The sequence below is a fragment of the Schistocerca piceifrons genome, chromosome 8 (genome assembly GCF_021461385.2).
Source record: "Schistocerca piceifrons isolate TAMUIC-IGC-003096 chromosome 8, iqSchPice1.1, whole genome shotgun sequence".
In the NCBI taxonomy this organism is placed as follows: domain Eukaryota; kingdom Metazoa; phylum Arthropoda; class Insecta; order Orthoptera; family Acrididae; genus Schistocerca; species Schistocerca piceifrons.
Window position 1 is genome coordinate 160,663,974 of NC_060145.1, and position 72,089 is coordinate 160,736,062.

The 72,089-nt window shown below is 39.0% G+C and overlaps 1 protein-coding gene across 1 annotated transcript; it reads left to right on the top strand.

Annotated features, from left to right (window-relative positions):
- Window positions 1-29,617: 29,617 nt before the first annotated feature.
- LOC124711855 (malate dehydrogenase, mitochondrial) lies at window positions 29,618-51,802 on the top strand. Its single transcript, XM_047242084.1, has 7 exons — window positions 29,618-29,778; window positions 29,927-30,121; window positions 30,717-30,884; window positions 37,113-37,238; window positions 50,431-50,568; window positions 50,919-51,110; window positions 51,243-51,802. Exons 1-7 carry the CDS (start codon window positions 29,701-29,703, stop codon window positions 51,369-51,371), a joined length of 1,026 nt encoding a protein of 341 aa, XP_047098040.1. The 5' UTR covers window positions 29,618-29,700; the 3' UTR covers window positions 51,372-51,802.
- The last annotated feature ends 20,287 nt before the right edge of the window (window positions 51,803-72,089 follow it).

Below are 72,089 nucleotides of genomic sequence, written 5' to 3' on the forward strand. Positions count from 1 at the left end.
TCCTGCACTCCTTATTTTTTGAATTTTTCCTTTAAGAATTTACTTCTCGACATATAGCCAGCAGGAATGAATCTATCAAAATAGCTCACCAGAAGTGTGTTGTTTGTCAAATCATATATTTCACTACGCCATAGTGTTTACAGTGAGAAAAGTTGACAGCATTGGGATTTTCAGGGAAAATTTAAGTGCATTTAGAATGGATAGGATAATGAGAAATTGAGGTGGCGTATTTGTCACAGTAGACAAGAAGCCCAAAACTACCAAGACAGAAATTGAAGCTATATTCGAAATTATTAGGGCAAAACTCAGTATCAGGGGTGGACATAAAATTATACTTGGAACCACCAGGCTCATCAAACGCAAAAAAAAAAAAAAAAAAATCAGAGAAAGTCTCAGTTCAATAGTACACAAGTTTCCCAATCATCAGGGGAGACTTCAATCATCCAGCAACCAACTGGGAAAATTACAATTTTGTTAGAAGTGGGCATACCAAGATCTCATGTAAAATATTATTAAATTCTTCTCTGCAAACAACCTAGAACAAATGGTTTGGAGCCCCACTAATATTATAAATACATTAGATCTAATTGGAACAAATAAACCCAACTTCTCTGATGATGTCCACATCGAAACTAGTATCTGTGTCCACGAGGCAGTTGTAGCAACAATGATTACCAAAGAGCAAGTAGCAACTAAAACAAATAGGAACATATGTATGTTCAGTAAACTAGATAAAGAAGCAGTAGTGCCATATCACAGTGAAGAGCTAGAAACTTTTCGCTCAGAACAGGGGCATGGAGAGGAATTATGGCTCAAGTTTAAAAGAACTGGACAGATATGTACCCCATAGAACACTTCAAAATGGGAGAGACCCTCCATGGTATAGAACCACTACAAAGAAACTGAAATTGAGGGTAATAAAGCAAAAGCGGAAATGCCTAATTCTGTTTTCAAACGTTTTGTTTCAAAGAAAAACCAAGAAGTATTGCCCCAGTTTAATTCTTGTACCTCTGAATAGATGAGCGAAATAATTGTTAGTGTCAGTGACGTTAGTAATAACTGAAATCCTTAAAATTGAACAAATCTCCAGAGCTTGATAGTGTCACTATCAGATTCGATACAGAATTCATAGCTGTGTTAGTTCCTCTTTTAATAATAATCGCCCAGGATTAGCCGAGCAGTCTAAGGCGCTACAGTCATGGACTGTGCGGCTGGTCCCGGCGGAGGTTCGAGTCCTCCCTCAGGCATGGGTGTGTGCGTTTGTCCTTAGGATAATTTAGGTTGAGTAGTGTGTAAGCTTAGGGACTGATGACCTTAGCAGTTAAGTCCCATAAGTTTTCACACACATTTGAACACTTTTTAATAATAATCTACTATGAGCCCTTCAAACAAAAAACTGTTCCCAGGAATTGAAAAAACAACACATCACATCCACCTACAAAAAAGGGTAGCAGAAATTATCCACCAAACTACCATGCAATAGCCTTGACATCCATTTATTGTACAATCTTAAAAGATATTATGAATTCTATCATGGTGAGATATGTTGAACAGAATGACTTTCATGCCAATAGCCTTGACACCCATTTACTGTGCAATATTAAAAGATATTCCGAATACAAACCTAGTGAGGTACATTGAACCAAGTGATCCTTGTGCAAGCCAACACGGATGCCTAAAACCCAGCTCACAATTTTCTCACCTTACATACTCAAGGCTATGGATCAAGACAGTCAGGTAGGTGCAATATTGCTCGATATCCAAGAGGCGTTTGATTCAGTACCATATTCACACTTATCTTCCAATATGTGTTCATATGGGGTATCAAGCGAAATTTGTGGCTGGACTGAGAATTTTTTTATTAGGACGGATGCAGCAATGCATGTTCAATGGAGAATCATTGTATGTTAATGACCTTGCAGACCATATTAATAGTAACCTAAGAATTTTTGCAGATTATGCACTTATCTGTACTCAAATAATGTCTTAAAGAAGCAGTGCAGACGTTTAGTCACATCTTGATAAAATTTGAAAGTAATGCAAGTATTGGCAAATTGCTTTGAATACTCACAAACGTAAAACTTCACAAAACGAAAAAATCATAGAATCATAGGAGTATAATATCAATGAGTCACAACTGGTATCAGTCAACTGATACAAATACCTGGATGAAACGATTTGTTGAGATGTTAATTACAACTATCACATAGTCTAAGTCTTAGGTAAAGCAGGTGGCATACGATTGTTCATCGATAGAATACTAGGAAAACGCCATCAGTCAACAAAGTAGACTGAAAACAGAACACTCAAGTGACCAGTTCTAGAATATAGAAGGTTAGCAAAAATGGTCACAAGTTTCTTCGACCCATGGGAGAGTGTCATGAAGATGATGGAAGAACAGAACTGCCAGCCTCTTGAAGATCGACACAAGATATTCCTTGAAAACCTACTTAGAAAGTCTCTATAACCAACTGTAAGTGGTTAATCTAGGAATATATTACACCTGCCTTCACGTCACTGCCATAGGGATCACAAAGGAAAGATTAATTACAGTATGCATAGAGGCATTTAAGTTATACTTTTTCCTACAATTCTTACATGAGTGGTACAATGGGACATGCCCTCTGTGACACACTTCACAGTCGTTCGCATAGTATAGGCGCACATGTAGTTGTACAAATGTATTATGAAATTCTTTTGAATTAAGTGACTGTAAAATAACATTGCAAACCGCTTTGTGCATGCTACATTTAATACATGATATTAGCTTGCCTTTTTCTTTTACATCTTTTGAAGTAGAAAAATTGGTTTCTAACATACTGTGTATGCATCTCAGACATCCCCAGAGTAACGGCGCACTCTCCTGTGGGAAGGGGGGGGGCATATAGAGAGTAATAAAGGGGGAGCTGGAATTCATTGAAATATTTATATTTAGTTAACAAATATTGCTAGCACCAGATTATCATTTCCATGAACCAAGTTAGGAAGTTCCCCCACCGCTAATTTGCTGTCTTATTTCACAAGAACTGAACAATGTATCCTATCAGCAGAAATTCTCAGGAAAGTCACGATTAAAACATCCTAAGAGAAGAAAAGATGTTCCACAAACTAAGTATTTGACTGTTTGACTGGAAAGGAAACCAGGAGATGTGATGTACAGTGTAGAAAAACAAATCATTCAGTTTCAGAAGAAACTGATGATTTATTCAAGGGTAAGAGCTTCACAAACTGAGCTACTCAATAACAAGTTTGTCCACCTCTGGCCCCTATGCAATCAGTTATTCCGCTTGACACTGATTGATGGAGTTGTTGGATATTCTCTTGAGGGATTTCATCCCAAATTCTGCTCAGCTGGCGCATTAGATCGTAAAAAGCTTAGATGGTTGGAGGGCACTACCCATAACGCTCCAAGCTTTCTCAATTGCGGAGAGACCTGGCAACCTTTCTGCCTGGGGTTAGGTTTGACAAGCGGAAAGACAAGCAGTAGAGACTCACGCTATGTGCAGGTGGGCATTATCTTCCTGAAATGTAAGCCCAGGATGGCTTGCAATGGGGAACAAAACAGGGTGTACAGTATTGTCTACAACTGCTGTGTTGTAAGGGTGCCATGGATGACAACCAAAGGGGTCCTGCTATGAAAAGAAATCACACCTGATTGCTGGGCTGTGTGGTGGGTGACGGGTTGGCAGCTCACCACTGTCTGGAGAATGTCTAGCAGCTTCTTTACTGATCATCACCTCAATTAGAAGTGGGACTCATCACTGAAGACAATTCCACTATAGTCAATCAGATTCCAAGCTGAAGATGTGTCTGAATATGGCCTGGACAGCTGTGGGATACCAACCTGACTGTCACCTGTCATATGGCTCGACAACCAGCAGTGTTGTCTGGTGCTCATAGCAGGACACCTTCAGCTGTCATTTGTGCACCCTTACTGCACAGTGGTATGTCGATGATATTCTATGCCCTTTTTGTTGCCCCTGATGCAAGCCATCCTGGGCTTATATTTCAGCAAAATAATGCCCACATGCACACAGCCAGAGTGCTTGCCAAACCCCACCTTGGCCAGGAAGTTTCCCAGATCTCTCCCTCATTGAAAACATGTGGATCATTTTGGGCAAGGCCATCCTACCATCTGAGGGTTTTGACAGTCTAACCTACCAACTGGAAAGAATTTGGCATGGTATCCCTGAGGAGGACAACAGCCAACAAATCTATCAATCAATCCCAAGCCAAATAACTGCTTGCAACAAGGACTAGAGTTGGGCCAACGCTTTGTTGACTTGCTCAGTATGTGATCCTCTTTCTCTTGAAGAAAGCAACCAACTTTTCTGAATTGTAATCATTTGTTTCATGTACATCGCATCTACCGATTTCTGTCCCATTCGGATATTACCTTCACAGTGATGGAGTGTCTTTTTTTTCTTAGAGTTATTAACGACAAAGGAGGCAATCTGAGTAGCTGTCCTAGATTGTTTGCAGATGATGCTGTCATTTACCATCTTGCAAAGTCATCATATGATCAAAACGACTTGCAAAATGATTTAGATAAGATATCTGTATGGTGCGAAAAGTGGCAATGGACCCTGAATAAAGAAAAGTGTGAAGTTATTCACATGAGTACTAAAAGAAATCAGCTAAATTTCGATTACGCGATAAGTCACACAAATCTGCAGGCTGTAAATTCAACTAAATACTTACAAATAATCTAAATTGGAACGATGAGATAGATAATATTGTGGGTAGAGCAAACCAAAGACTGTGATTCATTGGCAGAACACTTAGAAAGTGCAACAGGTCTACCAAAGAGACTGCTTACATTACACTTGTCCGCCCAATTCTGGATTATTGCTGTGCGGTGTGGGATCCGTATCAGGTGGGACTGATGGATGACATCGAAAAAGTACAAAGAAGGGCAACTCAGTTTGTATTATCGTGATATAGGGGAGATAGTGTCACAGACATGATACATGAATTGGACTGGCAATCATTAAAACAAAGGCGTTTTTCGTTGCGACGGGATCTTCTCACGAAATTTGAATCACCTGTTTTCTCTTTCGATTGCGAAAACATTCTGTTGGCACCCACCTACATAGGGAGAAATGATGATCACAATAAAATAAGAGAAATCAGGGCTCGCACAGAAAAATTTAAGTGCTCGTTTTTCCCGTGTGCCGTTCGAGAGTGGAACGGTAGAGAGACAGCATGAAGGTGGTTCATTGAACCCTCTGCTAGGCATTTTATTGTGAATAGCAGGGTAATCACGTAGATGTAAATGCTGATGTAGAGTGTACCTCATCACACAGCCCCTCACTCTGATCACCCCATGATTAGCTGCTTACCAAACTTTTAAAAATCACTGATAACAACAGGCCCGTTGACAATGTGACCATCAGTTCCTTGAAACACTGACTACAAGAATAGATTGTTAATCACAGCTATTGTTGCTGTCCACTCGATTTCACCTACGCTTCCAGAGTCAGTTCAAAGATAGAAGCTGAATTCTAGTGTATATCCAATGGAAGTAGTTAACCGGATTTCAAATATATTGATACAGGTTCCACCATTCCCATTGATAAGTGGTTGCTTTGCAGTGGTAACATGAGATCCTGTGAATGTGATTCAATGTGTGTCTCTTCTCTTCCGAAAGTATGCACTTCTAATTAGGGAAAAATTCGAATTTAATCAAAGTGCAGTCTTTCTTCACACATTCCTCTGTACCTATCAGCATCAATAGTTCTAAACATAAAACTGAAGTGCATATATATTGAGTTGATTAGCTGATATTAGACTTGACCAGCATTCTTTTGAACAATGAGATATCACCACAATGGGTTCTTTGTTTTAGTCAACGGTAACTTGAAGCCTGTAAAACTAAAGAGACACCTGGAGACAAAACATCTAGACCATGAAAGTAAACTCATCAAATTTTTTAAGTATCACAACTTAAAGGAAATGTCAGATTCCTCAAAAAACAGATATCAGTGCCTAAGAAAAACCTAAGAGCACCCCTAGAGCTGTCCTACTTCACTGCAATATCCAAATCATCACAAATTATTGGCTATAAATTACATCTTCTCTCAGTGGTCAAAGTGTGCAAAATCAAGCAAGGACAAAAGTTTGGCGAGAGTCTGAAGTCGATAAAACTCCCAGAAGGTATCATGGCTCATCGTATTAATGCAATAGCCATTGACATGAAAACTCAATTACTGCCACATCTTCATGATAGCTCAAAATTCACCCTGCAGCTTGATGAAAGTACTGATATCGAGAATCTTTCCCAGGTTCATGTTTTTGTATGCTGCTGTTAGGAAAATGAAATGCACATGGACTTTCTATTTTGTAAAGTTCTGGAAGAGAGGACTACTGGCGAAAATAATGTCTTTCTAGTGAATTCCTTGTTTGTTGACAACAATCTGTCATGGACAAATTGTGTTGATATAAGAGCTGTGGCTATAAAATAACTGGACTGATATCACAGAGTTAGTATGCATGTACCAAAGATGAATGACCCATAGTTGTGAAGGGTGAAGCATTCTCAGTCGAATGTGGCATAATTTGTGTCTATAGCTAAAGCAGTATGGCTGTGGCTTTCGTTTGAGTAAAAGCTGTTAATTTTTCCAGGAAAAAGTGTAATAAGAGAGCAAGAAATTGTTGTGAAGTTTCACATGAAACCTGGAAAAGTGCTACTAAAACCTGTTCTTACTAAACGAAGTGTTTATTATGGGCGTGAGTTTTCGAGAGGATAAAACATTTCCAAGATTGCAAAGAAGACTTTGAAGATGGCTCATGCCTCGTACAACCTTCAACATCAAAAGTGGATGAAAATATCGACCACGATTGCTGCAACTGTAAGGATTGACAAAGAAAGCTTAAGGCAAATTTTACATAATCAATTTAGCACAAGAAAAGTGTGTGTGGAGCAGATGTTGAAAAATAGAAGCTCAACAAAATGTTTGAATTGATCTTTGAATATCACTGAATATTATACTAATTTCTTGGAAAGAGTGACAATATGTGACAAATTTTGTTTTTTGAATTATGATCCAGAAACTATGCGCCAATCCATGCATTCAAAGGGTCCAACTTCACTGAGAGTGAAAAAAGCTCAAATCAACAAAACAAGAGAATGCACCCACTCATCCCACATTGGTAAAATTGAAATGAAATCCAGACCATTAGCTGCTTACAGGGGACAGTTTAAAAATTTGTGCTCCAACTGGGATACGAATCCAGAACCTCCTGCTTACATGGCAGACTCTAACCGACTGAGCCACCAAGGACAGAGACGATAGTCCGATGGCAGGGATTTATCTCTGGCACACTCCCAGTGAGAGCCACATTTCCAACTTACTGTCCACACACTACATTTGTAGTGTCCCTGCCCACTATACCCATTACTTGCGGCAGTCAATCTACTGATTCCCATAAGAGTTTGGGCAATGTGAGTGCATGAGTGCATGTCCAAAAGAACAGATACCATCTTCATATAGGTAAGGCTTACTGGCTAATGATCTTCTTCAGTACGGATGTACTCACATAGCTCAAACTCTTATGGGAATCAGTAGATTGACTGCTGCAAGTAATGAGTACAGTGGGCAGGGGTGCTACAAATGTAGTGTGTAGACAGTAACTTGGAAGTGTGGGTCTCACGGGGAGCATGCCAGAAATAAGTTCCTGCAGTCGCACTATCCTCTGTGTCTTTGGTGGTTCAGTCCGATAGAGCATCTGCTATGTGAGCAGGAGATTCTGGGTTCGAGTCCTGATTGGGGTGCACATTTTCAACTGTCCACATTGATATTTATCAACGCCTGTAAGCAGCTAAAGGTCTGGATTTCATTATAATTCCATTCTTCGAGAGCTGAAATATCACCAATGGTATCTGTACAGCTAAAGGATGAACTTCGTCTTTTTTTGCTGAACAGCAGTCCTACACTCACGTCTGTTTTCTAGATTCTGATAATGTGATAGTTAGCTGACGTTTTCCAGAAAGTGAATGATCTTAATGTATCACTCCAATGCGAAAAAAAGTAATATCGTCCTTCTGAATGAGAAAATGCTTGTGTTTAAGAGGGAGCTGGGACTTTGGAGTATCTAGATGGAGAAGGAAACTGCAAAATGTTTTCGTGTCTCAATTATTTCGTGGATGGAAAGGAGTTGGACGTAGGTAAAATTGTCAGTATTGATTTAGAATGGCTGGAAGCCCTTAGTCAGTAGTTCAAGGATACATTTCCATCACCTTCATCTCAGTATCACTGGATCCACAATACTTTGATACAGTCATAACAAACCACTTGTGAACACTAAAAGAGGAGGAGCTATTAGAACTCTCACGTGATAGACCACTTTGAAATGAATTTAAATCGACGTCTCTCGAAAATTTTTGGTTGCAGACTTGGAATGAATATCGCAGCTTATGTAGAAGGGAAAGAGACATGCTATTATCCTTTACATCAACTTAACTTGTGTGAATCAACATTTTCTGCAGTGGCACAAATCAAGATGACAAATCAGTCTCAACTGCAACTGGAAGGGGATTTGAAAGTTGCTCTTGCAAGAATCTGACTGAGATTGTATCTGCTTTTTTCACAAATTCAAGCAAACACATCACAATAAATAAGAAAATCTCAGAAAATTTTCGGATTTTGAACCATTTGCATTTTTATTCTTATTTATTTACTTATTTTTTGGATGATTAGTTTGAGTGTAACAATATCTAAATGGGCATTTAAATGTTGACTATAATTCTATCACCATTTGTACATCTTAACCTTTTGAATATTAAAACATCAGTAGTATAGATGGAAAGAGTTAAACTTTAAATAACTAACTAATTTGTAAAAAAAATGTACAGTGAAATACATATATTTGCTCAGTTCTAAAAACTTCACATGCAGTGATGGTTGTTTGTAAACTAATTGTAATTGCTAACTTTTGCTACCTTTGAATAATACAAATTTATAACAATATTAAAATATGTTTAATTCTCATATGCTAGAAGGTTGATCTCTAACTATTATTAATATTATTGTTATTTTAATTGATAGTTCCAGTCATTAGACAGATTGAAATAGATCTTGCGAACGATTTTTGTGTCAGTTATGAGAAATGTTGAGGAAGGAAAAAATAGGGGGTGTGGAAAAATAATGTATGTTTCAGAAAGGGGGGTGCAATGGAAAAAGTTTGGGAAACCCTGGGCTATTCTGTAACTGACAACCGCACAATGTTTGTTTCAGGTATCACAATTTTCTTAATTTGTTCATATATATATATATATATATATATATATATATATATATATATATATATGTGTGTGTGTGTGTATGTGTGTGTGTGTGTGTGTGTGTGTGTGTGTGTGTGTGTGGCACCTCCTGCCATACAGCCATATAATTCACTCTACACCATCTTCCATTATCGTGTTTCATAATTTTCCATACTTATCAAAGTTCTGTTTGTGACTGTTTAAATAAATATCATTGATTCGTTTTTTAAACATTTTCTACACATACAATTGCTTATATTAGATAGCAAAACAGCTTCGCTTTTAATATGCAAAGAGAGCTGCAGCATATTGTCTTACTGAACTTTACTGGACTGAACTGAATTGAATTGATTTATTCGCCTGTAATGAACTTTTGTGTTATATAAGACACTATAAGTAAATGCATGACTGTACATATGGTTAAACAATAATTATACAAATAATTGACATGTATGGATATTATTACATACATATTGCTGTATCTTGTCCTCATCACATTCCAGTAATTAGTTTTGTTACAAAGATTACATAGACCACAAATTAGGTTGTACTCTGGAAGTTATAATTCTGTTTCTTCACAAGCATATTTATAGTAAAAGATCATATTTGTTCATTATATGTAAATTCTTTTACAATATCAAGGTTGATTTATCTTTCAATCTTGTCTTTACCTCGATTTTAAATTTATTTTCAAGAAATTGCCTTCTTAGTTAGTTACCTAATTAAATATTCCACAGATGATTTGAATACTGTTTTATCAAAAAATGGGGAAATAGTCAGTTTACAGGATATGTGTGCATGATTAGTGTTAACATGAATTAACACATTATAATTTTATTCCTACTCATGCAACTATATTTAAAAACTTCTGGCTACTTGTTTTTAAATAGAAATTCGACACTGGAATAGAAGGAGTTGTTCAGGAGATATGATTTTAAATTAGATTTGAAACTTGCTTTGCTACCTGTTAGACATTTTACATTATTGGGCAAATGATCAAAAATTTTTATTGCTTACATATTAAACTTCCCTCTGAGCCACTGACAGCTTTAACTGCTGATAATAAAGATAGTTTTTTCCTCTAGTTTTATACTCGTATTTGTGTAAAAATACATCACTATTCTCAAATTGTCGTGGATTATTTATGACGAATTTCATTAGCGAAAATATGTACTGTGATTGTGCAGCTAACATACCTATCTCCTTGAAGACTTAGCTACAAGATGTCTGTGGGTGAACACTGCACGCTTTTGTGCAATCAGTACTTTATTTCAAAGTGATTAGTTACCACAGAAAATTATTTCATGTGACATTATTAAGTAGAAATATCAAAATATGTAAGGAGGCTGATACATTGTTTCCACAATTAGGAATTATATGACGAGCAAAGGCAGCTGAATATAATTTTTGAGAAGCTCAGTAATATCCTTCTTCCAGTTCAAGTTTTCCTCTGCACATACACCTATAAAGTTGGAACATTTTACCCTACTTACTGCCTTCTGTTCATGTGTTATATCAGATGCTGGTATGATTCTATTTGTTGTACAGAATTGAATGATGTGTGTTTTTTTCTAAACTTAAGGGAGAGTCCATTTTCAGATTACCACTTAATAATTCTTTGGAAAATCTCGTTTTATAACTCTTCTGTTACTTTCTCTCTATTGGGATTTATTGTAAAACTTGTATTGCCTGCAAAAAGTACCAATTTTGTTTGAGTTTTTCTAATAGAGTATCATGATATATACAATCAAAGGCCTTGGAGAGCTCACAAAAAATAAAACTCGTGATATATTGCTATTTAAGGCTTGTACTTATAGATGAGTGAATGTATAAGTAGCATTCTCAGTCAAGCAGCCTTTTTGGAATCTGCACTGTGATATGCCATCTAAATTGTTTCCATTTAAGTGTATGACTTCTCTTGAGTACATAACTTTTTCAATTATTTTGAAAACATATGTAATTATGCAAATCGGACGATAATTGTTGAATTTTGTCTTCTCACCTTTCTTATGATGTGTTTAATAATTGCATATTATGAGGGGAAATGTAACAGAAAATGTAAACATTTATTTAAAAAATCATTACAGCCATATTTATTAATGTACAAATCTAAAATTTTGTAACTGTATAGCAAAAGAGATGTGTTTTAATGGAAAAATGTAATAAAATATGCAGGATTAATATTTTGCTAGAAATTTGAATTTTTAATTTTTCTATTCTCTTTTGTATAAAAAGCCATAACTCAAATTCTAATAATGAAATTAATCCGATTATTTTATTGTAGTGTCATGAGAAGCTTATAAGACCACTGAACTACAGTTAAATTAATAACTGTTCAAACTGCATCATTAACAGAGTTTTTAATTTTGCACATCCAAAATTAACTTTTTTCTACATACAATCATCTAAAAATCAGAATATTCTTGCAGGATTTCGTATTTTTCAGTTCCAGGGAGACAGTGACACATTGCAAACAGTTCCTGAAAATTTCATTGCATTAGCGCATATACTTTTTGAGAAAAGGCTTCTATTAAGGTAAAAAATGTAAAATAGGGAAAATGAGTTTCAAAGATTTTCTTCTTATTCTTCTACATGTAATAAGCTTACCTCAATTTTAAAATCCTCCATACTTCCCATCCTCCAGGTTTCTCTTCTCTCCTCTTCAAATCTGCCTGGACTGTATTTGCAGGAAAGAAATTGATCTGTTAGCTTTCTTGACCCTGCTCTTGTTGTTGGTGTAAAATGCTTTTGTTGTAAACACACTAGGATCTATACCAACTCTCTTCAGCACTTCAATTCTTCCATTATTTCCGTTATTATAACATACTAGCTGATCCGGCGAACTCTGTTCCACCTTAAAGCCAATAAATTAGTTTTTGGATGTTAAGTTCAACTTTTTATTAGGAAATACAAAAATATAAAGTATTTTAATGATTTTTTATTCTTTATGTTTTTTGGTGCATAGCTTCCACTCTTCAATTAAGTATCTCGTGATTCGCCGGCCAGAGCGGCCGTGCGGTTCTAGGCGCTACAGTCTGAAGCCGCATGATCGCTATGGTCATAGGTTAGAATCTTGCCTCAGGCATGGATGTGTTGTGATGTCGTTAGGTTAGTTAGGTTTAAGTGGTTCTAAGTTCTAGGGGACTGATTACCTCAGAAGTTAAGTCCCATACTGCTCAGAGCCATTTGAACCATTTTGAACCTTGTGATACACGAAATTTTTTGTTTTATTATCAGGCACAAGAACACACAATGCAGATGGTCTTCTGACCCATGAATATGCCACATATAATTGACCATGTGAAAAACATGAATATTCTAGATTTAAACCACAAACCTTCAATTGTTAATGGTCATGGCGAATGCAAGACGGATCAGAAATTGAAGTTTTTTAAACTCAAACAGCATGTCTTCAATACTGTCTGCCCCAAATGAGGTCATTTGGAAACAACTATTGTATTTTTGGGTGTTTGCAAGAAAATGTCGTGATTCAGGTGTTTCGCCACAGAGCAATGAATACAATGGCTCAGGTGGCGGAGTCAGTAATGGCAATTAGTGGTAAGGCAGCACAATCCATGTGTTTCTCCAGAAAACTTCAATGTGCCACAATACTCGAAAACAATGTCTATCGGCCCAATGCAGAAGCAAGGATGCAAGCAGTAATCAGTGCTGCAATCGTATCTAAATGCTGCTCGATTCAAATCATCACGTGATAAATGTCTTCTTGTGCGTCAAAAATTATCTACATGTTGATCTCTGTTGTTTGCTCGACGATTTCGCATTGCCAACCGAGCCGTTTCACGGGCTACCTCACTTTGCTCTTGTGATTGAGAAGCATGAAGTCGAGCCATACTAACGCGGCGCTCTTCTAGGGCAATTTGTTGTTCTCCTTTCATTCGCAATGTTTTGTATCCTTCTTGCATTACGGCTTTGTCGAGAAATATTCGATCGTCTTGTTCGCGGCTTGTTAATGATGATTCAAAGAAAATACAAATTATTTCTTTAAATTTTTAATTAATGATGTATACTGATACTTAAACATAGAAGTTTATCTGTCATTTGCGGTTTGTTATTCCATGTCAGATGCGTTTTTCTTATACCATGTTTTATAGTGACGTTTAGCTGATATTTGCGTTTTGTTATTCCATGCCAGATGCGTTTTTTGTTATACCACGTTTTATAGCGGTCGAATGGGATAAAAAGTATCCTGGTTCTAAGCTACCTCTCCACCAATTTTCAGTCAAATCGGTCCAGCCGTTCTTGAGTTATAAAAAGTGTAACTAACACGACTTTCTTTTATATATAGATAACTGCATTATAGACACCTATTTTGAGTACTTCAAGTCCACAGAACGTCCTTTTTGAGCATCTAATCCAAATTAAATTATTGAGGCTTTCATTGTGTCTGTCCATAAAGACACTTCCTCAACAAAACAGGGTTTGCAAGAAATCTGAATGTGGGGTTAATTGTATTTATAACAGATTCTGGTAATGAGTGTTTATATGAATACATCTCATTTCTGTTGTTGAACTTACAACAAATCGTTTTTCGGACACTGATTATGCATTGGTGTTTGGTCAGTGGACAGCACTCCCATAAAATCACTGCAGAGAATCAATTTCTTTCAGGGTAAGCCTGAATTTTCCTCCTAGTGGTTTTCCATCATCAAGTACTTTACCTTTCTTCTCTTTCAGCAAATGATGAAGCCTATCACCTAGCCTCTTTTGGATATGGCCAACACATTTCAACTTTTCTATTGTTGTATTGTTCAGATTTTTATCTGTTACAGCTTTGAATGAAGAGGAGTCCCCATAACCAAGGTATTTAGTATAACTAATACTATACTGGTCCTCAGATCTGGAGAACATCCTCACAACTGCAGCAGCCTCCGTGCCCCCACTTCAGCCACTATAATTTTTACAGCATGCTACTGCATGCTTTTCCTGCCACAGTTTCTCACTATCTTCATTGTTGGACATTTTCCTTGTTGAACGCTGGTGGCAGTATTTAGACATAATTTCTACATCCAAAACTTTACCTGAGTCAATACCAGTAACAGATGCAACTCCATACAGAAATGTGTGACCCCTTTTTATCCAGGCCCCATCTACAGACACACACAGGTCAGTAACATTAGTAGCAGATTCACAGTCCTGACTATCCAGAAAACCACACAATACATTACCCCCTTCCCTGCCCTGTCCAAGGCATCTAAGAGCACATGCTATCCTAAGATTGCTTTCATAGGTGCCACTGTCAGTTTTTTTGGAGGAGGAAAATTCATATTCATAGTCTCACGAATTACAAATGAATTTAAAATCACAAGCTAGTCCCACTCTTCTTTCTTCAACAACAATCATGCATTCCGTATTTTTACAGTTAACAGATGAACATGAAAACTTAATAGCCTGGCAGAAAAGCTCTAAATCAATAAGTCTGAATCTAATGAAATCCATATCAACAACATTCACGCACCTGTACAATTCTCCTGTCCCAAGTTTCGATGCTGAAGCTGATAGCTTATGTTCTTCATTTCGAGCTGTTTCCTCTGTTTTATTAGTAAACCGATTTCCATGAAACTTGCGTTTCCTAAACACAGCTTTTCCACCACCCACTATGCATGAATCTTGACTTCCACGTAAAGGTTTGCGAATTCAACCTTCCACCTACTAATATGTGTTAATATTGTCAAAATGTAAATAAACTACATGCAAGAAAGTTTTCAGGCAAAGATACAGATATCAGCCACAGATATAGAAGTCAGCCAAAGATATTGAAAGAAAATAACCTTCACACTGACAAAAATTCCGCCAGTGCAGAGTTAATCAGTTTAACAATTTAAAGGCTTTTGTAAAGCTGCTATCACAATAAAAATTCACACGCAACATAGATTAAACTGGGTAGATCAAGAAAATAATAACCTGTCTGGAACAATTTCCTGTCACAGTGATGGATAGCATATATATTACTAAGGACATTAAGGACATTAAGGGGCTCCGGAACGCCCTATACTTGCAATGTTAAAATAACGCTTATAAATTACATCTTTCCTCACAAAGTATTTGAGGTAGGAAGTTGAACTTTTTATTTATTGGAATATGGGCTACAACTTAACACAGGGATTTTACAAAATTTTAGTTCAGTTATTAAAGATGATTTTTTTTCAATTGTAATGAAAATTCACAACTTTTTTTGCAATTTTTTATTTATATATTCAAAAATATACAGTTTTTTGGAAAAAGGCTATGTTAAATTATGCAGAAGGTACTGTGTAACATTTACTGAAAGTTTGAAAGAAATATGTTTGGAAGATCCTTAGAAAATAAAAGTTTTGGGAATCGAGCGACAAAGATTGGATTAACTTTTTAGTGCATTCCAGGTCCATAGGATGGATTATTTTCATCCTCTGCAAACTCCTCCTACAGCTTCCTCTTGTTCCTCCTCCTGTTTACTCTTGCTTGTATTTCTAGACTCTTTACAGCCCTGTCTGCAGCCCGAAAGCGTTCCTTGTCTAAAGCAAACATCGCTCGTTGTTGTGTTCGTAGATTTTGCTACCATTTTCTTCAGTTGCAGTTACTGCAACACTGTTCCTAAAGGTGGTCATGTATGAACACTTATCACATTTCAGTTGTATTTCACTAGCAAGTCCTACGTGCTTTATTATGGAGAGTTCCAGACCAACTTCACTACAATGAATACATCTTACACAGTTTGAAAAAATTCCTTTGAGAACCGACATATCAAATATTTCATTCACATCCGATTCGCCCATAAAACATTCATAGTTTTCACTCATTGAACCAAGCTTCTTCTGTGAAGTATTTTCTTTCCCACTTTGACTGCTATGGGCAGGTGTACTTGAGAGGTTAGGTTCACTCACTATCGCCTTTATTGTTTACAGTAATAACATATACCTTTGGCTTTCCAACATTTCTCCTTTTCTTAAAAGCCTTCAGAGGATTTCTAATAACTTTACTTTTACTCATTATTATACTTCAACAAAACAGAGACTCAAGAAACAGAATTAATTACGAATATTTTCGAGATAACAACAGAGTAAATAAACATGAAACAATCGACAATCACACCAGCGATATATATTGAACCATCACAGGTTAGCCACAACACATACTTTATCTCACATCAGTAAAATGTACCTGATGAACACGGACGTTAATAATAACACCATTTGACAGCAGTTTAACAGCGCCACGGTGGGTCACGCCCATGTAGAACACATTTCAAAAAAAATTTAAAAATAGTTGTAGTCTTCGGAATTGAATAAATTATATATCTATTAAAAGGTAATAGTCTGCAGATTCAGGAAACGAAAAAAATTAAAAATTGAACTTTTCATGATTTTGAGCCTTTCCGGAGCCCCTTAATTAGGAAGTTGAAAAAACTTGTCAGAATTCTTTTTGAAATTCTATTAACCCCACAGGAACTTCTGTTTTTTTAGGAATTTTTATAACTGTATTAATTTCAGTGAAGGATATTGGTGCTACTTCTAGTTGCCTAAAGTTTTGTGGAATGACATTTTAATATATTCTTCTGCTTCTTCATGTGAACCATGTACTCCTATATTTACTGCTACATTTATTAACTGATTGTTAAAAGTCTCTGGTATAGACCCTACTGTCGACGAAAAATATTTTGTCAATGTATGTAGAATAGTATATGTGTAGAATAGGCTATGGTACTACTACAGGACTACAATGTCAATGAAACACAGTTGGAATCAGTCAGCTGATACAAATACCTGGTTTAACAATTTGTTGAGTTATGAAGTAGAACAATGACATAGGCTCACCCGTATGAAAAGCAAGTGGTTCACTGGTACAATCCTAGGGAAATACAACCAGTTCACAAAACACTAATGTGATCCATCCTAGAATGTTGATCAACGCCGTGGGACTCATGCCAAATAAGGCTAGCAGGGGATAATAAACATATCAGTATACACAGAATAGCAGCATGAATGCTCATGGGTTTGTGCGATACATGGGAGGGCGTCACGGAAATGATGAAAAAACTGAACTGGCAGACGCTTGAAGATAGATGTGAACTATCTTGAGAAAGCCTAGGGACAAAGTTTCAAGAAACAACTTTAAGTGATGACTCTACAGATACATGCTTCAATGTACCACACAGAGGCCTTTAAACAATCATTCTTCCACGGGCGCAGCAGTGAATGGAACGAGTAGAAACCGTAATGATTGGTACAATGGGAAGTACCTTCTGCCATGAACTTCACTGTGGTTTCCAGAGTACAGATATGGAGAAATGTGGCATATGTGAAAGAGTGTGACCTAACTTCTCAGTAATTCCTGTTAGAGGTGGATTAACTCGAGTTACCAGACCGGATTAACTCGGGTTGAGGGGATTCGAGTCAACCCGAGTTAGACTGTCACTAACTCAAGTTGTGTTCACACGGTACGTGGCAGTCGCCAAGCGATGACGGTTTCGGGCGAAATTGTAAATTACCACCGTCGTGGCGACCGAGCACGTGTTGAACCGAGTTGAGTCTACGCCTACAGAATGGGACATCACTCAGTGTGATCTATAAAATTGGAGTATCTTATTATGATTTATTTCATTTGATTGAAATTCGTGAAGCGTTTGATATGTGTTATTTAGATGTGGATCTACACTCCTGGAAATGGAAAAAAGAACACATTGACACCGGTGTGTCAGACCCCCCATACTTGCTCCGGACACTGCGAGAGGGCTGTACAAGCAATGATCACACGCACGGCACAGCGGACACACCAGGAACCGCGGTGTTGGCCGTCGAATGGCGCTAGCTGCGCAGCATTTGTGCACCGCCGCCGTCAGTGTCAGCCAGTTTGCCGTGGCATACGGAGCTCCATCGCAGTCTTTAACACTGGTAGCATGCCGCGACAGCGTGGACGTGAACCGTATGTGCAGTTGACGGACTTTGAGCGAGGGCGTATAGAGGGCATGCGGGAGGCCGGGTGGACGTACCGCCGAATTGCTCAACTCGTGGGGCGTGAGGTCTCCACAGTACATCGATGTTGTCGCCAGTGGTCGGCGGAAGGTGCACGTGCCCGTCGATCTGGGACCGGACCGCAGCGACGCACGGATGCACGCCAAGACCGTAGGATCCTACGCAGTGCCATAGGGGACCGCACCGCCACTTCCCAGCAAATTAGGGACACTGTTGCTCCTGAGGTATCGGCGAGGACCATTCGCCACCGTCTCCATGAAGCTGGGCTACGGTCCCGCACACCGTTAGGCCGTCTTCCGCTCACGCCCCAACATCGTGCAGCCCGCCTCCAGTGGTGTCGCGACAGGCGTGAATGGAGGGACGAATGGAGACGTGTCGTCTTCAGCGATGAGAGTCGCTTCTGCCTTGGTGCCAATGATGGTCGTATGCGTGTTTGGCGCCGTGCAGGTGAGCGCCACAATCAGGACTGCATACGACCGAGGCACACAGGGCCAACACCCGGCATCATGGTGTGGGGAGCGATCTCCTACACTGGCCATACACCACTGGTGATCGTCGATGGGACACTGAATAGTGCACGGTACATCCAAACCGTCATCGAACCCATCGTTCTACCATTCCTAGACCGGCAAGGGAACTTGCTGTTCCAACAGGACAATGCACGTCCGCATGTATCCCGTGCCACCCAACGTGCTCTAGAAGGTGTAAGTCAACTACCCTGGCCAGCAAGATCTCCGGATCTGTCTCCCATTGAGCATGTTTGGGACTGGATGAAGCGTCGTCTCACGCGGTCTGCACGTCTAGCACGAACGCTGGTCCAACTGAGGCGCCAGGTGGAAATGGCATGGCAAGCCGTTCCACAGGACTACATCCAGCATCTCTACGATCGTCTCCATGGGAGAATAGCAGCCTGCATTGCTGCGAAAGGTGGATATACACTGTACTAGTGCCGACATTGTGCATGCTCTGTTGCCTGTGTCTATGTGCCTGTGGTTCTGTCAGTGTGATCATGTGATGTATCTGACCCCAGGAATGTGTCAATAAAGTTTCCCCTTCCTGGGACAATGAATTCATGGTGTTCTTATTTCAATTTCCAGGAGTGTATATAGAACATTGGCGTCATGGCAGCTCGCAAATATAAGTCTATATTAAACTTTTGAGTGCAAAGTGACTGAGCGATACAATGATCGACCCCGTGGCGAAGCTACCTTAACATAATCCGATTGTCATCAAAATCCTTATGGCAAATTCTGTGTGTATTATGAGTGTTCGAATTGCGGCCTGCAGCACAACAATGATTCATGAACATGACGACGCATTCGGCTGCCTTAAAATCGTTCGAACACTGTCCAAATCTTACAGCAAATTCGAAGTGTCTCATGAGTGAATTTTCAAAAACAGCCTGCAGTGTAGCATCCATTAATGCTCGTGACGAGGCGTTTGGCTACTTTAAGATCGTCAGGCCGCCAACAAATCATTACAGTACATTCTGTGTGTATCATGATCTCCGCAACTTCCATACTGCGAATTTCGGATGTTTCATAAGTGTATCTTCAGAGTTTTAAACGAAAAGATCAAATATTGCCATTGTAGTGCAGTATTCGTGAACATCCATTTGGCAACCTTACGATCGCCCGACAGCCGTCAAAATGTATACAACATGTTACAAGTTTTCCTCAAGTTTACCATCAAAATTTCAATCTGGAAGACCAAAAATTGCAGCCTCTTAACAGGTATCAAATGAAGATCGTGAAGAAGATTTTGGCTACCTTATGACTGTGCAATGGCTATCATATTGCGAATTTCGGATGTTTCGCAAGTGTATTTTCAAGATTTCAAACTGAAAGACCCACCCAATATCGCTGTTTGTTGTGCAGCATTCAGTCAGAATCGTGAACAGCCGTTTGGCTGCCTTACGATCGCCCAATAGCCGTCAAAATCTATACACCATGTTTCAGTTTTTCCACAAGCCTGTCATCAAAATTACAAGCCTAAAAAATGGCGCCCTTAGTAGTTCCATCACGATCGTGGCTATACAGGGTGTTCCATTGATAGTGAGTGGGCCAAATATCTCTCGAAATAAGCATAAAACGAAAAAACTACAAACAACGAAACTCGTCTAGCTTGAAGGGGGAAACCTGATGGCGCTATAGTTGGCCTGCTAGATGACGCTGCCATAGGTCAAACGGATATCAACTGCGTTTTTTTTAAATAGGGACCCCCATTTTTTATTACAAATTCGTGTAGTATGTAAAGAAATATGAATGTTGTTACCTTTGTGATAGATGGCGCTGTAATAGTCACAAACGTATAAGTACGTAGTATGACGTAACAATCCGTCAGTGCAGACGGTATTTGCTTCGTGACATATTACCCGCGTTAAAATGGACCGTTTACCAATTGCAGAAAAGGTCGATATCGTGTTGATGTATGGCTATGTATGCTGCTCGATATCCTGGACGACATCATCCAAGTCTCCGAACCGTTCGCCGGATATTTACGTTATATAATGAAACAGGAAGTGTTCAGCCACATATGAAACGTCAACCACGACCTGCAACAAATGATGATGCCCAAGTAGGTGTTTTAGCTGCTGTCGCGGCTAATCCGCACATCAGTAGCAGACAAATTGCGCGAGAATTGAGAATCTCAAAGACTTCGTTGTTGAGAGTGCTACATCAACATCGATTGGACCTGTACCATATTTCTAAGAATCAGAAATTGCATGGCGACGACTTTGAACGTCGTGTACAGTTCTGCCACTGGGTACAAGAGAAATTACGGGACGATGACAGATTTTTTGCACGCGTTCTATTTAGCGACGAACCGTCTTTCACCAACAGCGGTAACGTAAACCGGCATAATATGCACTATTGGGCAACGGAAAATCCACGATGGCTGCGACAAGTGGAGCATCAGCGACCTTGGCGGGTTAATGTATGGTGCGGAATTGTGGGAGGAAGGATAACTGGCCCCCATTTTATCGATGGCAATCTAGATGGTGCAATGTATGCTGACTTCCTACGTAATGTTCTACCGATATTACTACAAGATGTTTCACTGCATGACAGAATGGTGATGTACTTCCAACATGATGGATGTCTGGCACATAGCTCGAGTGTGGTTGAAGCGGTATTGAATAGCATATTTCATGACAGGTGGATTGGTCGTCGAAGCACCATACCATGGCCCGCACGTTCACCGGATCTGACGTCCCCGGATTTCTTTCTGTGGGGAAAGTTGAAGTATATTTGCTATCGTGATCCACCGACAACGCCTGGCAACATGTGTCAGCACATTTTCAATGCATGTGGGAACATTACCGAAGGCGAACTACTCGTTGTTGAGAGGAATGTCGTTACCCGTATTGCCAAATGCATTGAGGTTGACAGACATCATTTTGAGAATTTATTGCATTAATGTTTTATTTACGGGTAATCACGCTGTAACAGCATGTGTTCTCAGAAATGATAAGTTCACAAAGGTACATGTATCACATTGGAACAACCGAAATAAAATATTCAGACGTACCTACATTCTGTATTTTAATTTAAAAGACCTACCTGTTACCAACTGTTCGTCTTGTGGCGCCGTTGAGGTCGACAACAGCATTGATCTGAGTATCGTCTTTGAACTAAGCTAAGATTATCTTTGAGCAGTTCCGCCATGTCAGTTCTTTGTAAGCCTTGCTTGTGTAAAGAGGTGAATAAATGAACTACTGTTAAAATCGTGTTATTTGGTGTAACCAACCCGAACTTCCACCTTACTGGTGACCCCAACGTGATCTGAACACGAAACCTTCCTGTTTTTCGGGTCTCTGCCGATGGCCTTTCACTAGAAATGGGTAGTTCGCGAACGAACGGGTCCTAAGGAATGGTTCACCAAGACAAACAAAAGGACCGAGGAACGAATTCCAAGGAACTGTCTTTCATAGTTCACTTCGGTCGCGGCAGTCTACTTATAGTTCCCGGGAACGAGGAACGATCGGTTCATAGTTCATTTAGGTCGCGGCGGTCTACTTATAGTTCCCGGGAACGAGGAACGATCGGTTCATAGTTCACTTCGGTCGCGGCGGTCTACTTATAGATCCCGGTAACGAGGAACGATCGATTCATAATTCACTAGTTCACTTCGGTCGCGGCGGTCACTTCGGCAGTTCTCGTTCCAGCCTCGGTCCCGCGCTCGTCTCAGTCTCGGTCTCCCTCGGCCGCACTCGTCGTTCTTCGCATGACCACCGGTCACAGTTCCACTGCCGACTGCTCCTAGTTAGTTCAGTATCTAGTTGTTCGTTTCGTTCACTGCGCTCGCCCATTTTACATGTGTTACAAGCTGTTCTTCCACTTGGGTCTGGCTATTCAGCGTCCATGACTGGTAATTAAAACGTATTTTATAGTTACATAAATTACATAAAAATTACGTTGTATGCAATAAGTACGTCTTTTCAGGTAACAAAAGAGCATATCAGCTGACTTCATTATATCGATGAACAGCGGAAGACATACTTATAGCAGGGCAAGTTGTTTTATTATTCATATATTTTTTGGTTTCATCAACTTTTGATTTAGCAACTTACTTTAAATAATTTGCTTAATTTGTAGTGTAAGAAAATTCATATAAACGATTTTCGTGTATCTTTCATATACGTAATATTACATTTAGGAAGGCTCTAACTATTTTTTAAGTTTGGTTGTTTCCAATTTGCATCACCTACTACTTTGGTTTCTTTAAACAAAAAGAAAAGAAAAGAAAAGTGGATTGTGGGTCATTTTGTCTCAGTAGGAAAAGAAGTGCCTGTCCATTTGAAAAGACATAGATTGCCATGAAATCGTATTTATTTATTATCTCAAGAACATTTGTTCAGAAGGAGCTTTCAAACCACAAACTTTATTACTGCTAACTCAATTATTATTATTGCTAGATTAACTTTAATAATGCAACATAAAAAACTTAATTTTTGCTAACCATGTGAGGCAAGTATGATCAGAAAACCACGTTTTATTTTAAAACTATCTATTCTTCCATAAAGTCTCTACTTCACCTAGGAACTCAGAAGCAACGTGAAGTATATATAGGGTGTAAATGATTATTGTTTACAACGCAGCATAGCTGTGTAGAGGACGTCGAGACGAAGAATTTTATACGAGACACTTGTGGTCTATTAACTTGGGAAACTACATGAGCTATAGCCCATGCGCGTCGCGTGAGATTTTCATGTTCTCTTCTCCAGCTCTCTACACGCAAACTATTAATGCTAGAAAAAATGAATAGGACCTTTTTTTGTAGGAAATTTAATGTAGTTACATATTATATCGGGATACGTTTTCGCTAGAGACTATGATTTTCTACTTATTAAAGAAAAACGTAGAGAAGTGACTTTGAAGCGTTTTCCATATTACGTTAAACCCAACTATCAGCATGGAACTAATAATAGATTTCGCTTTTATTTTATTTTCATATACATTTGTGTAAAGTTTATATTAAGTATAGTAAAACGTAACTGTAAAATTTCATATTCGTTTCAGTCTCGTCTGTTAATGGCTTCCTGACTGTCCTTGCTCGCTCAGAAGTTCTTTCTCAAATAACTGATGACTTATTCCATTCATGAACCCTTCCCCCCATCTTCTTTGTTTTCACTTCTAAAGTTAAGACGATATTTCAGCACCCTTATGTAGTTGCTGCTGTTGCTGAAACAGAGCTTCTGATTTTAGTATGCCGTTTCTCAGCTCCTGTGTCGGAAGTTACGATTTATATAAATAAATATTCAGTTCCCACACAGTTAGTATGGCAGTTTGATGCACAGACAATGTGATGTAGACACCAGCAAATTGCAAAAGAAAAATATTAATGTAGTTTAATAGGTGGCTCATTACTGGCCAGTTATTTAATATGAGTAATTCCCTTGCGAATGTGAGTTATTTTACATAAACGAACAGAAAACAAAGACGTTGCACTTGCTAGATCTCCCCTCGAAAAGGAAAGGCTACTGCGTTCTGGGGTGGCCATGCAGGGTCGTAACCAGGTTTTAGTTCCGTAAATCCGCACTTCCGTTCGCGCTGAGCCTGCCAGCCTATCTGTTAGTCTTCACCTACCATGTGGCCACCGAGTAACATCTTTGTCTGCTTGTAGTCACTGGCCCGTCACACGAATATTGCGATGCGAGAAACGCATTCAGCTAAAGAAAGTCTAAGTAAACAAGCTGTCTACATTAGACAATTAATGAATTTATCATGCAGTCGTGCAGAAGTAATACTTGGGCGGAATTGATATTTTTTAAAGGTTTTCAGACTTTTTTTGGTCAAGGGGCCTTACCTCATTGAGGAGAGGGAGGGGTTGTAGCCCAAGAAAAGAAAACATAACTTTTAAAATTGTCATAAGAGTAACCATAATTATACTTCGAATCTTTTATCATTGACTTTATCAACACCATTCCCTGTTATTAAGTTTCCAACTGTTTTAATCACGTGTAATTTTACTTATCAATATTTATTTGTAATGGTTTGTACAATGCATATAGAGATTCTCTTAAAACTTTTCAAGGTAACTTTTTAAGGCGAATTAGTAACGAAATTATAATAATATTACAAAAATGTTCAAATGTGTGTGAAATCTTACAGTACTTAACTGCTAAGGTCACCAGTCGCTAAGCTTACACACTATTTAACCTAAAGTATCCTAAGGATAAACACACACACCCATGCCCGAGAGAGGACTGGGACCTCCGCCGGGACCAGCCACACAGTCTATGACTGCAGCGCCCCAGACCGCTCGGCTAATCCCGCGCGGCAATAATATTACAGAAGCCGAGATTTTCAACATCTGTATTGTGGTATCACTACAAGAAAATAGAGGTGGATAGAGGAGAATGCAAATATTGCAAAGCCATCATCAGTATTGCTGCAGGCTCCATGGCTAATTTAAAATGGCATCTTATAAAGAAACACCCCACAGTGCCACTGGAGAGAACGGATTTTCGATCTAGGTCTCCATTGTCAACATCTACAGAAACAAGTGCTGCGACGTCAATTGCGCCTTGCCAGCAAATCACCCCAGCCTCTACCTCCTCAGCCTCTGTTAGCGAATCTGTCAGCGATGTTGATTCGCTATCGTTGAACAATCTGGTCAGCTGGGTGCCTGCATTTGCCACCTTTGAACCTGGTTCAATAGGAGGAGGACAGTCATCTTTGACAAATTTTGTCAGTATTATTAAGCCTCTCCCAATTTATAAAAGCAAAGAAATCGACTTACAGTTGCTTAAAATGATTTGTAAGGAATACCATCCCTTCAGCATTGTGGAAGACAAAGAATTTAGGAAGTTTGTTTCCCTGCTCTGACCCTTTCGACCAGCTTGCTGCCACAACTATTCAGTCAACTGCGCGATAATTTACGAGGAAAACTGAAATCGACGACAGCAGTCGCTCTGACAACTGACGCCTCGACATCCTTGAACAATCAAAGGGTGATAAAACGAGACATCATTCGAATGTACTGGGTTGCCTGGAATTTTCGCCTCGACACAAAGCGACCAGCTGTGGAATAAGCAACAAAACAGTGACAGTTGTAACCGACAATGCAGCTAACATGGTTGCTGTAGTCAAAATTGGTAAATGGGCTCACATCCCCTGTTACGCCTACATAATAAATTTAATTGTCAAATCGGGTATAAAACCAATTGAGAGTGTGGTCGAAAAAATTAAATGTCTCGTTCAATTTAAAAAAAAAAGTTAACTTGCAATGAATAAACTAAAGGAAACGCAAATGCAAATGAATCTGCCTATACTAAAACTAAAACAAGAAGACCCCACGCGATGGAACTCACTTTTCGACATGCTAGTACGTGTTTTTGGATACAGATTGCCAATAATTTCCACTTTAGCTGTTCTCGGAAACGATAAGCATAAACTGACGTCAGAGGTGTGGGATATCATAGAACATTCAATTACGTTACTTCAAATCTTTTATGAAGTAACTAAAGAGGTGAGCGTTGAGCAAAGTGTGTCGTTGCCCAAAACAGAGGTTTTAACCTGGACGCTTTTAAACTTCATGTCTCCGTTTAAAAACCAGGAAGGGTTGCCCCCCATAATAGTTGCAATGTCTGAGACGATGATAAAGGCTGCCGAAGAGTGGCTTGTTAATACGTCGTATGTTGTTGGCCAAGTGACGTTACTTGTACCATTTTCACGTTTTAAGTTCGGTTGGTAATCCTTTGGAGGAATTATAGGGCTGTCTGACTGCTTTAAGATCATTTTAATCTCCTTTATATTCGCTCCAGTCACCAATTTTTTTTTAATACCACGTGTTTCGAAAATGCCTGATCCCACTTGAGGTTATAAAATGTGTATTATTTATTCAAATACTACAATTTTTGTATTACCTGTAATACTTTTTTTGTTGGAAATGAGTCTGTGTCATGAAAGAAAGATTTATGAATTGTAATTTTAAGAAACTGTTTCTACAATTTTTATCGAACACTGTAAAACGTAGTGTTTGTAGGGTACAATACTACTAGTCATGAGTGTCCACAGAAATTTTGATATAAATTAATTGATCACTTTTGAGATGTGTCATGCCACCAGAACTCTCTGTGAAATGATGGATATCGACTCAATATTCGTATTTATTATGGGTAGACTACTTTGATACTTATACGACAGACATGATTCACGATTATCTTCTACGAAGTAAACCTTTCTGTGTTATTAATATGATTCTGGAAATGACACATTTCTCAAGTTGACGATCTAACATTATATCATTTTACGTTAGCATTTAACATGTATTCAAGAAAATGACCATTAACTTAGGAAATAAAACAGTAAAATATTTAGAAAACATCTTTTATCAAGTACTAGTAACGCCAAACTGACATTGAAAAAGAAAAATCTGAAGTATGAAACGATCAGAAATGAGAATACTACTGGTTATAAACAAAAATGAACCAGCCGTAAAGAACCTTTGGCTAATCTTTCTCGAAAGTGATAAAGCAAAAAAAATTTTAAGGCATAGCGCCATGCACACGGCATTCTCTTAAACAATACATTGCTCTTCGAAGCGCTACCTTTAGCTATTGCTGATTACATTAAGAAAACTGTGACGGGGAATTCGGTTCCACGACAGCGGTGAAACGCCTCATACGCAACTCCACAACAATATTTCGGAGAAGGCAGTGAAGGAAGTCGGTACGGCACAGACGAGCGGCTATTTTCCGTCCTTATTTGATCCAAGGTAAAACGGAATGTTCATTGCTGTGGAAGGCAGACCGACTTACAACCGAATGAAACCTGAGCTCCATAATCGAATGTCTGCTGTCATATTTTGTAAAGAGAATATGATAATTTTTACAATATTATTTCAGTGGTATGGGCTGGCACACGAAAAATCGGTCCCGACTACTGGACTGCCCATTGTCCCCCCACAATCGTCATCTATTGTTTCTCATTTGTTGCTTGCATTAGCTTATTTGTTATTTCTTCACTGCCTATTTATTACATGTTTACCTGTTTGTTGTATCTGCTCGTAACCGGTAACAAATCGTGCGTAATTGGCGAGCAGTCTGTACTCGGGGCCGGTTTTCCATGCGCCACCCTATATTATTTCCCTGCGATCAGCCACACAACGCTGCAGTTGGCTAAACGAGAGGTTCTGCAGGATTACGGAAATTACTTCTACAAGTGTGTGAGAATTCTGCAGTGAATAAAAACTCTGTACTCCAGGGGGGAGGCAAGTGCACCCTCTTGGTGCCCTCCATCCTTCAGTCACCTGCACTGCTAGTTTACAGTTTTTCATAAGACGTTTACCTCGGGCTGCGGAGATTCAGTCTCAACTGACGGACGCCTTGGCAAGCACAAACACTTCTGGATCTCGGCCCGTTCCATGGACCCCTGCTATGACTGACTCTTTTACTGCCCTCAAAAATCTTCTTGCCGAGGCCCACACCATCGTGCATCCTCATCCCAATGTGCAGCTTTTCATCACCACAGACGCGAGCGATACTGCCATAGGCGCTGTCCTTAGCCGGACAATCGACAGCCAGACTTCGCCTCTGCAGTTCTTCTCACGCAAGCTCACCAATGCACAACGGACGCCGGTCCCTTCGACCTTTCCACCATCGCCTGCCTCGCCCTGTCGAGGCTTCTCACGCCCCCCCATCTTGGACGTGCCCTCGCTCGAGGTGTTTGTGCCTGTCCCCCCCGGACATAATCCATGACATCTCAATAATACTACGCGATGATACACTGTTCGTCATGTGTTTCCCTTCATCCAGTGCTCATGACACAACCTCCGCCATTCCTTGCCACCTGGTGAAATGTGTTCCCCTCTCGCCCGACGTCGACCTGGACATGCTTCGTGTGTTCGCCACGCCTACCGGAGACATCGTCGTCGTCGCTCCGCTCCACCCGCAAACCGCCGGCCTACCTGTCGCCGCACGACCATCACGCCCAGTACGACGCCTGGCTCGCTTCAACGACTTCCAAGTCCGGTGGCCGAACCTTCCTTCACGACACCTACCCACACAGCGCCGCGACGACACTGTCGAGCTGACTGTGGTCCGGCTCCCGACCGCGGACGACCCCTGCCGACGCCATTGTCGCGCCCCCCCCCCCCCCTCCCCGGGCCGCTCAAGAGTACTCCGGACTGCGGGGGGGTGGGGGGGGGGCGGACTATGTGGCACCGATGAGGTGGACACCAGCATCGATCTGAGTATCATCAACTAATCTAATTGTGCAGTTCCGCCATGTCAGTTCTTTATAAGCCTTGCTTGTGTAAAGGGTGAATAAATGAACTACTGTTAAAATGGTGTTGTTTGGTGTAACCAGCCCGAACTTCTACCTCAGTCTGTAATTGTGAGCCGTATGTTTGTGACTGTTACAGCGCCATCTATCACAAAGCAAAAAGAGTGGTCCAACTAAAACATTCATATTTCCTTACGTACTACACGAATATGTAATAAAAATGGGGGTTCCTATTTAAAAAAAACGCAGTTGATATGTTTCACCTATGGCAGCGCCATCTAGCGGACCAACCATAGCGCCATCTGGTTTCCCCTTCAAGCTAGAGAAGTTCAATCTATGTAGTTTTTTCGTTTACGCTTATTTCGTGAGATATTCGGCCCGGTCACGATCACTGGACCACCCTTTATATATAACCACTGCTTGGGAAACTCCAGAGCGCAGGCTGGTTAACGGAACTGACCCGTAATCTGCACAGACGCGAAAGAATGAACGACGTTGAAAGTCATCGCAGTTTTTTCGTACCAACTCGGTTAGAACTCGGTTTATGCAAACGTTCAACTCGGTAAGCCGAGTTCGCCCATCGCAATTTCCTATATTGTCTACTTCGTTGTCGACAACAATCGAATGTCGAACGATATTCTGATCGACGCTTGCGTGTAGGCTTCACTCCCTTCTCCTTGCAAGGTCGTCGGCTGTAGAAGTTGGGCGAGTGTAGAATTACGTAGAAGTAAGAAAGAGAATGTTTTCTCGCGTAGTGAGACCCCAGACCGTGTCAGTTTTGCAAAATGGTGTTAGAAGTATATCCACATCGTCGCAGGTGAGAAATGAATGCATAGTTTCGAAATGGTGTATTTCTACGACGTGTGGGTAGTTCCTACCGGTTAAGAATATGACTTGTGTAAAAAGACACTAAATTTAATTCTGGAATATGTTAAAAAAGCAAATTAACATTTCTTTCTTTTCAGAGACATACTAAAGTGGCTGTCCTAGGAGCAAGTGGAGGAATTGGCCAGCCTCTGTCATTATTAATGAAACAGTCTCCACTCGTATCAGAATTATCTCTCTACGATATTGTAAACACTCCAGGAGTTGCAGCCGACCTAAGTCACATTGAAACGCCAGCTAAAGTAAAGGGCTATGATGGTTCCAATCAGCTGAAGGTAATGCTTGTGTGCAGCGCTTTGAAAAACCTTATTTGACATCTGGCAATTTAACCTTTTGTGCGCGTGTCTGCCACGAACGTAGACCGAAACAGCCTTAATTTAGGAAATACAAACAGATGTTATACGTGTCGTTAATTTCTGTATAGTTGAATCCTCCCAGCAATGCATTTAACAATGGAAACAAGCGTTTGCCGAAGTTGGATGTTGTTAACTCTGTCTGAACACCGTAATATATATTGTTCAATACCGGAATTTAAATTCCTCAAATGAGATTTTGAAAGTAATATACGAACTCTGCAATTCAGGACTTGATAATATCCCACTTCGTCCAAATTCAGAATGGCCCTCACAGTATGTGGTTGGCAGTGCAGTCACTATCAAGTGCACAAAACTGTTGCATGAAGAGGTCAGCACAGTGTGTGTAGGCCCAGAAGTGTCTGTCCAGAATTTGTTCTACAGAGAATTTAAACATTAAGATAGGACACAGGCAATAACAATGTGATTGATGGTACATAAATTTAAACTGATCAGTGTTCTTAACAGTACTGTTGAAATTGCTTTAGATGCCTGCTGATAGCCGGTATGATTTCAGGATGCTCTGAAAGGTTGCGAGGTGGTGATCATCCCAGCTGGTGTACCAAGGAAGCCCGGAATGACAAGAGATGACCTCTTCAACACAAATGCATCAATTGTGAGAGACCTTGCCCAGGCATGTGCTGAAGTGTGTCCAAAAGCTATTATTGGCATCATTTCAAACCCTGTAAGTAACTGACATCATGTAAGTAGCATTCTCCCAAAATTGAGTTGATTTAGTTTCTGGAAGGTCTTGCCTTCTGTCTTTTATGGTGTGCCTTTTAGGTGAAAAGATTTACTGCTTTACTTCATGATCATGTGACCAAACTGAATGTATGGATCTAGTTCAAATATTGATATTCTTAGTTATCATAAAAGTTCACAAGTTATGACAACAAGAAACATAATTCTCTTGGACATATCGGGCCAAACTTAAAATGTGAATCTTGAGATGACAGTAATCTGATCACTGTGTCGTCCTGAGTAACTGTTTGGTGAATGTGGCCAAGCTTCTCATGACATCAAATTGACTTCACTAACTTCCTTGAAGCTGTGCTGCTAATCACTGCCAAGTCAACTGTCCTTGCAAAATATAGTATAAATATGAGCTATTGGTTGCAATTTGAAAATCGCTTGTATTTTTTCTCCTCCCCAGTAGATCAGTGTGACAAATGTGTGCACCACGCACACACAAAATCATCATCTCCATTGATTTGTAAATAAATTCCTTTCTATGGGGAGAATAGCGAGACAATTAACAAGCTGATAAATGATTAAAATATCAAATGGTTTGTTTCTTTGCTGAAGATACATTGCCTTTGTGGTCTCCTCTTCTTTACTTAATTCTGTGCTTCAACAACTGTGAATGCTAGAGGAAGGTACTAGCAACAGATTCAACTGTAGTGTAGCAGCATAATTTTCAACTTTCTACCATATTTAATGCAGTTTTCTTCGCAAAAACTAAATGATGAATTCAGAAAAGAAATATTGGATCATGAACACGTTGTATTATTACTGTGAAAAATGCAATGTGGATCCACTACATTAACTGGTGCCCTGGCTCATACTGCTTTTATTACAAAGTATTGCCTCCTTATTTTTCTTAAGTCTTATCAAGGTGTGGAATGAAAATGTTAATCAGATATTTATCGGAAGTTAAGCCAGATATTTATATTAATCCGTAACTATTTGTAATTCAAGCAAAAACTAAAATTATAGTAAATTAAGTCATATGCACTAAAATTGTGTCCCAGACTATGATTTAAACTGAACTCATGCAACACTCACAACCCAATTTCATTCTCCTAGTACCTTTATATTTCATGGAATTATATACATGGAAGGGAAGAAGATTATAATTTAATGTCCTATTGCTGACGAGGTCATTGGAAATGGAGCACAAGCTTGGCTAGGGGGAAGGATGGGCAAAGAAATAGTCCATGCACTATGGAACCTCACCATTCTTCTGAAGTTATTTCGGGGAAACTGCAGAAAACGTAGAACTGGTTAGTCGGATTAGGTTGTGAGATTCTGTTGTCCCAAATGAGAATGTGGTGCCTTTACTGTGCCATCTCTCTTGGTAATTTATATAATAACAGGTATTACACATGTATATAAAGCATTACAGAAACATCAAAGTTAAACAGGAAGAGGAACATAATTTGTGGTAAATTTGTTTAATAAAGACCATGTCAAAAGGACCAATGATTTTACTGAGAGGTGTATTACTTATTAGCCTCGTCGTATAGAGTCCTATAGTGAGTTTCTGATTTCACTGTGATTCATTTAGTTTTTGTCAAGATCATGAAAATGTAAAATTATTTTTATTCATTCAAATATCTTGGTTGTAAGGGAGCACGAAAGAGAAGCTGTGGTTGAAAAGGGAGTGAGACAGTTGCAGCCTATCCATAGTGTTGTTCGGTCTGTACATTGAGCGAGTCGTAAAGGAATCCAAAGAAAACTTTGGAGTAGGTATTACAGTTTAGTTAGAAGATATAAAATTCTTGGGGGTTTGCCAGTGACATTGTAATTGTATCAGACAGCAAAGAACTTGGAAGAGCAGTTGGAATAGATAGTGTTGAAACGAAGATATAGGATGAACATCAACAAAAGCAAAACAAGGATAATGGAATGTTGTTGAATTAAATCAGGTGAAGTTGAGGGAGTTAGATTAGGAAACAAGACACTTAAAGAAGTAGATGAGTTTTGTTATTTGATCAGCAAAATAACTGTTATGGCTAGTGTAGAGTTAGTATAAAACATACTGTCAATGGCAAGAACAGCCTTTCTGTGTATTGTCGAATACAGATTTAAGTGTTAGGAAGTATTTTTAGACATGTATATAGTGTGTAGCCATGTATAGAAGTGAAGCATGACTGGTAAACAGTTAAGATGAGATGAGAATGGAGGCTTTTAAAATGTGATGCTACAGAAGATTGCTGAAGATTAGATGGGTATGTTATACAATTTGTGAGGAGATGCTGAATGAAATTGGAGAGAGAAGAAATTTGTTGTGCAACCTGATTAGAGGGCATTGGTTGGTAGTACATAATTTGGACATCGGGGATCACCAATTTAGTATTGTACAGAAGTGTGTGTGTGTGGGGGGGGGGGGGGAGAGGTAAAAATAGCAGAGGGAGACAGAGATTACTCAGTAAATAGATTCAGGAGGTTGTAGGTTGCAGTAGTTACTAAGAAAGAGACTTGCACAAGATACAATAGGATGAAGAGCTGCATCAAACGGGTCTTTGGACAGGAGACCACAACAAGAAGCCACCATAAGTTCTCTGCAGACATGATCTTATTAGCATGATCTGACAAGAAATATGCCTCCAGTTCAGATTTAGGTTGCTTTAGAGGTAACACAAAACACGCTACTTTGGTATCTATTGCAACTAAGTAATGAGATTGAAGTGTGAATCATAGAATTGAGTTGTCAATAATATACGAGGGTTATCCCAAAAGTAAGGTCTCCTATTTTTTTATAAGTACATAGAAATGTAGAAATAAACAATGACTTGCATCAGTTAACAGCTTGAATGTTTAGCTATTTTTCGACATACTCACCATTTCTGTAGATGCTGTGGTAGTTTATGTATGCTCATGTCATACAAGCTCGCCACCATGCTGTTCAGAAAGTTATGAACCTCTTCTTTCACCTCGTCATCGGAGCTGAATTGCTGGGACCACAATTAACGCTGACAAGTACTGTGAGACTCTGAAAAAATGCAAACGGGCAATTCAGAATCGGAAAAGAGGAATGTTGAGCAAGGGTGTACACATTCTCCATGACAATGCTCGCCCCCACGTCACTCAGCAAACCGTTGCTCTCCTGCAACAGTTTCAGTGGAACATAATCAGCCACCCACCCTACAGTCCTGACTTGGTGCCCAGTGACCATCACCTGTTCCCTAGGTTAAAAGAACATTTGGCCAGAAAGCAATTCAGCTCCGACGACAAGGTGAAAGAAGAGGTTCATAACTTTCTGAACAGCATGGCAGCGAGCTGGTATGATATGAGTATATAAAACCTGCCACAGCGTCTACAAAAATGCACAGACAGAAATGGTGATTGTCGGAAAATAGCTAAATGCTCAAGCTGTAAACTGATGTAGATTGTAGAAATAAACAGGTCTATGTACTTATTAAAAAAAAATAGGAGACCTTACTTTTGGGATTACCCTTGTAGTTTCATTATATTATGATACTGATCCTGCCTTCAGTTGCAGAGGTACAGAGTGGTACCATGGTTAAGTCATTTTCACAAATGTCCCATAACAGTATTTTAGACATTAATATTGTGGAACTTTTCTGTTGGCTAGAGAAATGCCCAACATTCTTTTTAAGCATGTAATTTTTTGCCATTGACCTTCAGTCTGAATGCTCTCCAAGCTTCGGTACAAAACACTCTTTCACATACTGCACAGAAAAATTTGAGGGTTAATCAGTATTCCAGCTGCTTTGAAATTAATTCAGATCGTTGTTCCCACTATAACTGTTTCATGGGCTTCCCAGTTACGGATTCATGAACATAGGGATGGGAATAGGTTGTTGACAATCTGTACTTCTGATTGATGTCAGTTTTACCAGTCTGTGGCTGCTAGATTAATTTTTGTTTGCTTACACTGTCTGTTCCATGTAGAGGAGAGGGCATAAGTTGTAAATGGTGAGATTACCAGGGCATTTCAACTTTTGGTGAGTTCCATGTTTGCTGCATTAGAATGCCAGGATTTTTTGTCACAGGTATTTGCTTTGTTTGATCACTGTATTTGTTTCTGAAATGTTGCGTCTCCAGAAGTTATTTCTTAGATTCAAATTAAATGTTGTTCAGTATTCAATTTGCAGATAGGGCCTAGCTGTTTCGTGACTTGTGTGTGCTGTGTGAATTAGATGCTTATGCTGAGATGTATCTATGGCTGTAATGTGTATGTACTCTTGACATATGAAGTTAGCTCTCAATGGATGTTCAAGAAAGAGTGTTTCTCAAGTGATGTCTTGTTATAACTGATTCATGTTGTCCAAACACGATGTAAATTTTTTTCATCTTTTAATCTGCAGAGAAGTTCTTGCTTTTTTGAAACTGCAAGGTACAATAAAACAGTGCCTTGTCCATTTTGGACCTTGCATTTGAATGACCGTGTTCTTACCTTCTGACCATCCATGACTCATGATCTCTGCTCATAGCATCAATTCTATCAGAAGCAGTCTCCTACATTTCAAACTTCACAGAAGCTGCCTTGTGTGCTGGACTAGCACTTCTGTGAGAAAGGTTAGACTTTGCCACATTGTGAGGGCTGTTGCTGGAATTAGTCTGTCTCACTATAGCTGGACTTGGTCAGCACAGTTTTAATCTGTCAGGCAGTTTAAAGTGTTGCCCACTGGTGCCATTTCCTTCTGATATCCTCTCTTCCAAGTGCAACACCTGCAGATTGTGGAGAAGTCTCTGTGAAGTTTGTGGTGAAGAAGAAGAAGAAATGTTAACAGAACTAAGGCTAAAAGGCAAAGTGTTGTGCTTGGATAGGTATTGGTAAGACCACTGACTATAGAGTGCAAGAATCTGGCTTGGAGTCCCAGTGTGGTGCACAGTTTTAATATTCCTTATCACTGTCTGTGTAAACTACTGCTGCTATACTGTAGTGGAAGGGAGGAAAAACTTGTAAATGAAACAAAATATTTTTTTTTTTTTTTTTGCGAGGCAAAAGTTTTGCAGTATTGGGCCAAACACAACAAAGCCACTTTGGTCATTCATAATAATCTGTAGTATTGAGTGAAAGTAACTGACAGATCCAATTTTACAAAAGAGTAAAAGCCTGTTAATGTTTATCCAATTTTAAATTACTTCCCTGTGAATAAATTTGTGCCCAACATGTAGCTGTGTCTTCAACACATAACTTGACCTTGTGGTAATTGGAGTTCAGTGTTGATGGAATTAAAACAGTGTGTTTGCATAGCTGCTGCTCTTTTGACTCATCTGCTATTCATAAAATAATCCAAACTTGTGCCTTAAATATCAGCTTCCTTTTCTTGTTGCTATCTCAGCAATCATGGAATCAGACTATCTGTAAATAACACCATTTAAGGCCATAATGTTTAATAATCTGAGACCACTGGTCAGACTGTCTTTAGTAACTCCATATTTTATTCATTCTGCTCTTGTACGATTTAGGATTAAATAGTGTTTTAAATACACTAAAATGTGAGTTGTTAATCTTCTCACTGATACCACAAGAGCAGCAGTTTAGTTGTGGCTGTCGCTCAAGAGGTGAACTTACTTCCTGCATAGAGGTCAGTTTTTATTTGTGAAAAGATTTCTTGCGTAGGTCCAGAAATAACAAGAATAACAACAACTTACAGAATGGTTAAGTTGTTAGGTTATACTAAAAAAAAAAAAGTGGCCAAAGGTGAGAGGCAAAAGAGTGTAAAATGAATTTTAGGTTGCTTTGAAACCCATTGTTAGGAATCATTCCAGTATCTATGTTCGAGATACATACATGTAATATGTGTATCCATGAATTACAGGAAAGCACTGTTAAAATTTCAGTTTTAGACTCAAAGAAGTTGAAAATTTTCTGTTTCCTTGATTGACACATCAGATTATTGATTATTGAACAGGTACGTTTTTATTATCTTCATATTTGTATAAAATTTGTTGTCTAGAAGCTGTTCCTTTTTAGTAGCAATTGCAAACATGAAGCACAAATCTAAACAAAGAAAAAATCCAGCTAGTGTTAACACAAAACCTGTTTAATTGTTGGTTTTCTTTAACAGTGTTGTGCATTCTTTGACAGTGGCGAGTTTCATGAAGGATAATCAGAATACACTTCCCGTCTATTGTGTCTGCATGTTTAATGGCCAAACACATTATCACAAACTTTTTTTTTTTTTTTTCCCAAATTAATATTACTTTCCTATTGCAGGTAAACAGCACTGTACCTATTGCTTCAGAAGTTCTACAAAAAGCGGGAGTCTATGATCCCAACAGGGTGTTTGGAGTTTCAACTTTAGATGTTGTACGAGCAAACACCTTTATTGCAGAAGCCAAGGTTTGTTGCCAGATTCAAGATTCAAAATACTTTTATTGTACAACATTCCATGGTGGCTAGGAATAACTGGTTGTGTAGACAACAAATGTTTGTATGTCCAGAATCTTATAGAGAAATAAAGAGATTTTTTTGTTACACTTGCAGTAGAGCTACACTAAACTGCAGTTATGTAATTGAAAGTTATGGTACTATGTAAAAGGAGATAAATACTTCTGAATGTGCAATAAGTTGACTGCAGTATTATTTCACATGGGGTGAAGACATTTTGGTAAGCTTATCAGGAGTCGCAAGGCGATCACTGTTGTGGAGAGAAGGAAGGATGGTACGACTACATTTTAGTGATTAAAAACTGCACTAACCTTGGTTATTAGTGAAGAAGTGGATGGTCCATCATACAAGCTATAGGTGCTAAGTTCTTTGCTGTGTTTTTAATTGGAATACATTCAAATTTCATTCTTAGTCAGTTTCCATATCATTGTTGTCGGGCCGGCTGGTGTGGCCGAGCGGTTCTAGGCGCTTCAGTCTGGAACCGCTACAGTTGCAGCTTCGAATCCTGCCTCTGGCATGGATGTGTGTGATGTCATTAGGTTAGTTAAGCTTAAGTAGTTCTAAGTTCTAGGGGACTGCCGACCTCAGCAGTTAAGTCCCATAGTGCTCAGAGCCATTTGAACTGTTGTCATGTGCTGCATATTAATCTTAAATGTACAGATCAACATTATTACATTCTCTATTCCTTGTTCTGTTAACCCCTCTCTCTGCTAAGATTCATGCAAGCTTCTAATCATGTTGAGCAATTTTAGATAAAAACTTTGGTTATTTCAGCATAGTTAAATTATTGGAAAAAATGTTTGTCTGAAATTTTTTGTTGCATTGTATTCCAGATTAGCTCAAAACAGTTCAGATCAGTGGTATAATGGGACCCTCTGAGCAGCAAACCCTCTTACGCAGTTTGCGTCTGCCTTAAAAATAGGCTTCATCTGCTTTAAAAATAGGCTCCAGCTTACTATGAAACACAATTTGTGTAAGCTGATTTTTTGTTAAACTTATTTAAAAACTGATTTTGTTCTGAATGAGCCAGTCATTTACTTTCTGAGGGTTGCAATAGTGGGGACTCTGTCTGACCAGTATGATACAGCATGTTATCATGAATAATAATAATAATAATAATAATAATAATAATAATAATAATAATAATAATACATCCAACTGGCTGAGGAAGTCAAGGACATGTGGCATCAGGATAAAGTTGACATTATACCAATTATACTATCAACTACAGGAGTCATACCACACAATATCCACCAGTACATCAATGCAATACAGCTACATCCAAACTTTTATATACAACTACAGAAATCTGTAATTATTGGTACATATTCAATTACCCGAAAGTTCCTAAATGCAATATAACGTATACCGTACAGTTAAAAGGAAGTGACGCTTGATCAAGGTCCGTGTCACTTTCCATTTTTAACCAGACTTAACGTCTGAGAAAGTAAAGAAATAATAATAATAATAATAATAATAATAATAAAGAATAGGCCTCCAGTATGTTCTGCCAGTCGTAAAAGGCGACTAAAAGAACAAACCTCTAATAGGGCTAACCCCCCTTTTAGTGTGATTAGTTGGTTCAGGACAAAACTAATGAAGCCTCGGGCAAGCACTGTCATATTTGGGGACGACGTTTGAGACCTATGCCCGTCCACAATGGTAACGACACTGCTAGCCACACGGAAAATGTTTTAAATCCAAATAGAGGTGTTTTGCAGGATATGCTTCCTGCAACCACTCTAAAAGGAAAACAGGCAGAGGATGAGACGGTCAGATGAAGTTAACCGACACCTCATGTTCTGTTATTACCAAGCAACAAACTTAGGAACCAACACAGCTGGATACAGATCGCAAGTATACACAATATTTATTACGAGATACCCAGAATTAAAATTTTTAACAGAACGACTAGCTGATCAGATCCGTGTAATAATCAAAAATAACATCAAAGTAAAAGTACAACAAATACTGGAACAAAATAATGTGCAATAAGAAGAAGAATATACAGTAATGGACTCAAACATCCCAGAGCAAACAAAGAACAACACACATCAGTTAAACAATCAGAGGAAAACGAAATCTTAAGACAGCCACTAGAACAAGCACAAATAGAACACGAAGTGACACACATGTTAGATATAGAAGAGAAATTTCAGCTGACATATATAAAATACAAAGACACAAATACAGACATTAGACCATTCTTGCACAGGCTAAAGAGGTTCACCTCAACACATTCACATCTAACTAAATTATTTAACAAGTACATTGCAGACCCATACACAGTCGCTGATACACTTACACAAGGAATAACTCATCTGAAACCTAAAGATCAAGCAGACACAGCAAACCAGCTAAATATCGCCCCATAACATGCCTACCAACAATATACAAAATATTAACTTCAGTCATTACGCAGAAATTAATGACCCGTACAGCACAGAACAAAATTATAAATGAAGAACAAAAAGGCTGCTGCAAAGGAGCACGAGGATGTAAAGAGCAACTGATAATAAATACAGAGGTGACATATCAAGCTAAAACTAAACAAAGGTCGCTGCAATACGCATACATTGATTACCAAAAACACTTTTGATAGTGTACACCCACTCATGGTTACTACAGATATTGGAAATATACAAAGTAGATCCTAAATTAATACAGTTCCTAAACATAACAATGAAAAATTGGAAAACCACACTTAATATCCAAACAAATTCAAATATCCTCACATCTCAGCCAATACAGATTAAGCGTGGAATATACCAAGGAGACTCATTAAGTCTTCTGGTTCTGCCTTGCTCTGAACCCACTATCCAACATGCTAAATAATACGAATTATGGATATCAATATAATGGAAGGAAACATTCCACGTGGGAAAAATTATATATAAAAACAAAGATGAGGTGACTTACCGAACAAAAGCGCTGGCAGGTCGATAGACACACAAACATACACACAAAATTCAAGCTTTCGCAACAGACTGTTGCCTCATCAGGAAAGAGGGGAAGACGAAAGGAAGTGGGTTTTAAGGGAGAGGGTAAGGAGTCATTCCAATCCCGGGAGCGGAAAGACTTACCTTAGGGGGAAAAAAGGACAGGTATACACTCGCACACACGCACATATCCATCCACACATACAGACACAAGCAGACGTCTTTAAATATGTCTGCTTGTGTCTGTATGTGTGGATGGATATGTGCGTGTGTGCGAGTGTATACCTGTCCTTTTTTCCCCCTAAGGTAAGTCTTTCCGCTCCCGGGATTGGAATGACTCCTTACCCTCTCCCTTAAAACCCACTTCCTTTCGTCTTCCCCTCTCCTTCCCTCTTTCCTGATGAGGCAACAGTCTGTTGCGAAAGCTTGAATTTTGTGTGTATGTTTGTGTTTGTTTGTGTGTCTATCGACCTGCCAGCGCTTTTGTTCGGTAAGTCACCTCATCTTTGTTTTTATATAGAATTATGGATATAATATTACTGGAACATACCCACACAAAATCACACATTTGCTATACATGGATGATCTAAAACTACTGGTAGCAACAAATCAACAACTCAACCAATTACTAAAGATAACAGAAATATTCAGCAATGATATAAATATGGCTTTTGGAACAGACAAATGTAAGAAAAATAGCATAGTCAAGGGAAAGACAAAAAATAGGAATAGATAATACAAATATTAAAGAAGAACTAAAAGGAAAAATATAGACAAAGACTAACAAAAATACTGAAAACAGAATTGACAGCAAGAAACAAGACAAAAGCTATAAATACTTATGCTCTACCAATATTGACCTACTCATTTCGAGTAGTGAAATGGAGTAACAGACCTAGAAGCACTCAATCCACTTACACGATCACAATGCCACAAATATAGAATACATCACATACATTCAGCAACAGAAAGATTCACATTAAGCAGAAAGGAAGGGGATTTACCGACATAAAAAAACCTACATTATGGACAGGTAGACAATTTAAGAAAATTCTTTCTAGAACGAGCAGAAACTAGCAAAATACACAAAGCAATCACTCATATAAACACATCGGCTACACCACTGCAATTTCATAACCACTTCTACAATCCTTTAGATCACATAACTTCAACAGATATGAAGAAAGTAAATTGGAAAAAGAAAATACTACATGGCAAGCACCCGTATCATCTAACACAGCCACACATCGATAAAGATGCATCCAACACATGGCTAACAAAAGGCAATATGTACAGTGAGACAGAAGGATTCACGATCGCAATACAGGATCAAACAATAAACACCAGATATTACAGCAAGCATATTATTAAAGATCCCAATACCACAACAGATAAATGCAGACTTCGCAAACAACAAATAGAAACAGTAGATCACATAACAAGTGGATGTACAATACTAGCAAATACAAAATACCCCAGAAGACATGACAATGTAGCAAAATTAATACATCAACAACTTGCCATACAACATAAACTAATAAAACAATACGTTCCCACATACAAGTATGCACCACAAAATGTACTGGAGAATGATGAATACAAATTATACTGGAACAGAACCATTATAACTGATAAAACACCACCACATAACAAACCTGACATCATACTCACCAATAAAAAGAAGAAATTAACACAACTAATCGAAATATCCATACCCAATACAACAAATATACAGAAGAAAACAGGAGGAAAAAAATAGAAAAATACATCCAACTAGCTGAGGAAGTCAAGGACATGTAGCATCAGGATAAAGTTGGCATTATACCGATTATACTAGCAACTACAGGAGTGGTACCACACAATATCCACCAGTACATTAACGCAATACAGCTGCATCCAAACTTACATATACAACTACAGAAATCTGTAGTTATTGATACATGTTAAATTACCCAAAAGTTCCTAAATGCAATGTAACATATACCGTACAGTTAAAAGGAAGTCACGCTTGATCAAGGTCCACGTCACTTTCCATTTTTGACCAGACATAACATCTGAGAAAAGAAAGAAATAATAATAGTACTACTACCAGATGGGGTGATAATTTGCATTTGTATCATAATGATTACCTTGGAATTGAGATTTATAATCGTAAATAGACTGTATTCCTGCTGTGTAACACATTGCTTCTCCATTGTGGACAATAGCTCTGTGGCCTGCACAGCTGTTTATCACACAGGGAATTCCATGCTGCTAGCATTTTTTCATGGTATAATGTGTGTGCACCCATGTTTCATCCTGAATAGTACTGTTCTATTTGTCTACTTTTCATTATTTCTGATTGCTCCCAAGTATTCCACATGCTTGGTAACAATACAGGAAAATTATTAGGATTGTTATCTTATTTTTACATTTTTAAATGAAATTCAGTCCCTTTCAGAAATGTTTCCTTTTCCCCTAAAAATTTCAGTTTTTCAAAATATGAACAACCGTCTCAATGTTTGAATTTCCTTCTTTAGCTCAGAAGACGCCAAGCAATTTCTTCGAATAAATACTTCATCAAAGTCATGTAAAGAAACTATTCTCCTGCTGTTTTTTATTTTTTTTTTTTCCTGGCAAAGTTCTAAAATGTAGAATATAAGCTCTTTACCACCCAAATGTGGATGTATTGTTTGTCACTCTCAGGGATATTCGTGATTATGGATGACACCACATTGAACTGGTGTTGATAGTTCATGAGGACATGTGGAACCATTTGACAGTATATGCACAACTGACATGAAAGCATTGGCAGTGTGATGTGTTTTCAATGGCCACCACTTTGTTTCCTGTAACATCACAGTGTGTTTCCAATAATGGCCACAGAGGCAAAGTGCAATAATGTTGTGGTTAGGTAGTAGTTTGATATTGATTTAAGTTGTAGATAAAGATTTACACCTGCAGTACACTAACAGTTTGATACTGTCGAACTGATGTGATTAGTCATGGACTTCTACCAGACATTAAATTCTTGCTGGAAACTCATTCAAGGAAATATTTAATGTTTTGCTATACCGAGTTAAAATACCATTCACTATCATTAAACCAATAAAAATAAAATGTTTAATCCAGAGATCAGGGATTGAGCCTTGGAAAATGGCAACTGAAGCACAATCTGACTCTACAGTTTTCCGTGTGACAGAATTACTATTACTTTAGCATTCAAAGCTGCTTTAATGTAGTTGATAACTGTACAAAATTTTGGAGACAGCAGGATTACTAAAGCTGCAATTAACCTGGTGTAAGAGATACCAAAAGATTTGCTTGGTTCATCAATAAACTGCAATTGATAAACCGTATTACTTAGGGTGTGTTATTTTTGCTGCTTTCTGTGTGTGCATTGTCGGTGATTGTTATTGGTAGACAAGGACTTGTCAAGGTGGCTCTTTCATAAATGTCATTTGCAAATGAAATGAAATTTCCTCCATCTGTTTCATAACTTTTTATAAAGACATTGAATAATTTTATCTGGGGTTTATTAGTGCCATAATCAAATTTTGTCAGGTGTTAATACTTAAGACAACTTTCCATACATGTCAGACTTCTATTATTTGTACCCGAAAATTCCATAGTTTGACTTCAACTATTTACTACTAATGTATACATCAGTGTGACTGAATTTGACAAAACCTTTCAATTACCTTCTCAGCATTAAAAAATTATTTCAATTGTACTGATATTGGTGTGGTTGAACCATCTTGTAAAATTGTGTTAAAGTTCAAATTGTGCAAGCATTGAGTACATTTTTTTTTCCAAGGCTGCACTGTTACATAAATCTCACATTAGTGATCAAATTGCTGCTTTTCTGAAACAATCTGTTACTATACCTGTCAATTAAAACCTTCATGCATTTTGACATCACTGAATTCCTCTCTGCTGTTGATTCATTGTAAGCCCACATCTGAAATCACAAAATTGAGCTTCTGGTCCTCTTTCATGATGAAACCAAGTTATTGACAAATTTAATTGGAGATCTCTCTTTCAGGCTTGAGCTCATGGTTATTCCAGCAGGACCAAACCTTTTGCTGTTGAAGCTGTTATGCAATTCTGAATTTTGAATGTTCTTTCATGTGAGCAATACAGTAAATTTTGTGGTCATATTATGAGACAAGGTCTTTTCCTAAATTCAACATTTGAAAAAAATATGAATGTCTTGAATTTGTAGATTTAACTGTTTCTTGCGATGTCATTGCTTTTACTTTATGTAATAGATGAAATCAGCTAGGCTGTCTTTCATTTACAGATGAAGTTTTCACAATGGAGATCATGCATAGAATTCATTTGAAGAATTCAGAAGGGTTACAGGGAGACCAGTAACAGTATCTTGGCTGAGTGCTAGGACGAATGTGGATAAGGAGAGTGGTTAGTGGGTAGCAAATATCATTGTGTTGCCAGCCACCATTGTGCTTCCAGCCATTGGAGTGTGTATAGAGTGCTTTGACTAGGAACATCTTCTTTATTTAAACTGCTGTTTGCTGAATCAGTTTGTAGTCAAAACTGAATTGACTTTAAAATTGGACAGATACTCAACAGTTGTATACATTTGTGCAGGATACAAATGAATACTAACAAAAATATGTTCACACAGGACATTTGAAATGCACCACAACGAGCTGCTACTGTTCCGCAGCACTGTTAATTTCAAGGTTGGCTACAGTGTTAATCTGAAATGGTGAGAGTTCTATGAATTCAGCTGTTAGGTGATAGGTCAGCATATTGTTGTCATTTGGTTTGCTTATATTGTAAGCACTGTAAGAACTGAATGGCAGCAATTGATAATGGATGCAAATCACAGCTGTGACTCCATTGAGAAACATGGATATAGAAGTTAGTGATCCACAGTTGGTTCATGAAGACAATAAGATGCTAATTTTAAGTTAATGGTGATTCGTGAAACACTGACTACAAACACCTGTACAACAAGAAGAAAATTTGGTGTCAGAGGGGCAAAATTCATAGTTCCAGTCAGATGAAGAATAAAATTAAAGAAAACTGTCAACATGCCAAACTTTCGGAGGACTGAGCTATTGGATCAGCAGGTTGCTCGGTATGTCAAAGCTTCCTGATTACTCGAGAAATTGTCCTAATGAAGGTGCTGGGGCTAAAGAAAACTTAAGACAGCATGAGTTACAGAATCAAAAGTGAGTATTGGCTGGTGTGCGGGGATGAAGAAGAGTGTGGGGCTTGTAATGATGCAAAATGCTAGCTCATCTTAGCATTTGATGAAAAACTATTTAACTGTCCTACCTCCCCCTAAACTACCTCAGTTGTGTTTCACTTCTTGTCCCTTGCCAGCTCCCTGAACAGCCATAGCATGAACCCAACTCCTCTCCTGCATGGATTGGCCAACCTTCTTAACGTCCCTGAGCCTTGCCTGCCAGAGCAGCAGTAACTCATTACAAGAATCGGCCACAATTCTCAACCTCTCTTCTAAGGTACTCACCCATCCTGAATCATGTGTGTTATCAAAGGACCTCACTTTCAGCCCTAAACCTGCATGCAATCATGCTGCTTAGGTGAAGCACCCCTCTGACGGTCCCTGTGGTAAGACTTGACCTATAGCAGCTGTGTAACTGGCAAAACATATACTGTTAAAGAGAGAGCGACCTGTGAAACCACACGTTTTGTACCACTCTGTGAAACATCTCATGTTATGTACCAGGTGTTGTGTAAGCACTCTTTGGCCTTCTACAGTGGTATGATTGCCACTAGGTTAATAGTTACGATGAATGGGCATATACAGAGGGTGTATCTGGCAGCACACAACTTCCTGTTGCAGAGTATGATCTGCAGCATGAGTTGTGACCTGCAGTGCCTGTTTAACCACATATCATCTGGATTCTTGCCCCATTAACAAATTTTTCAAAATTCTGCAGGTAAGCTGGTATTAGATGTCCTGGGTTCTTGGTACTCACCTGGCCTTAATTTACATAAATTTCTTTGGCCTTTATATTATTCCTCAGTAACTGTTCATTTTTTCACACCCTTTTAGTTTTCTATATCTTATTTTCAACCTGTCATTTTTTTCCCCAGCTCCCCACATGTACCATGTTATTAATGCACTTAGCTTTCCACTCTTTAACTCGTGTGCAATGTTTTGTTAGTAATCTGTCTTGCTTATTATCCTGTCCTCCACCTTTAAGCTCTCATATCTTCAAAACTTGGCTGCCACAGTCCTCAACAGTCAGTCAGTCCTTCTCAACCTGTCTGGTAGGTCTCCCCTAACTTGGGGTTCTGGCAGTTTTTTTCTGTAACTCTGCATTTGTTAAACCTTGACAGTCCTTTTCTTTCATACCTCATCAATGCCCTTAAGCCACTAGCTCTCTAACTTTATCCATCCAGTTATATTTTCAAAAATTATTTTCATTGATGTACTTGCTTATCGCTGTCATAAAACCAATACAAGAAAATGACACAACTATTTTCCAGGGGATAAGTTTATATGCCAACTAGCTCTGCAGATGACGAAGAATTGATTAAATGTATGATGAGATAAAAGAAATTATTGAGATAGTGAATGGAGACGAAAATTTAATAGTCATGGCTGACTGGAATTCGATAGTAGGAAAAGGGAGAGAAGGAAACCTAGTAGGTGAAATTGTGAAGGTAAGAAATGAAAGAGGAAGCCATCTGGTAGAATTTTGCACAGAGCATAACTTAATCATAGCTAACACTTGGTTCAAGAATCATGAAAGAAGTTTGTATACATGGAAGAACCCTGGAGATACTAGAAGGTATCGGATAGATTATATAATTGTAAGACAGAGATTCAGGAATCAGGTTTTATAAGACATTTTCAGGGGCAGATGTGGACTCTGACCACAATCTTTTGGTCATGAACTGTAGATTAAAACTGAAGAAACTGCAAAAGGGTGGGAATTTAAGGAGATGGGACCTGGATAAACTGAAAGAACCAGAGGTTGTACAGAGTTTCAGGGAGAGCATTAGGGAACGATTGACAAGAATGGGTAGCTTTTAGAGATTAAGTAGTAAAGGCAGCGGAGGATCGAGTAGGTAAAAAGATGAGGGCTAGTAGAAATCCTTGGGTAACAATAAGATATTGAATTTAATTGATAAAGGAGAAAATATAAAAATCCAGTTAATGAAGCAGGCAAAAAGGAATACAAATGTCTCAAAAATGAGATCGACAGGAAATGCAAAATGGCTAAGCAGGGATGGCTAGAGGACAAATGTAAGAATGTAAAGGCGTATATCACTAGGGGTAAGATGCAAGGGCAGATCAGTTTGGATTCCATAGAAATATTGGAACACGTGAGGCAATACTGACTTTACAACTTATCTTAGAAGAAAGATTAAGGAAAGGCAAACCTATGTTTCTAGCATTTGTAGACTTAGAGTAAGCTTTTGACAATGTTGACTGGAATACTCTCTTCCAAATTCTGAAGGTGGCAGGGATCAAATACAGGGAGCAAAAGGCTATTTACAATTTGTACAGAAACCAGATGGCATTTATAAGAATCAAGGGGCATGAAAGGGAAGGAGTGATTGGGAAGGGAGTGAGACAGGGTTGTAGCCTATCCCCAATGTTATTCAGTCTGTATATTGAGCAAGCAGTGAAGGAAACAAAAGAAAAATTCAGAGTAGGAATTAAAATCCATGGAGATGAAATAAAAAATGAGGTTTGCTGATGACATTGTAATTCTGTCAGACAGCAAAGGACCTGGAAGATAATTTGAACAGAATGGACAGTGTCTTGAAAGGAGGATATAAGATGAACATCAACAAAAGCAAAATGAGAATAATGGAATGTAGTAGAATTAAATTGGGTGATGCTGAGGACATTAGATTAGGAAATGAGACGCTTAAAGTAGTGAATGTGTTTTGCTATTTGGGGAGCAAAATAACTGATGATGGTCAAAGTGGAGAGGATATAAAATGTAGACTGGCAATGGCAAGGAAAGTGTTTCTGAAGAAGAAAAATTTGTTAACATCGAGTATAGATTTAAATGTCAGAATGTCTTTTCTGAAAGTATTTGTGTGGAGTGTAACCATGTATGGAAGTGAAACATGGACGAGTTTAGACCACATAACTGGGGAGGTATTGAATAGAATTGGGGAGAAGAGAAATTTGTGACACAACTTGACTAGAAGAAGGGATCGATTGGCAGGACATGTTCTGAGGCATCAAGGGATCACCAATTTAGTACTGGAGGGCAGTGTGGAGGGTAAAAATTGTAGAGGGAGACAGAGTACACTAAGCAGATTCAGAAGGATGTATGTTGCAGTAGGTGCTTGGAGATGAAGCAGCTTGCAAAGGATAGAGTAGCATGGAGAACTGCATCGAACCAGTCTCAGGACTGAAGACGAAGACGACTACAACAACAACAAAAAATGAGCAATGACGATCACACCTGTTTATTTTGGCCTACCAGGGTTATTATTGATGTGAAGGACATTAAATATTCAGAGAAGACTTTGACAGTGAGAAGACAATAATAATGCTAGTACTGGGTGCATTACCAGATGGATGGAAACCTCCCTTCGTATGTTATCCTTCTCAGGAAAAAGATCTGTAGTACTTATCTTTAGATACTAAAAAAAGTGATAGCTGTCAAATGACCTGCACCAGAAGGTTGTTTGGAACACAATACTAGGGTCTTCAAACAACAGCGCTGAATTCTTTCAGGGAGTACCTCATCCAGGAAATTGAGGGTCGGATGAGAAAGAATACCCCAGACATGATAATAGTTCCTGGTGGCATGATGTCACAACTTCCAAGTGATGGTTGTTGTGAACAGATATTTTAAGGTTCACTTGTAAGAGATTTACAGTGGTTTCTTCTTGGAGACTATGCACTTCATTCAAGGAGGAGGAAGTTACAGACACTCTGCATCTATGCTGGGCTGGTGGATCATTAATGCCTGGGGCAGAATTTTAAGTGGATCTGTTATGAAATGATTTAAAAAGTACTGTGTGCCCAGTGTTAAAGATGGCTCAGAAGCTAAAATTCTATTGGAGGAATGTCAGGAAAAAACAATAAAGAGTATGCTTACAAATGAAGATTTATATTATTTTTATTATAATTAAAAGTGATACTACAGATGTGTCTTGGATAGTAAGCAAAAAAGGAAGTGAAGGTATAAATTAATGTAGACCATTTCTTATTGTTTGTCTATATTTTGATAAGACAGAGATATAAAACAATAAATGGTGTAAGTTTGAGAATAGGTAGAATATTAACCTTTTTAACCTAGCACTTAACGTCAGTAAGACAGAATCTAATTTAGATTAGTCTGAATATATTAAAAACAAAAATTTATCAAGAAGCCATTTTTAAAAAAAGGTGTGGTGTGATATTCATGGTAGTCTTATAGTCAGATAAATGGTACCTTGAGAAGGCCAAAGGTGCTGAAATAAGGTAATTGGTGAATAATGAAATGGAAATGCTTATTTCAAAATAAAAGAACAGGAAAATGGCTTCATTTTAGAAATTTACAGTGGTTGTGGACTCAGACATCAACTTCTTTCAAAGCGTGTTCCTTTTTGGGTCTTCAGAGGATTTAAAACAGTACATCATAACTTATTTCCTGTTGATACTGTAATCTGATTTCTAACGCATCTAAGGTGCAGCAACAGTTAAATCTTGTATATAATTGTTTTTGTGACTGCAGTCAAATAAAGAAGTTAGTTTTGTTTATAATATGGCAGCAGTCACACACAAATACAAAACTTAAGAAAATTTCTAATTTAGGAGTTGTTGGTTGAAAGTTAAAGCTTCACGAAAGGAATTATACTGCACATTTCCTGGAGTAAAAGACTACTTCACTGTACTTGATATTTCCTCCAGACTCTGTGTTACTATGATAGAGAAAGCAATGTGTTGAAGAAGCTAGCAGTCTTTTAATGTTTGCTGTTACTGCAGATGTAATCACCTGTAGTCCCTTTTTTTATTTATTTTAATTTCATTTTGATGATTTTTAGTTTTTTGTATGAAAGCCTTCGTGTAAATAGAGCATATGATTAACAGCTAGCATGTTTTTCCAGTTCTGTACAAATTCATAGTATGTTAAAAACAGAAATGCAAGATAATATATTTAAGGCATAGAATCTCAAATGTTCCTACCAACATTTTTTTGTCATGACAAATGTTTAGTGTTGTTCAAAAGCTATGACTCGAAAGTGTAACACTGAAACTTTTACAACAGGGTCTGGACCCGACAAAGGTGAATATCCCGGTGGTGGGAGGTCACTCTGGAGTCACTATCATTCCTCTTATCTCTCAGGCAACTCCCAGTGTGGACTTCCCAAAGGATCAACTCAAAGCTCTTACTGAAAGAATACAGGTAATTAAAGTATGAAGCTGTGAAAGGACACACATTTTAATAAAGAAAAACAGCTAATTTTGATTGTACATTTTGTTAGTTCATAATTCATTAAAAATTTAAAGAAAACTATAAAGAAATTATAAAAGCATACAGTGATTGCAGAACAGCATGCCTTGAGATGATTAAACTTCACTAAAAGTTGAGGAATGAGATTAATTATAATTTGTGAAGGGATTATCTAATATTAATTTAAATTTAAATTCTCTGCCGAATCTAAGCAATTTGTTGTTGGGCATTCATGAATCGTGTTGGCCTGCCAACTATTGTCACCCTGTGTTTTTCATGAACATTATTACATTATCCTTCAGGAGGCTGGCACAGAAGTGGTGAAAGCAAAAGCTGGTGCTGGTTCAGCAACACTTTCAATGGCATATGCAGGTGCTCGCTTTGCATTTGCAGTGATCAGAGCCCTCAAAGGAGAACAAAATATTGTTGAATGTGCCTATGTCCGATCAAATGTTACAGAGGCAAAATACTTTGCAACACCTTTACTTCTTGGGGTGAGTAAAAGTCCATCAGTATAACAAAATGAATAGAATACACAGGGTACATCAATTAATGGGTACTAATTTAACAAATCAGTTGTTGTTTCCTATTCTGATTTTTTATATAGTCAAAAATTAATTTTGTAGCCTGGTGGTATACAGAAGAACCTTGGCCTTGGGAAGCTGTCTGACTTTGAGAGTGAGCTGCTAAAGGCAGCAATACCAGAACTAAAGAAGAACATACAGAAGGGAGAAGATTTTGTAAACAAGAAGTAAATTACTATCTTGGGAACAAACCATGATGTAGATTTGTAAAAGTGATGTGATACTCATATTGTTGCTGTTGTGTGGAATGGTGTATGTGAGGCTGTGTATGTTACCGGTGTAGAAGTGTTACACTGTTAACACTAAAAAAGAATAGAAACTGCCTAGTATTAAAATCGGTGCGATTAGACTAAAAAGTTTAAAATATATTGTTTATAAATTGTGTAGTTTTATACACCATTTATTTCCTAATTTATGTGCTTCTTGTTAAAGATCTAAAATATCTCCTCTGATGTTTTTATTTTTCCTTTTATAGTATTTTGCAATGTGTTAAAACATGCATTTATAGGCACCAGGGTGGAAATGACACTGAAGGAAATGCAGCTGTCTTGCCAAGTTTGTCATGGTGTCAGTTTGTTACAATAAAATGATGTTGAAGTGGGTATGCACAGTTGTATTTTATAACTTCTACAAACAATATTGAGTCAGGTGCAAACACACCCCAATTAGTTTATGGATTTTATTGTGCAGATATAGGTTTTCTTAATACATACACACATTTTGTGGGTAACATTGGATTACAGTGCTGCAGAAAAAATCAGCCTTAAATTGTCAGTGTTCCTTGTAGTTAATTGATACAAATTTGAGCATAATATTACCTCTTTGATTGCTATGAGATGAGTTAGGCCATGAAGTAAGAGGTTGATTCAGTGCATTCAGTAACAAACTTTAGTCCACAACAAATTTTTCTGTTGTTGTCTTCAGTCCAGAGACTGGTTTGATGCAGCTCTCCATGCTACTCTATCCTGTGCAAGCTTCTTCATCCCCCAGTACCTACTGCAAGCTACATCCTTCTGAATCTGTTTAGTGTATTCATCTCTTGGTCCCCCTCTACGATTTTTACCCTCCACGCTGCCCTCCAATACTAAATTGGTGATCCCTTGACGCCTCAGAATATGCCCTACCAACCAATCCCTTCTTCTAGTCAAGTTGTGCCACAAATTTCTCTTCTCTCCAATTCTATTCAATACCTCTTCATTAGTTATGTGATCTACCCATCTAATCTTCAGCATTCTTCTGTAGCACCACATTTCGAAAGTTTCTATTCTCTTGTCCAAACTATTTATCGTCCACGTTTCACTTCCACACATGGCTACACTCCATACAAATACTTTCAGAAACGACTTCCTGGCGCTTAAATCTATAATTCCTGACGCTTAAATCTGTACCTCCTGATGCTTAAATCTGTACCTAATGTTAACAAATTTCTCTTCTTCGGAAACGCTTTTCTTGCCATTGCCTGTCTACATTTTATATCCTCTCTACTTTGGCCATCAGTTATTTTGCTCCCCAAATAGCAAAACTCATCTACTACTTTAAGCCTCCAATTTCCTAATCTAATGCCCGCAGCATCACCCGATATAATTGGACTACATTCCACTATCCTCATTTTGCTTCTGTTGATGTTCTTCTTGTATCCTCCTTTCAAAGACACTGTCCATTCCGTTCAGCTGCTCTTCCAGGTCCTTTGCTGTTTCTGACAGAGTTACAATGTCATCGGTGAACCTCAGTTTTTATTTCTTCTCCATGGATTTTAATACCTACTCCGGATTTCTATTTTGTTTCCTTTACTGCTTGCTCAATATACAGATTGAACAAAATCTATGGACAGGGAAAAAAAGAATCCGGTGGCCACAGTAAACGGTGAAGTAAGAAATGTATAGTAATACAGAATCCATTATTGTGAATAAGCAAGGAGTTCATCAAATGAACATCTTGGACCTATATTATTGTATGCTGTGATAGGAATACGATGTAAACTTTAAAAGTACATAAATTGATTAGAATATGTTCTGGGATATATGATAAGACTTAATTTTTAAATGCTATGCTGAAATAAAGTACTTTGCCTATTATGTAGGATAGTTGATGAAACTTGAGGAACCAAACTGAAAATTATTTTCTCCATTCCGTAGAAACAGTTATTTTAAATGGCATAAGTTTACAAATTCAATGCATTTCTATGTATAACTCAATCAGCTTAATGTACAGATTGTGTGGTATTGATTCATTCTTCATGTGGAGTTAGAAATTGAATTACCACTAGTGGGGATCATTTGGTTGCATAGCAGCTCTTGGAAAAATCTTGTCTGGTTTACACTAACTGCCTGAATTAAAATGCAATGCTGGGCCAACCTGTGACAGAGATAGAGCAAGCCCTAGCACTTAGCTACGACCCAAAAATGAGAGGCTGTGAAGCAGGATATGTGACTTGTCTTGTAAATTTGTATGATGTGATATACATTATGTTCTTGTTGGTTTACTTACAAAATATACTGTAAATGTAACAGAGGGGGTACAGCGCTTAAAGGTAACAAACTTGTATTTGAGAGTACAGAACTTCATATTCACATCTGAGCATTTTGGTTTTCACCAGATTACTAAAGGCAAATGCTATGACATCTTTGGAAAGGACAAAGATGCAAGCCAAACAGAGGAAACACACACTGTGTACAGTGTCCAGTGCTGCTGTGTGTTCCCATGCATAATCACTTAGCAACACTAGTCTCTATCTTTGTCAGAATTTTAGGCGGGATCCACAAATGCTGATCATTTAAGATGAAAAGTTCATAGGTAGGTTCACATAAACCTCCACCCACCCCACATCCTATTTTTAACTGTGCTGAACCTTGTTACTGACACTAGATTCTGGTCCAGCAATTTTTACGTACTGCACAGATTAGCCAATAATTGCACAAGCTTGTCCAGTTACCATGAAGAAACATTTAGCGTAGAAGGATCAAATCAAATTGTAATGCAAATGATGTATTGCATATCAATTTTAGGCATAGAGCAGTACAAGTAATGATTAGTGTGCTGAACTTGTGAATAATCTGCAACATACGAAGTACATTTATTGGTGGTTTGTGCAAAGCTTTCCAGAAACAGTACTCAACCCTATGTTGGTGAGAAAGTACATATGATTCATCAATATACTATTACAAAATTTTAAGACTAGTGTTTCCAATCATCAGAATAAATCTGTTGTCAGAGAAATATGAAACCATATAATATTCTCTTGGACACTATTGATATATGTGGGAGAGCTAAGCATGATAAAGCTATTCTGCCAGTATGCAAGATAAATGATTAATGGAAAATCTCATATAAAGATGTGAAACGAATACTAACAAAGAGATAGAGGGGCTGGCCAGTACTTACCTCAGCTCAGTACAGCCGATAGATACACACAAAACAGAACTGAAAATTTACATTCCTAGCTTTCGGAACAAATGTTCCTTCATCTGGAAGGAGAGAGGGGAAAGAAAGGGAAGAAGGGAAAGGAGATTGTTACTCACAACCCAGGTTATGAAGCAACAGGGAAAGGAAAAGAGGGAGGGTAGCAAGGATGGAGGCATGCAAGGTAACACAGGTGAAAGCATTGCATACTTGAAGAACAACGAAATAACTCTAAAGATATTGGGTGTTAATACTGTGAAACAGTTTCACATTTGCAAAACACTGACAGGCTTTATATACAGGAGAATGGTAGAAGCTGACTTGGGGAAGATCAGTTTGGTTTGTGGAGAAATGTCGGAACAAGAGGCAATGCTTAGTATACAGATGGAAGAGAGACCTACCTTTAGAGCATTCTGTAGTTTAGAGAAGCCTTTTGAAAATGTTCTTTGAAATTCAGAGAAAATTAAAGCTGAGCGAGAAGAAATTAAAACTTCTAACATTTGCTTATGATATTGTAATTCTGTCGGACATCAGTGGTCTTGGAAGATCAGTTTAATGAAATGTAGTATCAGGAAAAGGGTGTAAGATGGAAAAATCAAGGGAGTAACAATCTGTACTGGAATGGGGAGGGGGCGGGGGCAGGGGCAGGAATAGCAGGGGACAGGTGCAGGAAGGAGAAATAGTGCTGCCTAGAGGAACATGCATGCATGCACGCACTAGAGGTGGTAGACAAGGCTACCTGGTGTAGCACCAGGAGGCTGGGGGAATGGAAAGGAGGAGCAGGAAGGGGATAAGATGGGTGGGTGCATTAGTGAAGCAGTGCACAACAATGGTTGGGTCGTGTTGGGAGGAGGTGTTACGGCAGAGGGTGTGGGGACAACAGGTTACTGTAAGTTGAGGCTGGGATGTTCATACCTCGCTATTGCTCCTCCTTCCCCACTCCACTAAGGATTCTTACTCCTGTTGGATGCCTTTCAGTTTGTCTGGCCTGAGTAGCCAGAGATAGTGGTAATGTATGGAGATGTGCTTGCTTGTGTGAATGCATGTGTTAAGTCTTTTAAGCTTTCAGCCAATGTCTCTTTTTGTTGTGCTTGTCTGCAACAGAATCAACCAAAGTAATGTAAGGATTATGAAATATAGTTGGGTTAAAACAAGTGAACGTGTAGGAATGTTGGTTAATTAATGCACATAAAATTGAGTTCATGGGAACTGTCATGTTAGGCACTGGTGCAATTAATAACATTTGCAAGAGGTTTAAGACAAACTAGTTCATTGAATTAAACTAGTACAAGTAGCATTGAAGTAATCTCAAGAATTAAGTCCTTAGTGATTCCTGAAATCATGAGACCACAGAATTAATGTCACTTCCTAATTTGATGAATACTAAAGAAAAGTGGAACCACAAGATACAGTAAGAATAGCATCCTTAGCAATTTACCCTGAAAATATTTTGCACACAGTCAGACATGACTGGAGACAAGATAGGTCAAGCTATAAATAGATGGTCTAATACGGCAAAGTGTGGAGAAAAAGTATCACGGGAGCTTGAAATAGACTCATCACATGATGATGTTGGTGGTGTTGTGTATGCATTTCCTGTTTTGGTCTTCAGTCGGAAGACTGGTTTGATGCAGCTCTCCATATTACTCTATCCTGTGCAAGCCTCTTCATCTCAGAGTAACTACCGCAACCTACATCCTCGTGAATCTTCTTACTGTATTCATCTCTTGGTTTACATCAGATCCCCCCCCCCCCTCCCCCAATCCCCCACACTTCCCTCAAGTACTAAATTGGTGATGTCTCAGAATGTGTCCTGTTAACCGATCCCTTCTTTTAGTCTTTTTGTGCCACAAATTTTTCTCTCCAATTCTATTCAGTACCTCCTCATTAGTCACGTGATCTACCCATCTAATCTTCAGCATTCTGTAGTACCACATTTCGAAAGCTTCTATTCTCTTCTTGGCTGAGCTGTTCATTGTCCATGTTTCACTTCCACTCATTGCTGTGCTCCATACAGATACTTCAAGAAAAGACTTCCTTACATTTAAATGTGTAATTGATGTTAACAATTTCTTATTCTTCAGAAAAGCTTTTCTTGCCATTACCAGTCTATATTTTATGTCCTCTACTTTCGCTCTTATCAGTTATTTTGCTGCCCAAATAGCAAAACTTGTCTACTATTTTAAGTGACGCATTTCCTAATCTAATTCCTTCAGCATCGCCTGATTTAATTAGACTACGTTTCATTATTCTTGTTCTGCTTTCATTTATGTTCATCTTACAGCCTTCTTTCAGGACACTGTCTGTTCCATTTAACTGCTCTTCAAAGTCCTGTGCTGTTTCTGATAGAATTACAATGTCATCGACAAACCTCAGTTTTTATTTCTTCTCTATGGATTTTAATTCCTGCTCCAAATTTTTCTTTTGATTACTTTACTGCTTGCTGAATATACAGATTGAATAACATCGGGGATAGGCTACAACCCTGTCTTACTCCCTTATCAACCAGTGCTTCCCTTTCATGCCCCTCGACTCTTAAAACTGCCATCTGGTTTCTGTAAGAGTTGTAAATAGCCTTTTGCTCCTTGTATTTTACCTGTGCCACTCTCAGGACTTCAAAGAGTATTCTACTCACGCCAAAACCTTTCTCTAAGCCTGCAAATGTTATAAACATAGGTTTACTTTTCCTTAATCTGTCTTCTCATAGAAGTTGTAGGGGTCAGTATTGTCTCGAGTGTTCATACGTTTCTACAGAATCAAAATTGATCTTCCCCAAGATGGGCTTCTACCAGTTTTTTCATTCTTTTTCTGTATAGAATTAGTCAGTATTTTGCAACAGTGACTTATTAAATTGATAGTTTGGTAGTTTCTACAACTGTCAGCACCTGATTTCTTTGGAATTGGAATTATTATATTCTTCTGGGAGTCTTGAGGGTATTTTGCCTGTCTTGTACATCCTGCTCACAAGGTGGTTTTGTCATGGCTGGCTCTCCCAAGGCTATCAGTAGTTATAATGGAATGTTATCAATTCGTGAGACCTTGTTTCGACTGAGGTCTTTCAGGGCTCTATCAGATTCTTCTCGCAGTACCATATCTCTCATCACATCTTACCTTCAGCTATGTCCCCTTCCATTTCTATAATATTGCCCTCAAGTACATCTCCCTTGTATAGATCAACTATATAGTGCTTTCGCCTTTAAGATTTCCCTTCTTTGCTTAAGACTGATTTTCCATCTGAGCTCTTGATATTCATACAGGAGGTTTTCTTTTCTCCTAAGGTCTGTTTAATTTTTGTGTAGGCAGCATCTATCGTTCCTCAAGTGATACATGCTTCTGAATCCTTAAATTTGGCCTCTAGCCATTCATGCTTAGCCAATTTGTACTTTGTCACTCATTTAGTAGAGTTTTGTATTCCCTTTCATCTGCTTAGTTTACTGCATTTTTCTATTCCCTCCTTTCATCAATTAAATTAAATATCCCTTATGTTATCCAGGATTTCTACTAGTTCTTGTGTTTTTACCTACTTGGTCCTCTGCTGCCTTCACTATTTCATCTCTCAAAGCTAACTATTCTTCTGCTGTATTCCTTTCCCCAGTTCTTGTCAATTGGTCCCTAATACTCTTTCTGAAACTCTCTGCAACCTGTGGTTCTTTCAGTATATCCAGCTCCCATCTCCTTAAATTCCTACCTTTTTGCAGTTTCTCCAGTTTTAATCCACTGTTCATAACCAATACATTGTGGTCAGTCCACATCTGCCCCTGGTAACATTTTACAATTTAAAATCTGTTTCCTAAGTCTCTAACGATTATATAATCGATCTGGAACCTTTCGGTGTCTCCAGGTCTCTTTCATGTATACAAACTTCTTTTATAATTCTTAAACCATTTGTTAAGCTTTGATTAGGTTATGCTCTGTGCAAAATTCTAATAGGCAGCTTCATCTGTTATTCCTTTACCCCAGTCCATTTTTAATCAATATTTTCCCTTCTTTTTTTCCTTCTATCGAATTCCAGACCCTCATGACTACTAAATTTTTGTCTTCCTTAACTATCTGATTTTTCTTTTATCTCGACATACATTTCTTCAATCTCTTCATCTGCGGAGTAGTTTGCATACAAACATGTACTACTATGGTGAATGTGGGCTTTGTGCCATTGGCTACATTGTGTTTACTATGCTGTTCACAGTAGCTTACCCACATTCATATTTTCTTATTCATTATTAAACCTATTCCTGCATTACCCTGATTTGATGTATCATTCATAACACTATTCACCTGATCAGAAGGTCTGATCCTCCTGCCACTGAACTTCACTAATTCCCATTATATATAACTTCAACCTATCCATTTCCATTTTTAAATTTTCTAACCTACTTGCCCAATTAAGGGACCTGACATCCCACACTCCAATATGTAGAACGTCAGTTTTGTTTCTCCTGATAACGACATCCTGAGTAGTTTCCGCCCAGAGATCTGAATGGGGACTATTTTATCATCAGAATATTTTACCTAAGAGGATGCCATCATTTAATCATATAGTAGACCTGTGCACCCTAGGGAAAAATTATGGATGGAGTTTCCCCTTGCTTTCAGCCATTCGCAGTACCAGCAAATGAAAGCCATTTTGGTTGATGTTACAAAGCCAGCTCAGTCAGTCATCCCCTGCAGCTACTGAAAAGGCTGCTGCGCGCCCACGTTTGGCCTCTCAACAGATACCCCTATATTGTGGCTGCACCTACAGTTTGGCTTTCTGTTTCGCTGAGGCACCCCATGTCTCCCCACCAACAGTAAGGTCCGTGGTTCATGGGGGGGGTCTTATGTATGTGTAGCAACCAGTTTTTATATATATATATATATATATATATATATATATATATATATATATATATATATATATATATATATATATATATCACTAACAAATTTGCAGTCACAAGGTGTGGAACTGATACATGTCTATTGTTGACGAATTGGTCTGGGCAGGATTCACTAGAATGAACAGTGACACAAGCATACTGACAGTGATTGGCGGGAGCTTGAATGTTGGCTACTAGTCATAGGGGCACAGGTATTTACAGGTAGGAGATAATTTTTTGCGATGCAATACACTGCTTTACATACTGTGCTGCATTGCAGATGTAGACAGTGCAGGTGAGTACAAATACTTTCACAAGAAGTATCTAACAATGGACTTTGTGTTGCATATTCGACTATTAAAGGTAAGAACAGTGTACCAACAAGGTTTGTGTTCGTGTCCGCACCGAACTAGTGTTGTTGCCTCGGAGAACTGAGGTCAGGGCAACAGAAGCCTTGTTGTTGTTGTTGTCTTCAATCCTGAGACTGGTTTGATGCAGCTCTCCATGCTACTCTATCCTGTGCAAGCCTCTTCATCTTCCAGTACTTACTGCAATCTACATCCTCCTGAATCTGCTTAGTGTATTCATCTCTTGGTCTCCCTCTACAATTTTTACCCTCCACGCTGCCCTCCAATGCTAAATTTGTGATCCCTTGATGCCTCAGAACATGTCCTACCAACTGGTCCTTTCTTCTTGCAAGTTGTGCCACAAACTTCTCTTCTCCCCAATTCTACTCAACACCTCCTCATTAGTTATGAAATCTACCCATCTAATCTTCAGCATTCTTCTGTAGCACCACATTTCGAAAGCTTCTATTCTACTCTTGTCCAAACTATTTATCGTCCATGTTTCACTTCCATACATGGCTACACTCCATACAAATACTTTCATAAACGACTTCCTGACACTTAAATCTATACTCAATGTTAACAAATTTCTCTTCCTCAGAAATGCTTTCCTTACCATTGCCAGTCTACAGCCTAGTTAGGTGCAGAGATATTGTCTTGATCCCATTAGCCAGCGACAGAATTGTCTGATCGCATATTGGAGGTGAGAGCTATGGCCAGAAATACAGGTGCACACGAAGAACTACTTTACTGCATTGGCAGATAGCTGTTAATGAGCTAGATATGTATGGAATGGGGCCCAATTGTTGAAACAGATGTGTGGCAAAGAGCTGCCACAAGGAATTACATTAAGAAATGAAACAATGAACTTGGAAGTTACTTGGGCAGCAAAATAACTGATCTTTGCTAAAGTCAAAAGCTGTGTATTAACTTAAAATGTTAGGATGTCTCTTCTGAAGGTAATTCATTTATTTATTTTCTGCCCACATAACAAAGTTTTCGGACGCTGTCAGGAAAATTTAGATTACATTACACATATACAGTGAAATATTTACATTCTTTCATGACAACATATGGATCAGACACATGTCTGTACACATTGTTTTTCAAAAGGGCACTACAAGTAGATTCCTCTATGTTGTTGTCGTCGTCTTCAGTCGTAAGACTGGTTTGATGCAGCTCTCCATGCTACTCTATCCTTTGCAAGCTTAATCATCTCCCAGTACTTAACTGTAACCAACATCCTTCTGAATCTTGTTGCCTATTTATTGGTCACAATTCTATGAAAATTTTTCCTTCCCCGTGTATCATAGTTATGTACATTACTGTTTCTCATATTAAATTCAGGATTTTGTTTCACAAACATGACTGTCTGCAGTATATACATGGAGTACACCACAAGAATTTTGTATTTTCTAAAGATGTCTCTATAAGGCTCTCTTTTTTTTTTTACCTTGGCTACTATTCTTACTGCCTTTTTTTGTAATCTAAAAAGTCTATCTATATGAACTGCTGATGCCCCACCCCATATCTCAATATCATACATATATCTCAATATCATACGTATATATCGCGAAGAGACCATGAGGATAAAATCAGAGAGATTAGAGCCCACACAGAAGCATACCGACGATCCTTCTTTCCACGAACAATAAGAGACTGGAATAGAAGGGAGAACCGATAGAGGTACTCAAGGTAACCTCCGCCACACACCGTCAGGTGGCTTGTGGAGTATGGATGTAGATGTAGATGTAGATGGTGCGGATGAATTAACCCAAAGTATCGTGGTCCAAGAAGGCTGAGACCTGTTTCAGTAGATGCAAATTTCTACTGATTTTCTTACAAATATTATCTACATGTTCTTTCCATAAGTGTTTATCAACAACAATGCCCAAAAATTTATGTGAATTTGCATATGGAAGACCCAATGGGGATGTAAATACAGTATCAGTTATGGCAGCATTATAACTGTGGATGAACTTCATTATTACCTTTTTGTCTTTATTTACAAGAAGCTTGTTTGCTGTAAGGTATGCGGACAGAGTATTGAAACTGATCTCGGTACAGTGTGTTTACTGTAAGACGGCAGAGTTGTGAGGGGAGTGTGTGGAGAGGAGGAAGCAAGCATTGGCTGGCGAGGGGAGAGGAGCCGTTCAGGAGGGGACAAGGCACGCCTACCAGTGTCATGTTTACACGACAGTAGACGAAAGACTTGGAAGTAAAACTCGCTTTAAATGTTGTTCGTAAATGAAACTGAAATCGTCATGTACATTAAAATATATATATATATATATATATATATGGAAGGAAAGTCTTTAAATATGTCTGCTTGTGTCTGTATGTGTGGATGGATATGTGCGAGTGTATACCTGTCCTTTTTTCCCCCTAAGGTAAGTCTTTCCGCTCCCGGGATTGGAATGACTCCTTACCCTCTCCCGTAAAACCCACATCCTTTCATCTTTCCCTCTCCTTCCCTCTTTCCTGATGAGGCAACAGTTTGTTGCGAAAGCTTGAATTTTGTGTGTGTGTTTGTGTTTGTTTGTGTGTCTATCAACATGCCAGCGCTTTCGTTTGGTAAGTCACATCATCTTGTTTTTTAGATATATTTTTCCCATGTGGAATGTTTCCCTCTATTAATTCATATATATATTTGTCTACTATGCGCTCCCCCATGTTGTGACACCGACACTCTCTTCACGTAAGTCACCCTTCCTCTACCAACATTTATTAAACGTTAAGTTATTATCGATCCACAATTCATCGAGATAAAATATTTCTCTGCCTGCTTCCCTGAAGTTCGTCATGTCAACAATGAAACGAGATCGCCAGTGCACAATGTCTGGACATTCTAGCAACACATTCCTCTTGTTTTCCACCTTACGCCATATGAATCCGATAGACAAAAGTACTTTTCTCAGCGAGACAATACTCCACTTCCAGCCCTTGATGTGATAGGTGATGTTAGTGACCGGACTGGAGTAGATGATGGTAGGAGGATGTATGGGACAGGTCTTGCATGTAAGTCTATTACAGGGGTATGAGCCATGAGGTAAGGATGGATGAGTATATTGTGTAGGATCGGTGGACGGCAGAATACCACACTAGGAGGGCTGGGAAGGATAATGGGCAGAACATTTCTCATTTCAGGGCACTAAGAGAGGTAATCGAAACCCTGGTGGAGAATGTATTTCAGTTGCTCCAGTCCCAGAAGGTACTGAATTACGAGAGGAATGCTCCTCTGTGGCTGGACTGTGGGACTTTGGGAGGTGGTGGAGACTGGAAAGATAAGGCACGGGAGATTTGTTTTTGTACAAGGATGGGAGGATAATTATGGTCAGTGAAGATTTCAGTGACACCCTCGGTATATTTTGAGAGGGACTACTTGTCACTGCAGATGCGACGACCACGGATGGCTAGGCTGTACGGAAGGGACTCTGTATGGAATGGGTGGCAACTGTCAAAGCGGAGGTATTGCTGGTGGTTAGGGGGTTTGATATGGACGGAGGTACTGATGTAGCCATCTCTGAGGTGGAGGTCAACATCTAGGAAGGTGGCTTGTTGGATTGAATAAGATGAGATGAAGCAAATGGGGGAGAATTTGTTGAGGTTCTGGAGGAATGTGAATAAGGTGTCCTCACCTTCAATCCAGATAGCAAAGATGTCATCAATGAATATGAACCAGGTGAGGGGTATAGGCTTCTGGGTCTTTAGGAAGGATTCCAGTGCGCCCCACTCATCCCTAAACTCCACGTCAGAATGTTACTCAGCCTCGTGTGCAGCTCTCAGTCCCTTCAGTCACCAACAGAACGACACACAAGATAACACTGCCGGCCCTCCTATTAGACACGAGGTTAGAAGCCTGAATCCCATTAAGTTGCGTGTGGCCCGGCAGCAAATTGACAAACTTCTGGAGGCAGGTATCAGACAGCAAATGGCTTTCACCTCGTCACCAAACACGATGGTTCTTCTCAAATGTGTGGTGATTACAGACATTTAAATGCTCGCTCTGTCAGGGACAATTAGCCCATGCCAAACATAAACGATTTCACTCATATGTTATCAGGCACTACAATCTTAAGTGTGATTGACTGCAAACGTGCTTATCACCAGATTCCCGTAGTGCCGGAAGACATTCCAAAGACTGCGATGATCATGCCGCTCAGTTTCTTCTAGTACAACTTCATGCCATTCGGGTTAAAGAATGTGGCACAAATGTGGCAACGTTTCATTGACTCAATCTTACGACGATTCAAGTTCTGCTTCACATACTTGGATGACATACTCATTTTCAGCAAATCAACTGAAGACCACGAACATCATTTATCGCAGGTCCGCCAGACTTTGGCATCCAACGGTGTCGAGGTCAACAAAGCAAAATTCCAATTGCGTCAGTCTTCTGTGACATGTCTGGGTTACACTGTCCTCACGGATGGAATACAGTCTTCCAAATCCCGTGAGCAGGCTATCACGTCGTTGCCACCCCCAGCTACATACAAAGAACTCAGACGTTTCTTAGGTACTATAAATTACTACCACCGTCATCTGCCTTCTGCTGCCGCCGTGTTCTCTGGCAAACTAACTTTGGGTCTATTGGACTGAACCCATGCTAGAGGCTTTCAGAGCTCTTAAAACAGCTTTAGCTCACTCAGTCGTACTCGCCCACCCTGATCCATTTGCCGATTTGTTCATCACTGTTGACACCAGCGACAACAGTCGGGGCAGTATTAAAACAGAGCAAAGGCGACACAGTTTCACCACTTCATTTCTTCTCCAAACAACTGTCTACAGCACAGAAGAAATATTCCGCTTTTGATAGAGACCTTCTGGTGGTGTACAAGGCCATCAAACATTTCCGCACTGACACTGAGGGCCGTCCTTTCTTCTTTCTTACTGACTACAAACTGCTTGCGGACACTTTCTGGCACACTCACACGCCGCCGCCACCTCCTCCCATACCGCTACTCTTGAGTTGGCCAACGCATCTTCCCCCCCCCCCCCCCCTCCCCCCCTTGCTGGTTTTTGTTTTACAAGTTGGACCAGTGGCCGCCCGCCGCACCTACGCACGCTGACCCGACGGAGATGGAGCTTCCGGTCATGCGCCTGCCGCCTCGCAGCACCACTCATGCCAATGCTGACACCCACATGACCCCCCCCCCCTCCCCCCTCAGGGCTCATAGGCTGTACTACGGGGGAGGGGGGGGAGGTGTCTGTGTGGCATCGATAGGACACATCGACCACACAAATTACAATCTTCGGAACATCAACTGCTCTGACGAGCTGCCATGTTTAACTCAGTCTGACTTTGTACTTCATGCAGTGTTCGTGTGTATCAATCTTTATGGTAAAATATATGTGTATATAGGAAACTTGGGAACTGTTTATTACGTATATTATGATCAGTATCCAGAATCCCATAAGTTCTTGGGAGTATGACTCCAAGATAATCTCAAATGGGGTACACATATTGAAAAAGTGTGTAAGAAATTAAGTGTGACATGCTACTTAATGAGAATATTAGAGGGATGCTGCAACAAAAATATATATATTTTACAAAAATAAAGAGAAGATGATGTGACTTAAGCGCTGGCACGTCGATAGACACACAAACATACACACAAAATTTTAGCTTTCGCAACCTGCGGTTGCTTCGTGAGGGAAAGACGAAAGGATGTGGGTTTTAAGGGAGAGGGTAAGGAGTCATTCCAATCCCGGGAGCGGAAAGACTTACCTTGACCTGCCTACACTGTGACGCATTCTATGTGGGAATGACCAGCAAAAAAACTGTCCATTCGCACGAATGGACACAGGCAGACAGTGTTTGTTGGTAATGAGGATCACCCTGTGGCTAAACATGCCTTGGTGCACTGCCAGCACATCTTGGCACAGTGTTACACCATCCGGGTTATCTGGATACTTCCCACTAACACCAACCTATCCGAACTCCGGAGATGGGAACTCGCTCTTCAATATATCCTCTCTTCCCGTTATCCACCAGGCCTCAATCTCCACTAATTTAAAGTTGCCGCCACTCATACCACACCTGTTATTCAACATCATCTTTGCCTCTGCACTTCCGCCTCGACTGACATCTCTGCCCAAACTCTTTGCCTCTGTATATGTCTGCTTGTGTCTGTATACGTGTGGATGGATATGTGTGTGTGTGCGCGCGCGAGTGTATACCCGTCCTTTTTTCCCCCTAAGGTAAGTCTTTCCGCTCCCGGGATGGGAATGACTCCTTACCCTCTCCCTTAAAACCCGCATCCTTTTGTCTTTCCTTCTCCTTCCCTCTTTCCTGACGAAGCAGCCGTTGGTTGCGAAAGCTAGAATTTTGTGTGTGTGTTTGTGTTTGAGTGTCTATCGACCTGCCAGCGCTTTCTTTTGGTAAGTCACATACACTCACAACTGTAATATGGAATTATTTTCTCAGGTAAATCTTATCTTAGCTAAAAGCTCTTTAGGCTACAAAAAAGAATTATAAGAATAATGGAAGGTGTAAAATGAAACAACCTGTAGGCCACTCTTTTAAAAAGCTAGAAATCCTCTCACATCCATGTATATATGTGTATGAGATAACTGTGTTTGTGAAAAAATACTCAATGGAAAATCCCACTCTCTCTTCCAGAAAAATGAGAATATCCTCTCCTATAACACCAGGCAAAAAGGAAACTTTCATTTAGACCCCACCAACACAACCGTGAATAAAAAAAGGAACCTTGTATTATGGGAAAGTTATTTATAATAAACTTCCCCCACAAATTAACTCAATAAATGACCCGGCTAATTTCAAGTCAACTGCTAAGACGTATTTGACCCACCACTGCTTCTATAGCCTCCACAAGAACCTTCAGGAATTTCACTAACGATTTGTTTCTTTGCCTTTGTGATGTATCTCATAAATGTTGCGAGAACTTTGATTTACCATGTAAATGTTGCTGTAATACAAATATTAATTTGCCAGTACAGGACTTGCTCTTTCTGTTTTAAAATATCTTCTCTTTATTTTTGTAAAATATTTGCTCTGTATATTGTAACTCCGTGATCATTTAATGTAGAAATAATGAAATCAATGCAAATTTAATATTATATTCTGTTATACATTGACTTGTCCTACATCAGAATGTACTATTTGTGTACTATAACCAATGAAATCAGTCTATGTGGATGGTATCCTCATGGCAAGGGCAGAATGGTTCAAGCACTGTAAGATTCTGAATGAAGTACTGAGAGCTATATGTTGAGCAGGTATGAAAATAAGATTAAGTAAATCTGAATTTGTAAAGAAGGAAATTTCATTTTTGGATCACAGGATTAACATGGAAGGTATACAGCCTGATCCAGAAAAGCTTGCTGCTATTGCGGATTTTCCACCCCCAAAGAACAAGCAGGATCTTAAAGCTATGTTTGGCTTCTACCAAAAGTCTGTATCACATCAGTCATTTAACTGTGCTTGCCTTGGTAATTTGTTTAAAAAGAATGTTATGTGGAATTGGACTGAAGAGTGTGAAGAGGCATTTCATAGTTTGAAAACAGAATTAGTAAATAGTGAGTGTTAGGTCATCCAAATTTTTCACTTCCTTTCTGTATGAGCACTGATGCAAGTTTTGTGGTTTGGGGGTCAAAATTTTCCACTTAGTACCTACTGAGATGGGGGTTGAACACAAAAATATTGAATTACTTTTGAATGCATTATGGGAACAGCAGTGATCGACGTCTTATAAATAATTACTATTAAAAACAGTCTTGATCATGATTTATTTAACAAGGTGACCGGTTTTGACCACTACTGTGGTCATCTTCAGACCATTGAGTAGGAACCTCTTTCTGTTGGAGAATATAACACCAGATCTAGTTTTATGTATGTAATTGATTTTCTAATTTATTTCGACTATTCCTAGTTAGTATCTTTTGTTATATGGTAAAATCTGTAATTGTTTCATAACTTAAATTCTATTGTTGACTTATACACAAATATAAATTCTGTAATAATTATAGAAGTTTGGAAGACAAAACCCTAGCATTCTTTAAGTATTTATTTGGCTCTATTAGAAAACATGTTAGCAAAACCAGCCCTTCATTAATTCCAAAGTTCTGTCAAAAGTATTGTTTCTGTAACTATATTTGTTAATTTCCTCATTTAAACAAATAATTAAGCCTACGCCTTGTAGTAGAAGAAACTGTTGAAAAGGAATGAATTTTTCGATGTATTCAGTTAATTTAATGTAATTTCTGTAAATTTAACTTTGAACAATGTGTAGTTTCAGCATCAATTATTGTGAGGATATATAAGGGCCAGATATTTGTTCACGAGACAGTTAGTCCACTGCTGAGTTTCAGACGGGGAACCTGTGTTGGTTAAAGCGACAACAATGCATCAACTTGATAGTGAAATAAGTGTTACTCAATTAGGTTGTCTGTTAAAACAGTGACAGTATCTGCTCCATACATACCGTGCTAATCTTAAAGAACTGCGAACTTTGTGGTTAGGTTTTTACTGCTCATACATGTTCAACAGTAAACTATTGTAGCAGTATGTGGAAACTATTAATGAGGCTTATCGAAAGTTAAACAACATATAAATGTGTGTACGGGGGGTTGTGAAAAGTGAAAGTAAAAGACAGTGAACCGCAAATGTGCATCTGTCGGATACATCATTTACAGAAGACAGTATTTGCACTTCCACCCCCTATTTTTTCAGCCAGTATGTTGACACTGAGGACAATCAACGAAGAGATAAAGCAGGTGAGCATTGTCAGACGTGCCATACTAGAATAGAATAGAAACTTTATTGTAACGTAACATGTCATATACAATCAGATGATTGGGACATAGGTGACTCGTCAGTTTAAAGATACTTTCTAATTGTAAGTATACAGAATAATTACAGGTATTTTGTAATTTTAAGTTCCACAAAATGATTTAAAATAATCATGTGAAAATAAAGTAAAATTAAGAGGAAGTATTTACTTAAAGTACTTTTTTAACATGACAGAATAAAATGTAACAGCAGGTACTGTTATTTGTGACAGTCAGTCACAAATTATTCTACACTGTAATAATATTTACTTGCTAGGTATTTTTTTTAAATGATCTCCATATTCTTCTGGTTCAAAATTTTTAAATTTTTCACAGACTTTATTCCCCAGCCTCATACCCATATAGTAAGGTGTCTTCTCCAGCAGTTTTAGCTTATGAGTTGGTAACTTATACTGATATTTGTTTCTTGTTTCATAATCATGCTTGAACAGGTTATCCTACAACAGCACATGGGTGACTTGACCTAGCCTCTTCTTTTCTTCTCCAAGAAATTCTCCACCTCGCAATGTAAGTGGTCCGCCTTCAATAGGGAACTGTTTGTGATATATGAGGCAGTTCACCACTTTTGTGGGGACATAGAAGGCTGATCTGCAACTGTCTACACAGATCACAAACCATTCATGGTGCCATCCATAACTCTGCTAATGACTTGCCTCCCAGGGCTTTCGTCACATGGACCTCATTTGGCAGTACACCACTGACATCCGCTATATCAAAGGAACCAATCTGATTATATGTCCTGCGTCCACACCATCTCTTCACTTTAGACTTGGACAAACTGATGTGCCTGCAAAATGATGATGATCCAGATATATGCCACTTACAACAAAATGATACTACCGCATTGTCTAATGAGTCACATCAGCTACCTGGCTCTCTGCACCTGGTACTATGTGATACTTCCACAGGTACCCTATGCCCCCTCATTCCTGCCTCTCTGCAGTGCAAAGTCTTCTTGGCGATCCATGACCTTGCCCATTCTGGCATAAAGGCCACTACTTGCATTGTCACTGAATGCTTCATTTGGATGGGTGTGAAGTCAGACTGTCATGCCTGGGCACACATATGCCTTCCATTTCAACACAGTAAATCCTCCACTAAGTCAATTCAACATCCCCAAATGAAGGTTTTCTCGACCTCCTTGGTCCTCTTCCCCCTCAGATGATTGCAAATTCTTACTGTCTATTATCGAACATTTCATTAGGTGGGTCAAGGCTGTGCCTTGCGAATTCTTACTGTCTATTATTGAACATGTGAGTAGGTGGGTCAAGGCTGTGCCTCTCCTGGCCATTACTGCAGATACTGTCACTCGTGCATTTGTCACCTCTTGGACTGCCTGCTTCAGTTGCCCCTCTTCTATTACTATCAATCAGGGGCGACAGTTCAAGTCTGTTCTTTTCAGCAGCTGTGTGACTTGTACAGTGCCAATAAATTTTGCACAACTGTTTGTCATTCCACTTCGTGGTTCGAGGCCTTCCCTTGGGTTCTGCTTGGGATTCATATGGCATTCAAGGAGGACTTGCAGGCTTCACTGGCCAACATACTTTACGGTGGACCTCTGAATTGTTCTGAATTCATCAAAGATTCGGTGGCTGCCCCCTCTTTCAAGCTCTCAACTTCAGATAAGTGTGTCCACTCTCCCATTACTCAGATCCACACTCTGCCTCCACATGCCCACGCTGCCCCATCTGCCTGTATTCATAAGAAATTAGAAGACTGTGACTATGTGATGCTCTGTGACAACACCATGTGGTCCGCTCTTTAACAGTCTTATTCTGGCCCCCACAAAGTGCTCCATTGATACACGCACACCTTTGATATCTCCTTAAATGGTAAGTCGCAAACCGCCTGCATCAGCAGTCTCAGACCAGCTTGGATGCTTGATGATGACTTCCCTCCCACAAATACCTTGGTGTCTTCTCCACCTGATCAGTTTTCTCTTCCCCTAATTTAACCCTCACCGTTTGACTTCCCCAGTGTCAGAAAATGCATGTGATCCATGTGTTTCATGTATTAAGAGTGCAACAGGTACTGCATGTGATATTCCCCTCTCTGACACTCCCACCACCAGCACTCATCTTGAGCTTCCCACATCGCTCTCTCCCCCCTTGCGTCGCACAATTTAATGTTGACATCTCTGGTTTCTCGGTTGAGGATCTCTACTTGCAGCTACACAACAGCACTCTCTCTGTGCTCAATGCACCCTCCCACATGCTTGATGACTCTAGATACGTCGTCACACTTCTGTGTGTCTCCACCCTTCCTCTCAATGCAGAGGAAGATGGCGTTACTGCCTCAATCAATGATCACGGTCACCTTTCCATCTGCATGCCTCTTGTGATGCATGATGCCTCCATGATGCGGGACCAATCTGTCCTGTCTCTCGTGCCCTCTGGCATGTCTTTAAGACTACGTTGTTTTGGACCTACACAGCTCCACACCTTTCCTCTGTATAGGGAACAGTACAGCAGTGCACCGTGCGCCGCTTCTGGTCAAGACATGGGTGATCAGGCAACCTTGCCACACATGTGGCCTGATGCTGGCTGACCACCACATCTCCTTGTTGATCTCAGTGCTGCTCCTTTATTCCCTCTGCAGTGCTCCGCACACCCAAGGGAGGGGCTCTGTGGCAACCACCAACATCAAAAATGTAAAGATCGATTGTAACAACAACTACTGTGGTGTACTTTATGATAATCTGTGACTCAGTCTGTTACAGCAGCCATGTGATGTGTTGCTCTGATTCTTGTATGGTGTTAATGTTGAGAAGGTGCTTTTTGTGTGTAAAATATGTATGTGGAATTAATTTCTGAGGTTATAGGTAGGCTTTTGTTAAATAAACATGTTGTTGTTGTTGTTGTTGTTGTTGTGGTCTTCAGTCCTGAGACTGGTTTGATGCAGCTCTCCATGCTACTCTATCCTGAGCAAGCTTTTTTATCTCCCAATGCCTACTGCAGCCTACATCCTTCTGAATCTGCTTAGTGTATTCATCTCTTGGTCTCTCTCTACAATTTTTACCCTCCACACTGCCCTCCAGTACCAAATTGGTCATCCCTTGATGCCTCAGAACATGACCTACCAACCGATCCCTTCTTCATGATGTTTGCAAATTTTAAGGTCAACTAATCACGTAAACTGCAACATAATTAACTCATAACTGCGAATTAATAGAGAGTGAATCGGAATGACAATAAGAGACAGCTTTGCCAGATTGATAGGATAGAAAAAGAAAGATGAAGCACAGAAAACGAAAATGGAAGTAGTGCTACAACAGCTCAAAGCCCTGTGCTTGCCAACCACATAACATAAAAAGTGTGTATGACCCTCTGCGGGTTAACACAATATAAAACCTCAATGTTATAGCAGTTTTAAATATGATGTAACAACAAAGCAAACACAAAATATTTTAGTTCAAACTCTACCAAAATATGAAGCATAGCAAAGTTCTCCAAACATCATCATAATGAAACATA

Coding starts and splice junctions, on each gene's coding strand:
- LOC124711855 (XM_047242084.1), top strand. CDS start 29,701: ATGTTTTCTCGCGTAGTGAGACCCCAGACCGTGTCAGTTTTGCAAAAT. Junction 50,569..50,918: donor CTCTTACTGAAAGAATACAG/GTAATTAAAGTA, acceptor ATTATCCTTCAG/GAGGCTGGCACAGAAGTGGT. Junction 51,111..51,242: donor CAACACCTTTACTTCTTGGG/GTGAGTAAAAGT, acceptor TTAATTTTGTAG/CCTGGTGGTATACAGAAGAA.